Source organism: Triticum urartu, chromosome 3, assembly GCF_003073215.2.
Source record: "Triticum urartu cultivar G1812 chromosome 3, Tu2.1, whole genome shotgun sequence".
Lineage (NCBI taxonomy): Eukaryota > Viridiplantae > Streptophyta > Magnoliopsida > Poales > Poaceae > Triticum > Triticum urartu.
Genome location: NC_053024.1, coordinates 731,540,456 through 731,612,544, shown reverse-complemented (window position 1 = coordinate 731,612,544; position 72,089 = coordinate 731,540,456). Strand labels below are relative to the sequence as shown.

The 72,089-nt window shown below is 45.9% G+C and overlaps 9 non-coding genes across 9 annotated transcripts; all 9 read right to left on the bottom strand.

Annotated features, from left to right (window-relative positions):
* Positions 1–31,633: 31,633 nt before the first annotated feature.
* LOC125549802 lies at positions 31,634–31,754 on the bottom strand. The gene has a single exon (XR_007301516.1). It is a non-coding gene; the product is annotated as a small nucleolar RNA SNORD14 (small nucleolar RNA).
* Positions 31,755–31,902: 148 nt separating this feature from the next.
* Positions 31,903–32,085, bottom strand: LOC125549718. The gene has a single exon (XR_007301445.1). It is a non-coding gene; the product is annotated as a small nucleolar RNA Z112 (small nucleolar RNA).
* Positions 32,086–32,142: 57 nt separating this feature from the next.
* On the bottom strand, positions 32,143–32,223 carry LOC125549756. The gene has a single exon (XR_007301478.1). It is a non-coding gene; the product is annotated as a small nucleolar RNA snoR77Y (small nucleolar RNA).
* An 84-nt stretch (positions 32,224–32,307) lies between these two features.
* LOC125549727 lies at positions 32,308–32,402 on the bottom strand. The gene has a single exon (XR_007301453.1). It is a non-coding gene; the product is annotated as a small nucleolar RNA snoR31/Z110/Z27 (small nucleolar RNA).
* Positions 32,403–32,447: 45 nt separating this feature from the next.
* LOC125549771 lies at positions 32,448–32,541 on the bottom strand. The gene has a single exon (XR_007301492.1). It is a non-coding gene; the product is annotated as a small nucleolar RNA snoR31 (small nucleolar RNA).
* Positions 32,542–32,775: 234 nt separating this feature from the next.
* Positions 32,776–32,879, bottom strand: LOC125549739. The gene has a single exon (XR_007301462.1). It is a non-coding gene; the product is annotated as a small nucleolar RNA Z107/R87 (small nucleolar RNA).
* A 57-nt stretch (positions 32,880–32,936) lies between these two features.
* LOC125549768 lies at positions 32,937–33,022 on the bottom strand. Its single transcript, XR_007301489.1, has one exon. It is a non-coding gene; the product is annotated as a small nucleolar RNA U31b (small nucleolar RNA).
* A 110-nt stretch (positions 33,023–33,132) lies between these two features.
* LOC125549665 lies at positions 33,133–33,225 on the bottom strand. The gene has a single exon (XR_007301433.1). It is a non-coding gene; the product is annotated as a small nucleolar RNA snR60/Z15/Z230/Z193/J17 (small nucleolar RNA).
* Positions 33,226–33,288: 63 nt separating this feature from the next.
* On the bottom strand, positions 33,289–33,384 carry LOC125549715. Its single transcript, XR_007301442.1, has one exon. It is a non-coding gene; the product is annotated as a small nucleolar RNA Z43 (small nucleolar RNA).
* Positions 33,385–72,089: the final 38,705 nt, after the last annotated feature.

Genomic DNA, 72,089 nt, shown 5'->3' with positions numbered 1-72,089 from the left:
AGAATCATCTGTCTGCTTTAATGTAGTTTCTATTGTCTGGTGTTAACTATGAGTAGTTTCGGTGCCGGGTAACCGACTGTTCTCGAGGCAGAAGCTGTGGGAACGTCTTTGCCGCATGTCTCGCTGTCTAAACCTGCGATCAATACCCCGTGACAAGCAGACCAGGAACTTTGTCAGGCCCCTTAGCGTCACGAGATTCTGACCTTTTTATGGAGAGGTGCTATTGTTTTTTCATTTTACTTATTTTTGCAGGATTAAGAGATAAATTCCTTCATGGTACAGGAAGGACCCTCGTTTGGTTCGTTAGGTTTCCAGACTATAGGATCGAACTACCCACTAGGCATCCGTACATGCCCATGTCGCTTGTTGTACATTCGTATTTTTTGTGTTCTTGTTTGTCTATTATGAAATTAAACTCCACTTATGACGCTAGTATCAATAGGTGCTTCATTCGTGTTGACTCTACTTTATAAATTGAAAGCATTAGCGATTAATGACCAATTTCCTATTCTCTTCACTAATGAGGTTCATGCACGCAATTCCTCTGGAAGTGTGGTGCTCTGTTTCTAGTTTATTAGACCGAGCTCCATGAGTTTTGTTAGTTTTTGTGTGAAGTTTCATGTTGGTTAAAGCATCTCGATGGATATGGAATAAGGGTGGCAGAGTAGTATTGGGGATGCCCAAGGCACCCCATCAGAGGCTTATATCCAGGAGAACCTATATAGGCAAGACACCACCCTAATTAAGGGCGGTTGATATGTGATAGCTGCCGAAGAGAGAGATCCCACGTTTGCATCTTAATAGTTCATCGGTTCACGTTTTAAGCTCTGCATGCCTACTGATAAGTGTTTATTCACCACCTGGATTCGGTTTGTTCGTGCAACGAGCATTCATTTATTGTTTTAGTTGTTCTTGAGTTTTCTGACATAATACCAAATTGGTTGGCTATCTATTATCTTTCAATAAAATCACATGGTGGCATTGATGGCCATTTAGTATGGCGCTATTTGTCAACAGCAGGAGTACAACATGTCTCGTGTCTCGTAGAGCCAAACAGAAAGTTATGACCACGTTGCGGCGACTAGAGGTTTCTGAGAGTAAGTAAGAAGGTCTCAAATGGTAGAGATAAGCTTTTTCGCGATATGAAAATCTCACGAGAATTATCTCGTCCAAGAGCTAGTACTAGGGTAGCGAGCATTATTCTCTCGGTTACATATTTTTGGAGCTGGGGAATGGGATCCTTGCATTATTCTACGCGCCATGTTAGCTTCTCTACGGCTTGGCTCCGGCGCATTGGCTTGTATATGTGGCTTTGATTGTTTGTGTCTGTTATAAATGATTTCTTTGAGGATAGGACATGCTCAAATGAGTGGGCCGAGCATTTAGTATGGCGTGGCGTCATTACATGCGTTAATTTGAGCCTCACCGCTAACCCGAGTTAGCGCCATTATGAGGTTCTTTTCATCGCGTTGGGCCCCGAGTTATACCTGCAGGCCAGCAACCTCTGCAGAATCGCGATGAGGCGGGGCCATTGGTGTCTCCGGCGGAGGCGGCATTGGTGTCTCCGACGCCGGCACGGGAGCTTAATGCACCCGGGTGTATGCCGGCCGGCACCTCTGCAGCAAGCGGCCCCTCCGTCAACTGCACGCCCGCCGTTGGCGGTGCCTCGACATTAGCCGAGCTCGACACCATCATCACGGTAACTAATTAAGCCTCTCTCGGCCGAGGACTTCATCTCCTTGCCTTTGACTGGGCATCCCTGACGCCCTACATGTTTACGCAGGGCGCCGCCGATGTTCCGTGCACTCTCCTGCACTTCGTGAACAACGAGTTGGTCGATGTCGCCAAGGGAAAAATCATTCAACCGGGCAACCCCTTGTTCCACGGTACCCAGATGCCACCCAACTTGTTTAGGGTTCAACTAGTTCGGGTGCTGCCAGGCTGCGATGAGTTGTTACCTCCGATTCGACCCGTCGGGGCCGACGATGATGACGTGATGACCCTCAGCGCCTGCCTGAGCTGGCCCCTGCTTTGGCCGAAGAGCCAGATTTGTTTGGGGACGGGGGACACCACCCCAAAGACAACACCGCCAGTCGTGCCGGCGCCAAGTCGGCCCCATGGAAAGACCGCTGCAACGGTGCTGGATATCCCTATGCCACTGGATCCAAACATGCATATGGCACAGGATCAGAACGACGACGACGACGATACATTTGCCAGCGTCGATCAATACTTTGCCGATCATGGGTACGGTGGCGACTTCATGGGGCCTCCTTCTCAAGAACCCAACCCAACAAAAGACGTGCGCGATCTAGCTGGTACCGCGGAGAAGCCAAGTTGCAACCGGCGTCATCTGCCGTTCAGCTCTCAGGAGACGCCTCCAGCTGCCGACTTCACCGAGCCTCAGATAGGCGAGGTGCGAAATATTATCAGCCCCAACACACTCAAGAAGGCGGTCTGTGAGCAGAACTCGGTCCCATTACAGGAGAAGAAGAAGGCACGCAAAAGAAAGACTAACAAGGGTGCGGGCCAGCCGGCACCGAGTACGATCCGTGCTCAGGACGGGCCACCTTCACCTGAGCATATCTCGAGGAGGGTGCATGTGGCGGGTAGGCCGATGCTACCGAGAAATATGCTCGATGCTGCAACCGGTGCTATGCGGAGTCTGCATGACAGTGTTCTTTCTTTGGAGAAGCGGCGTCTCGGAGAGAAGGATGTGGCATACCCGGTTTTCGCGGCCAAGGTGCCAGAGGGCAAGGGCTTTGTGGATAACTCCATCGGGGGTACGATCGTCCTGCGGTTTGATGACATCCACGCTATGTTGAACCTTCATCCGCTGCACTACACCTTCGTTCGGCTATTTTCGCTGAGTATGGAGATGCGGATCATTCGCGACAAGACCCCGGACATCGTGATAGTCGACCCCTTCTACATGCGTGCCAAGATCTTGGGCAGCGCTGGGGACCGGCAAGTCGCGAGTTCTTACCTCGAAGGCGTCATTCTGGCAAACCAAGATAAGGATAACTTCCTCGTGCCTTACTTTCCCGAGTAAGTCCTCCCCTCAACCGCCCCGTAACATATGAATTCTTAGATTTCGATCGTTTTTCTTTTAACATTCCGTGTTTTCTATAGTGACACACGTTGCACGCTCATCCTCCTAAGCCCCAAATATTCCATGGCCACGTATTTCGACCCGGACCGTCAGTCGAACGTAGACTACACAAATGTCAAGAAGGTTCTTGATGATGTTCTCCCCGGCTACGTCAAATCTGGAGGCACCTTCACCAGGCCTATTCGTAAGTACGGCAAGCACGTGTTCTCCCACAATACGACGTTCTGCTGCGTCAAGCAGCCACCTGGCGGTCAGAAGGGTGCCTACTACGCCATCCATCACATGCGGGCGATCGTACGGGACCATCATCACCTTTTGCTACCGAGTAGACTCAACGATTGTGCCGCGAGCGTGTCGGCAATCCAGGACGCGGACATCAGACAAGAATTCTTTCGCATCCAGTCGGAGTTTGCGGAAATCATCCATCAAGATGTCCTTCGTACCTCGGGGCAGTTCTACCTCAGAAATCAACCGTCCAACAGTGACATCGACACAATCCTACAAATGCAGGCTGACAAGGCCCGTTCTTTCATGACTCCCACGATAGACGGCGGCTTCATCCACGCTCCGGTCCCTTGAGTCGAGTCGAAAGCAGTGATGCTGTGTCTAGTTCTGAAACATCGATTGGCTCATGTTGTAATTAAACTTTAATGAACTTGTAGTATGTCTCTTTGGTTTCGAGAGTCGTTCAACTTAAGATGTAATCGATGCTATTAATGTCTTGCTTTTCTCTTCCGATCGTTCTGTTGCATACTTATATATTGCTTATGTATTGTCTGTGAATTGGTACTAACGTTTCGTTTGGCTACTGCATAGCGATGCCGTGGTATGTCGTGTACAAGGGTAAGGTTCCCGGAGTCTACGACGACTGGGAGGAGTGTCGGAGACAGGTTCACTGATTCAGCGGTAACAGTTACAAAGGGTACGCCACTAGGGCCGAGGCCGAATCTAGATACACCCGCTATCTAGCGGGAGAGGGGAGGGAGCGTTGGAGGAACCGGATGAAGACGAGTTTCATCGTGATGATGCTCATCGTGATGACCGCAACTCTCTTCTATGTGATGGTAGTTTAGATGATCGATATCGACTTGTAATGTGAAGACAAACTCGCGGTCTCGAGACTTGTAATATAATGTTCTATCTTTGTTCGGTCTTTTCAATTCGGAGACTAATATGATGAATTGTATTCGGAGACTAAAATGATGAATTGTATTCAGAGACTAATCTTCTATTGTATTCGATGAATCTGTTGTTGATGTGTGCTGTTTATATTTTGTCCAATTATACATTTTGTAACCTGTGCAAAAAACAGAAAATTTAAAAATAAAAAAACCTAATATTCATACTAATGGCGCATCACACCATAGTGCGCCATTATTATGCCAAAGGATAATAATGGCGCATCTTTAGACAAATCGCCATTAGTATGCAGAACTTACTAATGGCGCATCTCGTTGTCGTGCGCCATTAGTATGCCAAAGCACCTGGGTATACATGGCCCCCTGGGAGGCATACTAATGGCGCACTGTTGTATATATTAATGGCGCACCCGTGATGCGCCATTAGTAAAATATACTAATGGCGTGCTACTAATGGCGCACCACTAATGCGCCATTAATGACCAAATTAGGTGCGCCGTTAGTAGGCCTTTTCCTAGTAGTGCGAGAGGGAACGGATCGATGACGTGGAGCTATCCGGACCCTCTGTTCCTGGCTGGCTAGCTGGCTAATGCAATTAAGTGGATGCTCCTGTTGTTCCTGCTGCTACTACTAAATGACGTCAGCCAATTAAGCGGCTGTGGCTGCGGCAGCTCGATTACAGCAAAGTCAATCATGGTTACGTCCACCAAGGTACCAATTACTGCTCTAGCTCTAGTTCCCGTGCCCCTCCCCAATAGCGATATGGTATGGGACTAAATCACTTCCTGAGCAAGCAGTCTCGCTGGCTGGTGTGTGGTGTGTGGTGTGTGTGCATGGGCCGTTGGCAACCCAACCAACGCTGGACTGGCCCAGACGGCACCAACTCAACACCTTCAATTTGTCCCCGGCCCAAGTTGGGTTATCTGTCGACGACACGGCACTTGTTATTCCTTTTTCTTTTCTCCCTCGCTCATTTGGACCAGAGAACTAATTTCATTCTCTTAGCTAGGTAAATCGCTATGATTTGATTGCAAATGCTGATGTGAAAGAGCATTGATTTACGCAAGGAAGGAACTTTGCGTTGGCCAGACATTTCTACCATGATTTTATCCATTGTACGGTCTCATGAAAGAAATGATATACATGGACCAACAAGAATTTTTATTTCCTGTGTTTGAAACATAACAACTTTGCTCGTCATACACGCCTATACACAGAATCTCGATAAAAGATGGGTTCTTTTTTTTCCCTCCTTTTTCTTCCAGCGTCTTGGCATCCATGATCCATCAGTGAATGGAACAACAACAAATAAAATGCCAAGACCAGATCAGCTTTGCTACGCAAGCAACTTCTGACCCTAGATCAGTAAGGTACACAGTTTCCAAGGGTGCGTGCACATCTCACAAACACACACTAGCCAGTTTACAAAACAACATGCATACTATTCAGTTTCAACATGTGACTCTCATTTCGTGAGACAATCTTCAAGAGAGATTCAATAAAATGATTAATGTAAAAATTAATCGCAGTCGCAATGCATACATGAACAAAACGAGTAAATGACATCATCAATTTTCAACACAGACAGGTTCCTGAGTTCAATACCACCCAGCCTAAACACAGCTTGCACGTCCGGCTCATTTTACATAGTGCTTCTTCCAATCTGAATCTTTGCTCTCTTGGGCGCCTTCCCACTCGTGCCATCCCAAATCAGTAACCGTCTTTTCTCGCCTTGCCACCAACAAGCTTATGCAAATGCATGACATGAGCAGATCGAGGAACATCACCAACAAAGCTGCATCGACACAAGATGATACCTAACAGAATTCATCCATCACCAAAGGGCAAATAAAATAGTTGTTCGCATTTCATAGATTCTCTCCTTTCTGCCTCCCTCTATGCATGATAGCCCTGAATAGGTGGGAGAAGAAAAGCTCAGTCACTATATAGAGGACCGACGGAAAGAACGAAATTTCGACGACTTGAATAATGAGTGCCTAATGACATTTTCAATAGTTAAGACTTAGTACAACTCTACTTTGACAAAAAATGACAAAAAGAAGCGTGGGCACAACAATGACAAAAGAAATGCTGCTGCTACTCAGTTCATCATCCAATAAATGGCTCAGCCTGGGAGCTTTGAATAGCATGCCATAATTTATAATGGCAGTCCAAGTCCAAGCCTGCTCCAAAGCTATTATATTTCCTCTCCTTTTTAACAACTATCTCATTTCAGCATATAGCATTGCTCCCATTTTAGCTAGCTATAAAAACTCAATAATATCGCACAAAATGAAATAAGATTATTTTAGGGATGTAATTGATCCCAGTTGCACAAAATGCTAATCGATACCCAGTGGTATCACACCATCGTCATCGTCATCATACCTCCATCTCCCAGCTTGTCATGTCACCATGGCAGGGGAGATCGGTGCACCACCGACAGTGCCCATCGCTGCACACGTTTTCCAAAACAAAGAAAAACTAAGCCATGATAAAACACAACATGGGACCGAACAATAACTATGCATGCACTGTATTCTGCCAATTCCACTATCTCTAAAATTTAACAAGACCAAAAGACCCGCGCAACAGGACCAACATTTTATAGCAAAACCTAAAGCCTACATATGCACCATACCGAAGATATATAGCCACCACAAGATTATCAGCCACAAGAACACTATTCAGAACCACTGAATGCCGATGTTCGCTGCTAGCATCAGCACAGGTCAAACCTTTGCAGCATCATGTTCTTGTGCAATGCATCACTACGCATCCAGAGTTAAAGAAATCCCCATCCTTCGGTGGGAAACACAGCTTAATTCAAATGCTTACACACTAGTGCCCATTTTCCCAAACAGAAATGCAAACATCCTCTATAATTATCAACACTATGCGCAGTCGTGTCCTCTAACATTTTCACCATTGTAACATTTAACATTCCAACGGTAGAAACACATATACTCAGGAAAGTTTGCGCCATAGATCAAACAAGCTCCTGCTGCGCAAAGTTGTGTCCTCTCACACTTTCGTAAGATGCATGCATGGTCAAGACTAGAGACAAACAAAAGAATCGATCTTTACTACGGATTCAAATCATACACACCTGCAGCCTAGCCACGGTGCTTCCGTTATTGTTGTAGCTGAGGGTGCAGAGCTCCAGGATCACGCCCTTGTCGATGCTGAGCATCTCCACCATGTCATCTGGACCAGCAAACAGCTGGCAAGCAGTACCCGTGGACATGAAAATCAGCATGGTATAATTGGTACCCGACAGCCTGCATCAAGGATCACAATATACATTCATGGTCAAGACTAGATGCAAACAAAAGAACCGGTATTTACTGCAGATCCAAATCATACGCACCTGCAGCCATGGTAGTCCCGTACAGCATGTAGTTGAGGATGCAAAGCGTCAGGCTAATGCTCTTGACGATGTGGAGCTTCTTTACCATGTAATCTGGATCACCAAACAATAAAATAGTCAACTGTAGCATGAACTTATCAGCCCTGTATACACAGTTACACACAAACAAGGCAAGCATCTCTTCTCCCTGCAAACTGATGACTAGCACTAGTATAGATCTTGAGTGGAACCAGCAAGGTATGGTTTATGTGCGTACCTCTGATATGGATCATGACATCAAGGTAGATTTCTCAAGCAAGGTCTGGCATAGTGAGGAGGGGGTTGTCACAGTTGGACTAATTTCAGCATGTATATAGCCTCCCGAGTATTCTGGTCATTCCACGCCGACACAGGGTTCCTCGTGCAGACCTTTAGTCCATCCAGTGGCAACAGGGTTCCTCGAGCATGTTGATTGCTTACCGAAATGCGTCGAGTGAGCCCTGCCTTCAACCAATAGGGCCACCTCCTCGCACATCTGGGTGTCCCCGCTTCCAGCCCAACACTCTCTAGACCGGCAAGGCGTATTCAGCGAGATCCATTGCTCGCTCACCATCATCCATCCATTCCATGACACGGAACCTGATGTCCATATACCAACAAAACTTCAAAATTAGAGATTTAAATCCACAGAGTACAAATTAAAGAATCAGTGACCAGAGCAACTTCACAAAGTAACTGTTCTATAGTGTGTGATCAAGAAAGACACCAAGAGTTGGCTCCTACTATTATAGGTAGGTAGCCATGGCAGGGAGGCCATGACCATTACTTATTTTATTTTTATAATATCCTAGTCGACTTGGTTATGTTCTATAGTGAGTGATCAAGAAAGACACTAAGTGTTGGCTCCTACGGTTGTATTGTCTTCTCTTGTTAAGAACATCTCATGGCAAGCAATTTACTTGACAAGTACGTTTACCTATAATGCCAAAACAGAGAGAGCCCTTTGATAAAACTAGAATAGAGCCCTTGGAGGCAGCGTGGATCCAGAGGCGGCCGATGACTGGGGACGTCCAGGAGCAGCCCTCCACGCGCTTGATGCCATGCACCAGTCACGAGGCCCACGGTTGGTGCATCGTCCGACAGGGGTTCTGTAACCCCCCCCCCCCAGCGCCCGCTCCGCTATGCCACTCACACGACCAGGATCTGCAAAGCCCTCAACCGAACCACATCAGAACCCGATTCAATCTCGGTGGACAGGGACAAAGAGAGCAGAGGAGGAGTGATGCGACGAGGAGGAGTGGAGGGACTCACCTGAGTCACTGGATCATCGTAACAACGCCGGAGCCACGCCGGCGACACGGTGGCTCAAACCCTAGCGGACGGGTAGGTACGCGAGTGGCCACAGGAGGACGCTCCCGTCAATGCAGTCGCCGTGCAGGTTGCCGGAGAGCCATGGCCATTGTGGGAGCAAAGCCACCACTAACCCTAGATAATCAACAAAGTCCAAAATATATAATTTCGATCCTTTGTTGAGAGGCAACATTTTATTTAGTCAAAGGACTTGGTTTTCTTATTTCAAATCCTACAAAGCCCTCTTTGCTACCCAAAATTCTTTGAACATTTTGGAATAATCAATCCAGACAGCTCATAGGGACAAAAAAATAACAAGCTCACTTGATTGTAATGTGTGTAATGTTTGCATCACTAGCACTAGTAGAAACAGGGACTTTCGTTCGGGCCTGGCCAGCCCATTAGTCCCGGTTCTTATACGAACTGGGACCAACGGGTGCATTCGTCCCGGTTCGTGAGCCCAGGTGGCCGGCCGGGGCCTCGTGGGCTTTGGTCCCGGTTCGTCTGGACCCATTTGTCCCGGTCTAGGCACGAACCGGGACCAATGGGCCTTGCTCCTGGCCCACAACCATTGGTCCTGGTTCCAGCCACGAACCGGGACAAATGAGTTGCCTATATATATATAGCCCATCGCTGGCGAGCAAAGCACTCCATACTGCTTTGTTTTTTGCTGGCCGGCGAGGGGAGGGCATTTGGGTGCTCTAGCTCACCTCCTATGCACATGAGGTGTTCGATGAAATGTCCGAGCCACATTAGTTAATATTTCTTCTCTTGAAACTCGACCTCCGAGCTCTATTTTCCCCGAGATTTTTCTAGGTTTAGCGGTCCGTCACGTCCCGTCTCCACTAGTAGAAAAAGGGTCAATCGTGAAGCACATTAGTGCCGGTTTGTATTTGAGCCGGCACTAATGTATACATTAGTGCCGGTTCCAACGGCTAGCCGGGCCGCTTTCATTAGTACCGGTTCGTGGCGAACCTTTAGCACCGGTTTGTGCCACAAACCGGTACTAATGAGAGTGGTGGCAGGATGTTGTCAGACAGGCGCCCCTCCAGCCCCTTTAGTACCGGTTCTTGGCACGAACCGGTACTAAAGGTCGTCCTATATAAACCCTTCGTCCACCAGCACTCTGTTCTTCCCCCTTTCCCCTCTCCGGCCCTCTCCTCTGTTCTTCCCTTCTTCCTCTCGAGTTCATCACAAAATTTGCCCAAAATTTGTCAAGATTTGAAGGCCCTCATCCATTCAAATGATCACAAAGGTTAGCAACTTTGTCCTTTCATCTCTCATTGCTAGATTAGCTCTTGCATTGGTTTATATAGTGATTAATTTGTGAGTTTAGTAATTTGGGAGGATATATATATGTATGTGCTAGTATTTGATTTATATGCAATTTGAGGTCAAAAATAACACTTAGTTTGCATATGTAGGTGTGGTATACTTAGTGCCTTCTAAATCTCCATCGTAGCCACCGTCGATCGCCCGCACCGTCCCGTCGCCGGCACCACCTTGTGGTGAGCCTCTTGTTCATGAAATTTTATATAAAAATTGATGTGTGTGATTTGGATATATAGTTACTCGTATAATTATCTTACCCGTACGTTGTTTGTTATACATATAGTGCCATGGTTTTGATATCCGTCCCCGCCGCCCCTCGTCCGGTTTATGATTCGGATGTGGTATACTCTCTTTTATAACTATTTGTTGCATTTCATGTTTATGATAATTATGCCCATAAAGTTGACATAGATATTTTTATCTAGGAGGTATGTGAATCGGAAATTACAACCGACCCTCTTGTCGAGAAGTTAAATTTAGTTGAAAACGAAAACGAGTATTTGAAAGAAAAATTGAAAAAAATTGAAGTAGAGAAGATGAAACTTGAGTTGTTTGTTGCTGATGTCGTCGATGATCACAAGATCAAGATGGAGAAAATGCGCTTGAAGATTAGAAAGATTAGAAAATATGCCATCGATAGTGAGGCTTGGTATCATTATGCTGTTGGATCCATTGTTACCTTAGTTGCGATCTTGATCGTATTTGTTGTTGCATTTAAATGCTTTAGCTAGAGAGTTATTTGTTTGTTGCATTTAAGTGTTGTATGAACTTTATGTATGAACATGTATTAATTTGGTCTATTCGGTGTTGTGTAATGAAGATGAGCCGGCAATGGATGTACGATGACCGATGCTCTCCCCAGTTCGTTGAGGGCGTGCGTACTTTTCTGCTTGCGGCTGAGGCAAACAAGCGGGCGGATGGTTTTATGCCTTGTCCATGTGCTCGCTGTAAGAATGGTCACAATTACTCTACGTCAAGAACCATTCATGTCCACCTGTTTAAGACCGGTTTCATGCCCCATTATAATGTTTGGACCAAGCACGGAGAAAGAGGGGTTATGATGGAAGACAATGAAGAAGAAGAGGACGACGGCAGCTATCCTGGCCATGGGTTCCCTGAATACGATGATACAACAATGGGGGAAGAAGCTGAGCCAGTAATGCGGGAAGAAGCTGAGCCGGCAATGCGGGAAGAAGCTAAAGAAGAGGCATTAGATGAGCCCGTTGATGATCTAGGTCGGGCCATTGCCGATGCAAAGAGAAACTGCGCAAGTGATTTGGAGAAGAAGAAGTTGCAGCGCATGTTAGAGGATCACAAAAAATTGTTGTACCCGAATTGCGTAGGTGACAAGAAAAAGCTGGACACCACACTGGAATTGCTGCAATGGAAGACAGAGAATGGTGTATCTGACAAGGGATTTGGAAAGTTGCTGGTAATGATAAAGGATATGCTTCCAAAGGACAACGAATTGCCCGAGAGTACGTACGAAGCAAAGAAGGTTGTCTGCCCTCTAGGGTTAGAGGTGCAGAAGATACATGCATGCCCTAATGATTGCATCCTCTACCGCAGTGAGTACGAGGATTTGAACGCTTGCCCGGTATGTGGTGCATTGCGCTATAAGATCTGCCGCGATGACCCTGGTGATGTCGAGGGTCGGCGCCCCAGGAAGAAGATTCCTGCCAAGGTGATGTGGTATGCTCCTATAATACCACGGTTGAAACGTTTGTTCCAAAACAAAGAGCATGCCAAGGCGATGCGATGGCACAGAGAAGACCATAAGAAAGACGGAAAGTTGAGAGTACCCGCTGACGGGTCGCAGTGGAGAAAAATCGAAAGAAAGTACGGGAAGGAGTTTGCAGATGACGCAAGGAGCGTATGGTTTGGTCTAAGCGCAGATGGCATTAATCCTTTTGGGGAGCAGAGCAGCAACCATAGCACCTGGCCTGTGACTCTATGTTTGTATAACCTTCCTCCTTGGTTGTGCATGAAGCGGAAGTTCATTATGATGTCAGTTCTCATCCAAGGCCCTAAGCAACCCGGCAACGACATTGATGTGTACCTAAGGCCATTAGTTGAAGAACTCTTACAACTGTGGAATGGAACAGGTGTACGTGCGTGGGATGAGCACATGGGGGAAGAATTTGACCTAAAGGCGTTGTTGTTCGTGACCATCAATGATTGGCCTGCTCTCAGTAACCTTTCAGGACAGACAAACAAGGGATACCGCGCATGCACGCACTGTTTGGACGATACCGACAGTATATATTTGGCTAATTGTAAGAAGAATGTGTACCTGGGACATCGTCGATTTCTTCCGAGCAGGCATCCCGTAAGAAAGAAAGGCAAGCATTTCAAAGGTGAGGCAGATCACCGGACGAAGCCTCGCCACCGTACTGGTGCTGATGTACATGATATGGTTAAGGATTTGAAGGTGGTCTTTGGAAAGGGTCCTGGTGGACAACCTGTTCCGAATGACGCTGACGGACGCGCACCCATGTGGAAGAAGAAATCTATATTTTGGGAGCTGCCCTATTGGAAAGACCTCGAGGTCCGCTCCGCAATCGACGTGATGCACGTGACGAAGAATCTTTGTGTGACCCTGCTTGGCTTCTTGGGCGTGTATGGGAAGACAAAAGATACTCCTGAGGCACGGGAGGACCAGCAACGTATGCACGGAAAAGACGGCATACATCAGGGTCATGCAAGCTACGCTCTTACCAAAGAAGAGAAGGAAATCTTCTTTGAATGCCTGCTCAGTATTAAGGTACCGTCTGGCTTCTCGTCGAATATAAAGGGAATTATAAAGATGGCAGAGAAAAAGTTCCAGAACCTAAAGTCTCATGACTGCCACGTGATTATGACGCAACTGCTTCCGGTTGCATTGAGGGGGCTTCTACCGGAAAACGTTCGATTAGCCATTGTGAAGCTATGTGCATTTCTCAATGCAATCTCTCAGAAGGTAATCGATCCAGAAATCATACCAAGGTTACAGAATGATTTGGTGCAATGTCTTGTCAGTTTCGAGTTGGTGTTCCCACCATCCTTCTTCAACATCATGACGCACGTCCTAGTTCACCTATGCGAAGAGATTAACGTTTTGGGTCCTGTATTTCTACACAATATGTTCCCCTTTGAGAGGTTCATGGGAGTTTTAAAGAAATATGTTCATAACCGTGCTAGGACAGAAGGAAGCATCTCTAAGGGCCGTCAAAATGAGGAGGTCATTGAGTTTTGTATTGACTTTATTCCTGACCTTAAACCGATTGGTGTTCCTGAATCGCGGCATAAGGGCAGACTGGATGGAAAAGGCACGCTAGGAGGGGAACAAATAATATGTATGGACGGACATTCTCTCACTGAAGCACACTACACAGTTCTACAGAATTCCGCCTTGGTGGCTCCGTATATGGATGAACGCAAGAATTTGCTACGCTCCAAACACCCGGAGCGGTCTGATGACTGGATTACACGTGAACAAACCAGGAGTTTCGCCAGCTGGTTGCAAGCACGTACCATGCATGACACCTCTATTGAAGATGACCTGTACTTGCTGTCCCAGTTACCATCTTCGAATATAATGACTTTCAAAGGGTACGAGATAAATGGTAATACATTTTACACGATCGCCCAAGATAAGAAGAGCACCAACCAAAACAGTGGTGTCCGCTTTGATGCAGAAACCAAGACGGGAAAGGAAACATATTATGGTTATATACAGGACATATGGGAACTTGACTATCGGCGTGGTTTGAAGGTCCCTTTGTTTCGGTGCAAATGGGTCAATATGACACGAGGCGGGGTAACGGAAGACCCGTAGTACGGAATGACAACAGTGGATCTCAACAATCTTGCGTATGCAGACGAACCATTCGTCCTAGCCAATGATGTGGCATAGGTTTTCTATGTGAAGGACATGTCTACCAAGCCAAGAAAAAGAAAAGATAAGGAAGCGAATGCATCGTACGATGAGTCAAAGCGGCACATAGTTCTTTCTGGGAAGAGAAACATCGTGGGAGTGGATGACAAGACAGACAAGTCAGAAGATTATGAAAAGTTTGATGAAATTGCTCCATTCACAGTGAATATTGACCCGAGCATCCCGTTAAATGATGAAGATTTTCCATGGCTACGACGCAAAGGGACACACGCGAAGAAAAAGTTTCACACCCAAAGATCTGGGATGTGATCGGCTTAGCTATCATCACTTTCTTCTGTGTTTCACACCCAGGAGGGAATCTCTGTAATAGTTAGGGTAGCTAGTTATGTGTTTTGGCATTTGAAACGCGAAGAAATTTCATGTGCAAGCAAATTCTTTCATGCATTTATTGATTTTTTTCAGCTAAATGACCCTGAAATTGAAAAGCATTTCAAATGAACTCAGAAAAGGATGAAAGTTGGCATGGTATCATAATTTCACCCACATAGCATGTGCAAAAAAGTAGAGAGGGTTACCGAAAAAACTGGATGCACTTCGTGTACAAAATGGACAATCTGTTTCGAAGTATCAGGGTTTCGGACGAAAACTCATCCGTTACAAAGGCATTTCATTTTTAAATAACTTAAGCATTACCAAATTGAATATAATGATAAAACATAAGAAAAAAGAATCACTGGAAAATGTATTTTTAAAGTTAAGTTATTCACAAACTAGTGATTCACACAAATTTCAAATAATTCAAAATTTAAACTATTCAAATTTAAAAACTACCGGCACTAACTGAAAGTTTCTAAAAACTATCAAAAATATTCACAAAGAAACTCTAAATACAGCAAAAAACAACTAAAAATAAATAAAACTAAATAAATAAAGCAGAAAAGAAAAAACTAAATGAAAAAATCCCACCTACCGGGCCACAGCAGCCTGCATACGACTAGAAACCCAACCTGTTGTTGGGCCAGGATGCAGGCCCGCAAGCCCAATAGGCCCCACAGGGCAGAGTAGCAGATGTAGGCCCAGAAGGCCTGCTTTAGAGAGGAGCTCGAGACAGCAGCGGCGGCGGGGCTTATAAGCAGGTGTGAGCGCTCTACGGCTAGCGAGGTGGGACTAAACTTCTGCGCCCCTCGCCTGGCAGCGCACCCCCTTTAGTACCGGGTCGTGGCACCAACCGGTACTAAAGGGGGGGCCTTTAGTACCGGTTGGAGCCAGGATCCGATACTAAAGGGGGGTGCTTCCCCCCGCTTGGCCTGGCCAGAACAGGCCTTTAGTACCGGTTGGTGGCTCCAACCGGTACTAAAGGTGTCCCCTATATAAGAAACACTTCGAAAATTTTCAGTTTCTCATCTCCCACTTCTCTCTGCCGCCGCCCCGTCCCGCGCCGTCGCCGCCCCCGTGGCGCCGTCCCCGTCGACTCCGCGACGCCCCCGTCCTCGTCGCGTCGTCCCCGTCGACTCCGCGGCACCCCCGTCGCCGTCCCGGTCGCCGATCCCCTCGCTTCGCCATCGCCGTCGCCTTTGGATCGCCCTCGCCGTCGCCGTCGCCTCGACCTTGCCCGCGCGCGCTGTGAGCCCCTCCCCCGGCCCCTCTCCTCCCTCCAATTGATCGTAGCGCTACCGGCGCCGGCGCCGGCGCCGACCGTAGCGCACACACACGCGCGCGCGCACACACACTACATGCACACACACACACATACACACACACACACACTACACACACACTAGACGCGCACACACACACAATTTTTCTGTTTTTAGCTTTTAGTTTTTTCTGTTTTTCTGTTTTTCATACAAAGTTTTAGATGAATTAATTAATTAGATTAGATTAATGTCAAATAGCATGTAGAAATGTTAGTTATAACATATATAATGTCAAATGTTATAGAAATGTTAGTTATATAGAAATGTTAGAAATTTTGGAAATGTTAGTTTTAGCTAGCTAGATGAATTAGATTAATTTCAAATTGTTAGACGATGATCGATGTTTTTTTAGTTTCTTATATTTTTAGTTATAAAATTTAGAATTTGCATATATGAAATCATCACAATCCATCATTTAAAAAATGTTACTTTACTTTTGCGGCATATAGTATTTTGTTGTCGACGATGCCCGGCCCGCATCCTCGCCGTCGACACGTCCGCGACGACGTCCTGCTTCAGAGGACCCATGTCCGGGAGTGGGCTCCGCCGGGCTGGCACTGGGAGGTGCTACCTTCAGGGGCGCGACGCTTGGTGAGCAACCCGGCCCCGGGTCCCGTCATCGACCCTCAGCTCCTTTGGTGGGATTCACGTGGGCCACTTTCAGTGCGGAGGGAGCCGGCCCCGCCGGAGGTGGTACGTCACCGTGTCAGGGAGGAGGACGAGAACGTCCATCGCTACATGGCTGCTATGGACGTCAGGTTCTCCAATACCTGGCAGGTTCTTTGGGGAGATCACCCGAGCTATGATCCAGTGATGGTTCCTTCTCTTTGGGTGTCCACCGCCCGCACCTCAGGAACCGCGAGTGGCCTAGATTACTCTGTACTATTCGATGTTTATTAGCTTTCTAGCTAGCTAGCTAGTGATGTATTCAATATTATATCTATTATTCGAGATGATGTATTCGAGATTATATCTATTATTCGAGACTATACTAAATTGTTTTATATTTCTTTTGGCATAGTTAAATAAAAGCTATGGCGGACAATACCGACAGAGAGAGAGAACAGACCATGCTCGATATTATACGCGGGCCAGATGATGATCAGAATGAAGAAGATTTTGACGGGTCCGAATTTCTAAACAACACCGGAGAGGGTGATATGATATTCGATCGCGACGACCGAGAAGATGAAGTCATGAACTACGACGAAGAACATGTTGATCCTAAAACAACAAACACCGGTGAGGTATATATATTTATATAAGAAGGAATCTGGTGATCATCGCATGTTTTAAATGAGTTGAAGATATATTAACGAATCGATCTTTCTTCTTTCAGCCATCCGGATCGAGCAAATCTTCAAGCAAAAGGACGAAACGAGGCCCGAACAAAAAGTTGAAGGAGGGCGTAAAGTACAATATCGAGGCAATCAGACCTAATGGCGAACCATTAGCGCCTAAGAAGATTGCGGACAAGTTCGTTCGTCAGTGCGGAGTTCTTGTGAAGGACCAACTCCCGATCTCCCTTCCAGAATGGAGAAAGCCAGCAAATCCACGTCCAGATGTTACTTTTGTCGACGAGAATCAAAAAAATCTGCTTTGGGATACTCTCATGGAACATTTCACCCTACCAGATAATTTCATAGAAGCAGACGTGCGGAAAGTCATGGACGCTGCTTTTAGGAAGATGGCGGTTGCATTCAAGAACCACAAGAGAATGACGTGGGAGAAGTACGTCAAGGGAGGAAGGAAGACTCCAGTATTCGAGGGGATACTAGAGAATCAAAGTGCTCATTGGGACGATTTCGTGAAATTCAAGGATTCAGAATTAGCTAAGGAACGGTCGAGAATAAACAAGAAGAATGCCGAAAAAAAGGATAAGTTCCATAAGCTGGGGCCAGGTGGCTACGCGGTGGCAATGCCTAAGTGGGATAAGTCTAAGAAAGAGATGGAGGATGCAGGTGTCACTCCGGTTAGTAAGAGCTGGCCCCCCAGCTGCAGGACTTGGTTCTATGTGCATAGGGGGGAGTTGGACCCGAAGACAGGCAATGTTTCGATGAAGGCATGTCTGAACGGAGCCGACGATGCGCTACTTGTTGCAATAGAAGAGGCTCGATCGGGGGTGTTCCAGCCCAACAGAGAGAACGACGAGCTTACGCGTGCCCTGGGAAATCCTGAACACCTGGGAAGAACACGAGGCAAGGGCGCTATTCCGTGGTATGAGGGGTTTTCGGACTGGAACACCGACTACAGAACCCGTGCGAGAAAGAAGATTGCGGAGGAGAAGAAGAGGAAGATGGAGGAGGAGCAAAGGAAGCTCGACTATGAACGCCTTCAAGGCCTAGAAGCAAGTCAAGCGGAATTGGCAGCTAAATTCCAGCGGCAGCAGGAGCAGATCGACTCACTTAGCCAGCAAAGGGGGTCTCAGCAGCTGCAGCAGCTAGCGGATGATCCAGCATTGGATACCACCGCCCCATCCATGCTGAGAAGCAGCGTGGGTTCCGCCCCGGGCGACGCAGTAGTGCTGGATAGATACCCCGTGGATGACCTCACGGAGAACACTAACTGCGAGCTACACTTCAAAATGAAGAACATATCCATGAAGGTGGCGGACGCCGTTGCTTTTTCAAATTCCCCCGAGGCAACCTTCCATTGCAACCCGATTCCAGCGGGCTATGCTCGTGTCTTGGTTGATGAGGTGGTGGACCAATATTCGGGGCTAGAGCTTGACATTCCTGGAGGTGATGAGGAGCACACACTCGGAGATGCCAAACATCGTATCATCCTATGGAGAAAGGATTGCATCATTTTTCGAAGGCCACCGACACCGCGTCACCCGACTCCTCGTCGAAGTTCGCCACCGAGTCAGCAGACTCCCGCTCCTCCAAGTCCAGCAACGCGTGAGGCCACTCCTCCTCCTCCAAGTCCGGCAAAGTGTCAAGCCACTCCTCCTCCAAGTCCGACACAGCGTCAGACGTCCACTCCTCCTCCAAGTCCGGCACAACCTCAGGCCACTCCTCCTCCAAGTCCGGCACAGCTTCAGGCCACTCCTCCTCGTCCAACTCAGCCCCGTCAGCCGTCTCCGCCGCCTCAGCAATCGCAGAAGAGACACCCCGCAGCTATGGTGCGTAGCGGTACCAGTCGAGGTCATAGTACAGGAAGTACAGGCGGAGGCAAGCGATATAAATATGGTCCAAACCTCACTACTCCTCTTCCTGTGAGGGCTTACGACAGGACCGAGGAGCAAACCAATGCCATAGTGCGGGCAGAAGTCGACGCCCATTTTGGACCGAAACCGCCACCGCCGCCAAGGGAGAAAGTGCCTGTGGAAGTAGTTGACCACTTCATTCGTATGGCTCAACCACCAGCTCCTTAGCCTGTTGACACAGACTATGAGCGCCACATCAGGAAGTTACATCGACAACGTCTACAGAAGGAGGCGAGCTCGAGCTCGAGCAAACAACAAGCAGTTGTCGAAAAATGCGGGAAAATCGTTGCCCAGCTGGGAGAACAGGCGGCGCAATCGACCCCCCCGCTTGTTGTGCCGACAACACGTGACAGTACGCGCGCCCAATATTATTGTGGCCAAACAGTTTACGTTCCCGAGGTGGGCGATGTGGTAATAACCCAGGAGCATATAATGCAGGCTGAAGAACTCAAGATCACTGTTGGACAACTCCTCGAGATCGAGGACATGCCTGTGATTACAGAGGAGGAAATAAAACGGAAATATGTCCGGGGCCAACCTTTGGTCAAGCCAGAAGATGTCAAGAAGCTCCCAACGAGAATGTATGAATTGCATCAATGGTACATGGACATTACTAAGAGATCCGATAGAGAGTCCTTGATGGTGTATGTCAAGAAGGATCATTACTACCATGAGAAAGCTGTGGCCGTTGAGTATTCTGAACTGTTTTAGTTATACAATCAAGACGCACTCGACAAATCTATCGTCAGTTGCTATTGTCTGTAAGTGATTTCTTTCTGTAATTTAAGTCTCAAGCTAGCTGTAGTGATCCTTTTGATCAATCATTACCTGTAATTATCCTCACTATATTCTTTTCTGTGGTATTATGCAGGATGAAGATGTATGAAATGAGAAAAGGTGGACGCTATGGCATTGGGTTCATTGACCCAAACACCGTTAATCAATACACATGGAAAATGAGCAAGTATTATGAAAAGCAGGTAGAGGACAGCATGCTAGAGTTCTTGAAGCGCCTCAAATACAATGAAGATATACTACTTCCTTACAACTTCGAGTGAGTCACACTTTCTTGTACTACAAATTCTCTGTTTTTGCCTACTAGCTAGCTACATGTTTTTGCTTACATATGCCCGCTTAATTAAGACATGCAAACGTGTGTGCATGCAGATTTCACTGGATCTTGTGTATCATTAAAGTTGACGCCGGAACAGTTGAAATACTGGACTCGCTACTCAAAGCAAATAGTGACTACAACATCTTGTATGGGATAGTCAACAGGTAATTTCAATCATTATTAACTATATATCTCGGCCTATTTAGTTCGTCATTTCATGATATGAACTATTTAATAACCACTTTATTCATTTTCTTTGTCGGCGGGCAGGGCTTGGGCAAGGTTCATCAGCGTCACGGAAGGCGAATGGAAACCACAGCTGAAATGGTTTCGATCCAAGGTAAGTAATTAAGTAGTACTAGCTAGCTAGCTAGCTGCCATCTCTTTAATTATCATGCTTGATTAATTATTATCTGATCAAATTAAATTCCATTCTCGTAATAAAGGCCCTGAAGCAGGCGCAGGGGACTAATCTGTGTGCATACTGCGTTTGCGAGAACATTCGCATGATGGCGTCCGAAAGGAGCAAATCTCAAAGACAGGAATGGGTACGCTTGTCAGAACACTATTCACAATTTTTACACCATTATCGATATCTAGTCACACAACTAATACACATGCATATTGATCTCCTTCTTAACAGTTCAAAGAGGTGCGGGAGAAGCTCCTAGAAACGGAGCGCGTAGAAGCACTTCAAGAGGAAATAGCGGGATTTTTGCTCGACCAGGTCATAAATCCGAAGGGAGAATACTATTACCCGCTACCGCCCCCATCGAACATGTCATGAACCACTTGCAATTGTCATCATGCTCCGAAGGCACCAATTAGGATAATGCCACTGGCTCCGAAGGCAACATGCATATGTAGGAGAAATTGTATATAGCTATACATGTGTGTATGTGTAAATTAATATGGTGGTTTGTGAGACATTGATGATATATATATATATATATATGATTGGTTCTACTAGAAATTCTATTTATATATATACATGCATAACGTGTACAATGTGTAGTACCGTAAAATACCAGCAATAGAAAAAGAATTAAAATGGAAAACACAAAATTAAATGAAAAATAAATCATAAAACCAAAAATCCCCCAAACATTTTAGTACCGGTTGGTGTTACCAACCGGTACTAAAGGGCTCCCGGCCCCCGGAGCTGGCTTGTGCCACGTGGTTGCCCTTTAGCACCGGTTCGTGCTGAACCGGTACTAAGGGGGGGGGCCTTTAGTGCCGAAATGTTAGTGTCGGTTCCGAAACCGGCACTAAAGGGCCTTACGAACCGGTGCTATTGCCCTGTTCTGCACTAGTGCTCCCTCTTCACCGCCGTCGATCGCCTCGTCGCCGGCACCACCGTGGTGAGCCTCTTGTTCTTATCTTCTTTCTGCAAGATAAAAATTCTTACTTGAGATAGATAATTGTCTAATTTTCTTACTTTTATTATTCCTTGTTATTATATAGTGCGATGGTTCTGGTATCCGCCCCCGTCGGCCCTCATCCTCTCTATGATTCAGATATGGTATATATTATCTTTTTATAACTATTTGGTTCATTTATTGTTTATGACAATTATGCCGACCAACGTGACATAGATTTTATTTATGTAGGAGGTGGTTGAACCGGAAATTCCAACCGACCCTATAGTCGAGAGGTTAAATTTAGTCGAAGAAGAAAACAATTACTTGAAGGAAAAAATAAAAAATTGAAGAGGAGAAGATGATATTGGAGTTGCATGTTGCGGATGTCGTCGATGATCACAAGATCAAGATGGATGCAATCCGGTTGAAGATTAGAAAGATTAGAAAATATGCCATTCATACCGAGGCTTGGTATCATTATGCCGTTGGATCAATTGTTACCTTAGTTGTGATTATGATCGCACTTGTTGCTGCATTGAAAGGTTTTACATAGTTTCAATGTATGGTTTAACTAGATGCTCTGGAGAGCTATATGTTGTTCAATTTGAACTATGTATGTACCTTGGTTTTAATGTGATGATGAACAACTATTAATTTGGTCACTTATCTATCCATGTTCATTTCTAGTGCTTTTCAATTTCCGGGTCTTATAGCTGAAAAAAGAGTAAATACATGAAAAATAACAAATGAAGTCAAAAAGGGTTGAAAATTGATGATATGGCTTTAAATGGTGCATTTTGAACATACAAAAACTATGGAGTTCAAATAAGTTAAAAAAAATGAAATCCTTTTGTAACAGACGACTTTCCGTATAAAAAGAGATTGTCCGTTTTGTACACGAAGTGCATCCAGTTTTTGCCGTAAGCCTCTCTACTTTCTTGCACATGCTATGTGGGTGAAATGATGATATCATGCCAACTTTTAACCTTTTCAGAGTTCATTTGTAGTGCTTTTCAATTTCAGGGTCTTATAGCTGAAAAAAATCAGTAAATGCATGGAAAATAACAAATGAAGTCAGAACGGGTTGAAAATTGATGATGTGGCTTTGAATGGTGCATTTTAAACATAGAAAAACTATGGAGTTCAAATAAGTTCAAAAAATGAAATCCTTTTGTAACAGACGAGTTTCCGTATGAAACACTGATATTTCGAAAGAGATTGTCCGTTCTGTACACGAAGTAGATCCAATTTTTGCCGTAAGCCTCTCTACTTTCTTACACATGCTATGTGGGTGAAATGATGATGTCATGCCAACTTTTAACCTTTTCAGAGTTCATTTGAAATGCTTTTCAATTTCAGGGCCTTATAGCTAAAAAATCAGTAAATGCATGAAAAATAGCAAATGAAGTCAGAAAGGGTTGAAAATGGATGATGTGGCTTTGAATGGTGCATTTTGAACATAGAAAAACTATGGAGTTCAAATAAGTTCAAAAAAATGAAATCCTTTTGTAACAGATGAGTTTCCGTATGAAACCCTGATTCTTCGAAAGAGATTGTCCGTTTTGTACACGAAGTGCATCAAGTTTTTGTCGTAAGCCTCTCTACTTTCTTGCACATGCTATGTCGGTGAAATGATGATACCATGCCAACTTTTAACCTTTTCAGAGTTCATTTGTTGTGCTTTTCATTTTTAGGGTCTTATAGCTGGAAAAAAAATTAGTAAATGCATGAAAAATAGCAAATGAAGTCAGAAAGGGTTGAAAATGGATGATGTGGCTTTGAATGGTGCATTTTGAACATAGAAAAACTATGGAGTTCAAATAAGTTCAAAAAATGAAATCCTTTTGTAACAGATAAGTTTCCGTATGAAACCCTGATTCTTCGAAAGAGATTGTCCGTTTTGTACACGAAGTGCATCGAGTTTTTGTCGTAAGCCTCTCTACTTTATTGCACATGCTATGTCGGTGAAATGATGATACCATGCCAACTTTTAACCTTTTCAGAGTTCATTTGTAGTGCTTTTCATTTTTAGGGTCTTATAGCTGAAAAAAAATCAGTAAATGCATTAAAAATAACAAATAAAGTCAGAAAGGGTTGAAAATTGATGATGTGGCTTTGAATGGTGCATTTTGAACATAGAAAAACTATGGAGTTCAAATAAGTTTAAAAAAATGAAATCCTTTTGTAACAGACGAGTTTCCGTATGAAACCCTGATACTTTGAAAGAGAAACAAAATAAAATAATCAGTAAATGCATGAAAGTTTAATAGAAAAAATAATTATCTCAAAATAAAATAAATAAGTAATTTGAAACAAAATAATATAAACTTTAATAAAATATATAAGTAGAAATAAAATAAAATAAAATAAAATAAACTTTAATAACATAAATAAAATTTATGAAACTAAAATTATCAAAGTATTTTCTGTTCAAAACATTATAAACAACCTCTAAAATTTATCAAACTAAAATTATATAAAATTGATGTAACTAAAATTATCAAAGTATTTTCTGTTCAAAATCATTAAAAGCAAAAGGAATTTTCATAAAGAATTTTGTTTGTTAGAAACTTTAATAGCAAATATATATAAGTAGAAACAAAATAAAATAAAATAAATAAGTATTTTGTTGTAAGTAGATACGAAACAAAAAAAGCAAAAAAGAAAACAAAAAAACCGGGAAAAAATAAAAAAAATGCCACCTACTGGGCCACCACGGCCTGAATACGACTAGAAACCCATCAATGGTCCAGGATTCAGGCCCGTAGAAGGCCCAGAAGGCCCATATGGCATAGCAGTGACAATTACGCCCGTAAGCCTGCAATAGAGAGGAGCTCGAGAGGGGTGCGGCAGTGGGGCTTATAAACCACTCCGCGCCCCTCTCAACTAGCTAGGTGGGACTAAACTCCCACCACCACGCTGTTGTGCGCGGCCTTTTGTTGGGGAACGTTGCAGAAAACAAAAAATTTCCTACGGTTTCACCAAGATCCATCTAGGAGTTCATCTAGCAACGAGTGATCGGATTGCATCTACATACCTTTGTAGATCGCGAGCGGAAGCGTTCAAGGAACGGGGATGAGGTAGTCGTACACGACGTGATCCAAATCACCGGAGATCCTAGCACCGAACGGACGGCACCTCCGCGTTCAACACACGTACGGTTAGCGCAACGTCTCCTTCTTCTTGATCCAGCAAGGGGGAAGGAGAGGTTGAGGAAGATGGCTCCAGCAGCAGCACGACGGCGTGGTGGTGGTGGAGCTGCAGTACTCCGGCAGGGCTTCGCCAAGCACTATGGAGGAGGAGGAAGTGTTGGAGAGGGAGAGGGAGGCACCCAAGATCAAGGTAAGAAGTCCTCCATCTCCCCACTATATATAGGAGGGCCAAGGGGGGCGCCGGCCCTAGGAGATCTAATCTCCTAGGGTGGTGCGGCCAAGGGGAGGAATCCCTCCTCCCCAAGGCACCTAGGAGGTGCCTTCCCCTCCTAGGACTCTTCCTCCTTGAAACCCTAGGCGCATGGGCCTCTTGGGGCTGGTGCCCTTGGCCCATGTAGGCCAAGGTGCACCCCCTACAGCCCATGTGGCCCCCCGGGACAGGTGGCCCCACCCGGTGGACCCCCGGGACCCTTCCGGTGGTCCCGGTACAATACCGATGACCCCGAAACTTGTCCCGATGGCCGAAACAGGACTTCCCATATATAAATCTTTACCTCCGGACCATTCCGGAACTCCTCGAGACGTCCGGGATCTCATCCGGGACTCCGAACAACATTCGGGTTACTGCATATACATATCCCTACAACCCTAGCGTCACCGAACCTTAAGTGTGTAGACCCTACGGGTTCGGGAGACATGTAGACATGACCGAGATCGCTCTCCGGTCAATAACCAACAGCGGGATCTGGATACCCATGTTGGCTCCCACATGCTCCTCGATGATCTCATCGGATGAACCACGATGTCGAGGATTCAAGCAACCCCGTATACAATTCCCTTTGTCAATCGGTATGTTACTTGCCCGAGATTCGATCGTCGGTATCCCAATACCTCGTTCAATCTCGTTACCGGCAAGTCACTTTACTCATACCGTAATGCATGATTCCTTGACCAGACACTTGGTCACTTTGAGCTCATTATGATGATGCATTACTGAGTGGGCCCAGTGATACCTCTCCATCATACGGAGTGACAAATCCCAGTCTTGATCCGTGTCAACCCAACAGACACTTTCGGAGATACCCGTAGTATACCTTTATAGTCACCTAGTTACGTTGTGACGTTTGGCACACCCAAAGCACTCCTACGGTATCCGGGAGTTACACGATCTCATGGTCTAAGGAAAAGATACTTGACATTGGAAAACTCTAGCAAACGAACTATACGATCTTATGCTATGTTTAGGATTGGGTCTTGTCCATCACATCATTCTCCTAATGATGTGATCCCGTTATCAATGACATCCAATGTCCATAGTCTGGAAACCATGACTATCTGTTGATCAACGAGCTAGTCAACTAGAGGCTTACTAGGGACATGTTGGTGTCTATTATTCACACATGTATTACGATTTCCGGATAACACAATTATAGCATGAATAAAGACAATTATCATGAACAAGGAAATATAATAATAATGCTTTTATTATTGCCTCTAGGGCATATTACCAACACCTTTGGTCCTGGTTGGTGGCACCAACCGGGACTAAAGGTGGGCATTAGTCCCGGTTCGTGCCATCAAACGATGGAGGAGGAAGGACGCCGTGATGACGGCTCCGGTGACCGAATGGAGGGGGAAGGACACCTTGATGACGGCTCCGGTGACCGAACGGAGTTCGGCCAGGTATATATATTAATTAATTAAGCATGTGCTGACCATAGCTAATTGATGCATTAATTGTTTTGTATGTACACATATTAACTCTCTTCTTTTTCTTCTTTTCTAGCCCTCCGGATCGAGCAACACTTCGGTAACGAGACGAGGCCCGAAGAGAAAGTTGCACGTAGATGAAAGGTACACGATCATCGAAACTGATCGCGCTGGCCAACCGATTGAACCTCTCCGGACCAAGCAAAAATTTAGTGCTCAGTGCGGGGTTCTAGTGAGGGACATGATCCCGATCAGCATCGAGCAACGGTTGAAGCCTAAGGACAAAGACTCTCAGGTGTCTTATGTCAGCGATACGCAGAAAGCTGATCTTTGGACCGCGCTGCAGGAAAATTTCACCTTCCCGCCAGAGGAGGATCCGAAGAATCCAGTTAAAAAGCCAATGATAAAGGCTTATGCTCTTAAGAAGATGGCTGAGCTATTCAAGAGGTGGAAGAATGAGCTGAAATCATCGTTTGTCGACCAAGACAAGACTCCAGAATTCATCGGCCGATTTGAGAAGATCAAAGATCAGTGGCCCGAATTTTTCACCAAAAAGAAATCTGAGAGAGCAGCGAAGATGTCGGTGACAAACAAGAAAAATGCTGCAAAGAAGAAGCATCACCATCGCACGGGGTCTGGTGGCTACCTGAAAGCCCGGCCATTGTGGGACAAGGCTAGGAATGACCTCATTGATAAAGGGATCGAACCAGAGACGCGACGCTGGCCAGACCGTTGCAGGACTTGGTTCTTCGGGGTTGGGGGGAAATTGGACCCTGTAACAGGGAAGTGCGTTTGGACCGACGAGCAGCTGAACATACCCATCGTGAAGCTTCAGGAGTATCTCAAAAAGGCGCAACAAGGGACGTTCGTTCTGGACAGAGAGAACGACGAGCTCACAGAGGCCCTCGGGAACCCTGAGCACCCTGGACGGACACGAGGCACGCCAGGCTCCCTTTCGTGGAAGGCTGGATTTCCCGACGCAGGCGGTTACAAACGCCTGGAGTGGAAGAAGAAAAAGGAGTTGACCCAAATATAGGCGCTGCATGCAAGGGTACAAGCGCTAGAGGAACGAGAGGCAGTTCGCAGCACGCGACCTGCCGAAGCTACACCCGAAGCTACCCCGCCATCTCAGCGGAGAAGCAGTGTGGCTTCCACGGAGCTGCTTCAGGAGCCTGTCTTCACGGCTCCTGCTAGCTACCCCGTAGATGCTATCACGGAGTCTCAGCATTGCCACCTTATGACGTAGTGGATGGAATTGAAAGTCAAGGCGGTTGTTGGCTCTGTTGCACCTCCTGAACCTGGTGCAACTTTTCACTGCCGGCCGATTCCAGAAGGATATGCTAGGGTGATGGTGAATGAAATCACAGAAGGATTTGAGGACCTCCAGCTTGCCACCCTATGGGTGAAGGGGAGACTCGGCTAGGTTCTTGTCTGAAGACTCCATGCCTATGGAGGAAGGAGCTCATCAACCTTCCGAACTGGATGCCTCCGCCTCCTCCTCCTCCTCCGGCGAGTCAGGCACTCCGCCTGCTCCACCACCTCCTCCTCCGGCGAGTGACGATCAGGGCACTCAGCCTCCTTCTCCGGCGCGTGGCGGCACTCCGCCTCCTTCTCCGCCTACGCCGGCGTGCCCGAGCAACCACCAGCCTCCTCCTTCTCCGCCTCACTAGCAAGGGCGGAAGAGACCCACCGCCGTCCCGGCTGCTCCGGCGCGTCGTAGTCCTTCTCCTCCGCCTCGTAGTCCTTCTCCTCCTTCTCCTTCGCTCCGTCTGCTCCGACGTCTAGCAGTACAGCCAGAGGCAGGAGGCAATACAGATACGGTCCACCTCTCAAGCCTCTAGAGAAGTTACCGTACGAGAGGACCGTGGAAGAAAACAAGAAGATCGTGGAAAAAGAAGTGAAGGACTTCTTTGAAGGGGCGAAAGCAGAGAGACATCCACCTCCGGAGGAGAAGGTAGATACAGTGAAAGCAAAGCGCACTATCGATGCCCTGAGGAAACCACCAAAATCTCCGCCGAAAACCAACTATGAGCGCGTTACTGAAAAGACATATCTCGAAGCGGAGCGGTCGGGAAGTACTGTCAGTGATCAAAGGTTAAAAGAACGACGAGCAGCTGGGAAAAAATTGCCCAGCTCGGCGAACAAGCGAACCAATCGTGCCCCCGCTCAATGTGTCTAGCGACATCGTCGCTAATGCTCCGGGGATGGTGCCCGGTTATAGCAATCTTGGAGATTACCTGCCCGATGATGTACATTATGATTTCTTGGAGGTGGACGAACCCAGATACGAGTACGGGAAGCCTCGCGTCAAAGATGAAAAATCTCTAACAACGATGATGCGAAGATTCCATAATTGGTACAAGAAAACCTGCACAGAGTCTGGGGGATGGATACTTTGTATCTGAGAGTTAAGGAGGAGCATGACCTTGTTGGAATTGATCTGTTGACTGTTCCATTTGAGGAGTTCTTCCTATTCTTCAATCAAAAGGCCCTCGATAAATTAACGGTCACTTGCTATTGTCTGTAAGTACTACATCTATCATTAAGTCTCTATATATAGCTCAGCTCTTTCATTGCATGTATTTATAATTATCCTCACTATATTATGCAGATTGAAGATCGTCGAGTGCAGAAAAGCAGAAATGTATGATATTGGGTTCATTAACACAAATCTCATAGATGAATTTCAGGTTAAAAAGAGGGCCGAAGATGCTGAGGACAACTTGCTCAAATCATTGTTAATAAATCAAAACAAAGATCTAATAGTCTTTCCTTACAACTTCAAGTGAGTGTTACTGTCGTGTGCATATTCGGTTTCCCTTATTACTCGAGCGAGGTTATAGTAATGTAATTGATGAGTTATGCATGCGTGCGCAGCTTCCACTATATTCTCCTGGAGATTAAGCTTGAGCGGGGACTAGTAACCGTCTTAGACTCGAGACGAAAAGATCCCGAGACCTATGCAAACATGACGAAAATTCTCAACAAGTAAGTTCAATCAATCATTATCGCACCATATCGGCAACTTTTTGTTCATTTCCTGATATCTCAAGTAATAATTATTTTCTTTGTCATTTTCTTTGTCTTGCAGGGTTTGGAAAAAGTTCACCGCAGAAGCTCCGGGACTGCCGAAGGAGCTGCGATATACATATCCGAAAGTAAGTACTACTAGCTAGCTAGTTGCGCACATCTCCCATTGATTCTAGCTACATTCATCAATGCCATTTATAATGCTTCATTACCAGTTTGATTGACATCTATTTCTCGTAAAGTGCTTGTGGCAGGAACAAGGGAATGATTACTATGGATACTACGTGTGCGAGTACATCTACAACGCGACTTTGAAAAATAAGCGGGGCTACTCTAAAAGACAATATGAAGTGCGTAAGCAATAGTATTCACAATTTCATTTTATTACACCATTATTTCTGTTGGGTTTCATTCATATATATGTATTAACCCCCTTCTTCAAATTAGACGTGGTAGATGCGGTATGAACTCCTACCACAAGATCGCATGAAAGCAATTCAAGAGGAATTGGCGGGATTCTTTCTTGACCACGTCATCAATAATGCCGGAGAATACCATGTGGAAGTTGAGTTCAAATGCTAGGGGATTGTAAGAGATCTTACATATTGTATATGTATGTAGCCAGTAGCGTCGGATAGATAATATGAAAACTTGTTGTTTGACCAATCACTCAGAGAAGGAGAGGTCGATCACTTCTCCGGTATGCATGACCAATTTATGTACTTAATGGTTTCCTTCATTTTCTTACTAGCTAGCTGTCGAGGGCCTCTCTATACGTATAGTACGTAGCACCGACCAAGCATGTAGGTAAGAGAGGACACTTCTCTCTATTAATTAATTAGATACCTAACACAATATATGAAACACCTTAATTAACCATACAAAACCCTCAAATCCACCCCCCCTTTCAGAAAAAAACAAAAACCCTAGCCTGGATGCCTATTGGTCCTGGTTGGTGCCACCAACCGGGACTGAAGGGCCTCCTGCCTGGGCTCGCCGGAGCGGCCACGTGGAGGCCCATATGTCCCGGTTCGTATAAGAACCGGGACTAAAGGCCTAGGGCATTAGTAACGACACTTTAGTCCTGGTTCCCGAACCGGGACAAATGGGCCTTATGAACTGGGACAAATGGCCTTTTTTCTACTAGTGTAGGATAGCCCATCGTCGTAGAACTCGCCGAGATGGACGAAGATGAACAAAATTTGTGCGGACAATTGAGAGAAGCAACTCATCAAATTGAATAAACAACAACAATAAAGCCTTTAAACTCATCAAATTGAAGATCTAAAAAAACTTTTCGAAATAGGTAGGGTTGTTGTTTGCATGCCTATAGGAAAGAAAGAAGTAGCATATTGAAAGGATAGGGTTTTCTTTAGCATGGTGTGCAGCAAGATATAATAAAAATAATGTGCTCTAAAGAAGCACCGCATGTCGTTTACATGTTGTGCTCGGCAAAAGATCCACAAGTTGCTAAAACCTTATTAAGTAAAAAAACGGGCTAACATTTCATAGAACCTGAGAAAACAGCCTACATCTACAAGTGCAATATGAATTTAATGAAGGCTGAAAAGAGTAGCATTTAGATGTACAATACCAAGATATTCATTGTTGACAAGCAAAAATATCAACAGTTCAAGTACATGGCTCCGAAGTACAACAATGAATAAAACTCGCATCCTTCTAGAATATTACGACACATCCACCGCATAGTAACCACGAAATCTTGCAAAGCACAAATGTTTGTGACATATTTCATCGACAAGAAAGATGACTGTAATCGGAAGATTGTGACTGTGTAGACCACCACTGGGCCACATGATCGCAGAACCAAACCCTATAGAAAAGCAACATAATTCACTCTAAAGTGGAGCTACAGGAGAAAATGATCATTACAAAGCCAACACCTTTTAGCCGACAGAAGAAAATGCTACAGGAGAAAATGATCATTCCAAAGCCAACACCATTTAGCAAACAGAAGAAAACCCAACAACACTAGCTCCATATATATCAAGTTGGGAACACCTGCAGTTGAGAACATACGTGGATTAGTATGGTGCTAAAACAGTATATACATAGCAAGCAAAGCTAATACAGATTAGTTGAACAAATATCCAAAGTTCAATTGCAGAATAACAAACAATCATGATTATAGCAAACGAGTCATCACCATAGTGAAGACAACAAAGTATGGGGATATTAATAAGGCTCAAACATTCAAGGAAAGAATTAGTAGCATTACCTCTCAAGCCTGGCTGGGTGAAAGCTCTTAAGAGGCATCTGCAAATGTTTTGAGAAACAAGCCTTAAATTTATCATCATCATCATAACACATCCCCCAATTGATCAAATCATATCGACTACAACTAGTCAGCTACTGGTTAACAAAGATGTAATCACAATAACCAGCTCTGTAAACCGACCAAAATACTATGTCAGGTTCCTATCAACACACAAAGCAAACAAGATAAAATAACCGCTCAGAGAACCGGTTAAAGTCATGCACACAGCTGAACAAAACCAGGTGCAAAAGGAGATTTTAGCCCAAACCAAACCACAAAGGTTATGGCCGAAGGTGGACACTTGCAGTGGAGAGAAGCGGTTATTGTTTACATTGTCATACGACACTTCATATGGTCTAAGAATCCTCACTTGGATAATCTAAGATGAATAAAATAAACAATATAAACTTATAGAGGAGCTGAAGATATTGGTAGTAAGCCTCAGAAAGCCGCAAAAATATTGTCATTGGGTATCTGACGGTAATTCCAACATAAAGCTAATCATTATGTGCTTCAATTGCATTACAGGTCTCTAATGTAAAGGAAAAGATTGCCTAGCAACCAGAAAACTAAAAGAATGTCAGAAGAAAAAATGCCTAGCATCAGAATATAACTGCCTTCTGATTCATAGGAAAATAAGCACTCTGTCAAAAGGTGTCCTCAGATTGTTTCAAGGTTTCATCCCATGATACTGAAGAAATAAAGAAGAAATAAAACTATTGAAAAAACTGATCTCTAAAGGATTCAGTTGCAAAGTTGACATCACCCATGCTGCTCATGCTACCCCTCGGATCAAGTGTTGGATTATGCATCAATAACTCCTCATGATCCAAACAGATCATCCACATTGAAAGGCAAGAACAATATCCAAAAAGGATTGAAGATATATACAGCTGCTGAGTTGTGGCCGTGTTTTAATTGGTTCAATTCTGCCAGCGATGTCATCAATGCTTTCAAAAGACTTATTATCCTCATCCCAACTATGTTCTCCACAGCAAACAAGCTAACAAACACAAAAAGAGTCGAGTGAGAACAATGAACCGGAGATTAAAAATATAAGGTATCAGATGGCTCGGTTCAGCGGGATAATCGGCATACAAATCAACTCCTAGGAGCAAACCTGTGATTTGGTTTGTTGAGCTTGAATATTTGGAAATCGTCACAGCCATCACCCAAGGAATGTAAGTAGAAAAGAAATCAAATCAACTGTTCAAAATTGCATCTGTCGAGTCAGATTCAAAAATATGTCAATCAACACAGATCCACCTAAGAGGACCCTAAGACTGGGGCAACAAGTTTCAAATCATATCCTCAAACTAGTTTGGAGAATCATTGCAAACATCAAAGTGGTAATTTTTCCAACCGAAATAGATTAACTGAGTAGGGTATGTATGCAGTCTAGCTGAAACTAAACAGGAAAGCTAAAGGTCATCAGCTAAGAGCGAAAAACTATTCTGTTCAAGTAATCACTATTTGGTCGTTTGAACTATGCACTTGTGCTCATCAGCCTACCTCGTAGAAGTTACAGATCTTCAAGCTCGTCAGCTAGGAGCGAAAGACCATTTTGAACAATGCACTTGGGCTCAGAATATGGGTGGTGATATAGCAGGATGGTGGGCAAGGCAGATAAATGACAGTTATGATGAACAAGACCAAATATAAATCTTCACCATCATCTACAACAAATTAATACATGAGGTTACAGAAATAACAATAAAAAGAACACACAAATTGTTTGCTTCATCGCTTAGAAACAGAAAACGACACACACAATAAGTTTCAACCACCTTGTTGATGTCTTCCACAAGGTGTTCACTAGTAGAAAGGGGGGCAAAGGTCCAGGCCGGGTCAGCCCATTAGTCCCGGTTCAGTCCAGAACCAGGACCAATGGGGGCATTGGACACGGTTCGTGAGCCCAGGGGCCGGCCGGGCCACGTGGGCCATTGGTCCCGGTTCGTCTGGACCTTTGGTCCCGGTTGGTGTGACGAACCGGGACCAATAGGCCTCGCTCCTGGCCCACCACCATTGGTCCCGGTTGGTGGCATGAACCGGGACTAAAGGCTCCCCTTTAGTCCCGGTTCATGCCACCAAGCGGGACCAATGGTGGTGCCTATATATACCCCCTCGCGTAAGAGCAGAGCACACTGCTCTATTTTTTCTGGCCGAGGGGGAGAGGGCTTGGTGGTGCTCTAGATCACCTCCTATGCACACAAGGAGTTCGATGGAATGCCCGAGCCACACTACTTAAGCTTTCTCCTCTCCAAGCTCGACCTCCAAGCTCCATTCTCCTCAATATTTGTCTAGGTTTAGCGGTCCGTCATGCCCCATCCCCGTCTTCACCGCCGTCGATCACCCGCGCCGAGCTCATCGCCGGCACCACCGTGGTGAGCCTCTTATTCTTATCTTCTTTCTGAAAGGAAAAATATTCTTACTTGTATGTTTACATACATACTTGTATTATTTTCTTACTTTTATTATTGCATCTTATATAGTGCGATGGTTTTGGTATCCGCCCCCGTCGGCCCTCGTCCTGTCTATGATTCGGATGTGGGATATATATTATCTTTATAACTATTGGTTCATTTATTGTTTATGAAAATTATGCCGACCAACGTGACATAGATTTTATTTATCTAGGATGTGTATGAACCGGAAATTCCAACCGACCCTATTGTCGAGAGGTTAAATTTAGTTGAAGAAGAAAATAGTTTCTTGAAGGAAAAAATAAAAAAATTGAGGAGGAGAAGATATTGGAGTTGCATGTTGCGGATGTCGTCGATGATCACAAGATCAAGATGGATGCAATGCGCTTGAAGATTAGAAAGATTAGAAAATATGTCATTCATTCCGAGGCTTGGTATCATTATGCCGTTGGATCAATTGTAACCTTGGTTGCGATTATGATCGCATTTGTTTTCGCATTGAAATGTTTTACATAGTTTCAATGTATGGTTTAATTAATCAGATGCTCTGGAGAGCTATATGTTGTTAGATGAGAACTATGTATGTACTTTGGTTTTAATGTGATGATGAACTTCTATTAATTTGGACACTTAATTATATATAATGCACGCAGATGAACTGGCAATGGATGTACGGTGACAGACACAACTCCGAGTACATTAAGGGCGTGCATGAGTTTCTCGATGCGGCTGAGGCAAACAAGCAGAACGGTTTTATGTGTTGTCCATGCACTAAATGTGGGAATACGATGTCTTACTCTAACCGGAAAATCCTTCACTCCCACCTGCTTTACAAGGGTTTCATGCCACACTATAATGTTTGGACGAGGCACGGAGAAATAGGGGTTATGATGGAAGACGGCGAAGAAGAATAGTACGATGACAACTATGTGCCCCCTGAATACGGTGATGCTGCAACGGGGGGAGCTGGTTTATAATTTTGCTGACCTAAAACTAATGGCACTAACAGAAAGTTTATAATTTTTCTAAAACTAATGGCACTAACAGAAAGTTTATAATTTTGCTGACCTAAAAGCAAAAAAGAATGAAAAAATAAAGCAAAAAACAAAATAAAATAAATTATGCAGAAAACAAAACAAAAAACGGAAAAAAATTAAAAATAGCAACAATAAGTATTTTGTTGTAAGTAGAAACAAAATAAAATATATAAAGCAACAAAGAAAACAAAAAAAGTGTTTTCAAATTTGAAAACTAACGGCACTAACAGAAATTTTATAATTTTTCTAAAACTAAAAGCAAAAAGAATTAAAAAATAAAGGAAAAAACAAAAGAAAATAAATAATGCAGAAAACAAAAGAAAAAAACTGGAAAAAAAATAGCAATGCGGCTCGCCCCTGGCCCATGACCATTAGTCCCGGTTTGTGCCGCAAACCGGGACTAAAGGGTTGGTCCTCGTTGCGCACAGAGTTTAGTCCCACCTCGCCAACCGAAGGGCGCTCACACCAGTTTATAAGCCCGTCCCTCTCTGCCTTGTTGAGCTCCTCTCAAAGTGAAAATAGATGCCCCTATACAGGGAATTTGACCTAAATTCATAGTGAATTTCTCTGAAATTCATAGAAATTGATTATGAATTTAGGTCGAATTTACTCTATAGGTGCATCTATGTTCATTTTTAGTAAAGTTAATCACAAACTTGTGATTCACACAAATTTCAAAGAATTCAAATTTTAACTATTCAAATTTTAAAACTAATGGCACTAACAGAAATTTTATAATTTTTCTAAAACTAATGGCACTAATAGAAAGTTTATAATTTTGCTGACCTAAAAGCAAAAAGAATTAAAAAAATAAAGAAAAAACAAAACAAAATAAATAATACAGAAAACAAAACAAAAAAACTGGAAAAAAATAAAAATAGCAACAATAAGTATTTTGTTGTAAGTAGAAACAAAACAAAATAAATAAAGCAACAAAGAAAACAAAAAAACTAAAAAAGTGTTTTCAAATTTCAAAACTAATGGCACTAGCAGAAAGTTTATAATTTTGCTGACCTAAAAGCAAAAAGAATTAAAAAATAAAGCATAAAACCAAAGAAAATAAATAATGCAGAAAACAAAACAAAAAAACTGGAAAAATAGCAACAATAATTATTTTGTTGTAAGTAGAAACAAAATAAAATAAATAAAGCAACAAAGAAAAAAACAAAAAAAGTGTTTTCAAATTTGAAAACTCATGGCACTAACAGAAAGTTTATAATTTTTCTAAAACTAAAAGCAAAAAGAATTAAAAATAAAGCAAAAAACAAAATAAAATAAATAATGCAGTAAACAAAAAAACTGGAAAAAATAGCAACAATAAGTATTTTGTTTTGTTGTAAGTAGAAACAAACTAAAATAAATAAAGGAACAAAGAAAAAAAAAGTGCCACCTACTGGGCCCCCACGGCCTGAATACGACTAGAAACCTTAACATGGTCCAGGATTCAGGCCCGCAGGAGGCCCAGTAGGCCCACAGGCACACAGCGCAGGGTTAGGCCCGAAAGCCTGCATTTGAGAGGAGCTCGAGAGGGAAGGCGCAGCAGCGCTTATAAACCACTCTCGAGCTCTCTCAGCTAGCGAGGTGGGACTAAAGTTTTGGAGCCGGGCAGCACAAGCCCTTTGGTCCCGGTTGGTGGCACCAACCGGGACTAAAGGGGGCATTGGTCCCAGTTTGTGTCACAAACCGGGACCAATGCCTTTGCTATATAAGCCAGCACTTAGGAAATTTTCACATTTCCCTCGCAGTTGCCCCCGACGACGCCGAGCACATCGACGCCGCCAGGCTGCCCCGACGCCGCCCGCCGCCCCCGCGTCGCCGTCACCCGCACCCGTCGTCGCCATCGCCCGCGCCCTCGCCGGCCGTCGCCCGCGCCCTCGCCCGACACCGTCGCCGCGCGCCGCCGTCCCCTGCCCCGACGCGCGCCGCCCCTGCCCCGTCGCCGTCGCCGTGCCGCCGTCCCCTGCCCCGACGTGTCGCCGCCTCTGTGAGCACCGCGCGTCTACCGCCCCCGCCGCCGTCATGCAATTTTTTTAATTATACATGCTATTTTTTACATGTTTTTAGATTTTCATATATATATATATGTATTTTTTAGATATATGTATTTTTTGATGTATGTTCATATATGTATCTATGTATTTTTTACATGTTTTTTGTATGTATGTATGTATTTTTTAAATTTTAATGATGTTTTAAAAATACATATATGCAAAAGTTAGATTTTTAATTAGAAAAGTTTTTTCTATATATGTTCTCTTTTAGTACATTTTAGGTTAGTTTCATTTTTTAAAAAGTTTTATATATTTAGGAAGAAGGAATAGAAGGAAGAAGAAGGAAGAAAAGGTTTTATATATGCAAAAGTTAGTTTTTTAGAAAAGTTTTATATATCTAGCTAGGAAAGGAAGAAGAAGAGAAAGAATGAGAGGAAAAAGGAAAATAAGAAGATGAAGAAAGGAGAAGAAGAGGAGAAATAAATAAGAAGAGGAAAAAAGAAGAAAAAGAAGAGGAGAAGAAGAAAGGAATAGAGGAGAAGAAGAGAAAATAGAATAAGAAAGGAATAGAGGAGAAGAAGAGAAAATAGAATATTTCTATTTTCTCTTCTTCTCCTCTATTCCTTTCTTCTTCTCCTCTTTTTTTCTTCGATCTTCTCCTCTAGCTATTCCTTTCTTCTTCTCCTCTTTTTATTTCTGTCGTCGTTGATATACCCCTCCCGATAACTTCAACACGAGGGGGGGTCGATATACCCCCTCCCCGATAATATTTTTTCCCATGTACGTGTGTCGTGTCGATATAAACTCCCGATAACTTTAACACGTGGGGGGGGTCGATATACCCCCTCCCCGATAATATTATTTTCCCATGTACGTATGTCGTGTCGATATAAACTCCCGATAACTTCAACACATGGGGGGGTCGATATACCCCCTCCCGATAACTTCAACACAAGGGGGGGTCGATATACCCCCTCCCCGATAACTTCAACACGTGGGGGGGTCGATATGCCCCCTCCCCGATAACTTCAACACGTGGGGGGCTCGATATACCCCCTCCCCGATAACTTCAACACGTGGGGGGGGTCGATATACCCCCTCCCGATAACTTCAACACGTGGGGGGGTCGATATACCCCCTCCCCGATAACTTTAACACGTGGGGGGGGGTCGATATACCCCCTCCCCGATAATATTATTTTCCCATGTACGTATGTCATGTCGATATAAACTCCCGATAATTACAACACGTGGGCGGGGGTCGATATATCCATCTGTCATGTTTGAATAATAATTGCCATGTTGTAAATATTTGTAGAAACTATGGACACCTCCCGAGATGAAGCACAAGAAGCGTTGTTGGGGGACATAATCGCACAAGGAAGTGATGCCGTCTACTCGTTGTTTCTCAATGACACCGATGGTCTGGAAGGAGAGGGTGAAGAAGCAGCTGGCTATGATTATGATGGCTCCGGTGACCCAATGCCGGTGCATGAAGGAGACCGTGAGGACGGCTCCGGTGACCCAATGCCGGTGCAAGAAGGAGACCGTGATGACGGCTCCGGTGAACGAACCGAGTCCGGCCAGGTATATATATTCGTTAAGCCTGTACTGACTAGCTAATTGATGCATTCATTGTTTTGGTATGTACACATATTAATTAACTCTCGTCTTTGTTCTTTTTTCTAGCCGTCCGGATCGAGCACAACTTTGGTAAAGAGACGAGGCCCGAAGAAAAAGTTGAGCTCGGATGAAAGGTTTGAGATCATAGCAATCGCGCCCGACGGCCAACCGATTGAACCCATCCGGACAAAGAACACATTTGTTGCTCAGTGCGGGGTTCTGGCTAGGGACAAGATCCCGATCAGCATCCAGCAATGGTTAAAGCCGGCTAAACAAGACCCAGAGGTGTCTTATGTCAATGATTATCAGAAAAATGATCTTTGAACTGAGCTGAAGTTAAATTTCACCCTACCGCCAGAGGATGATCCGGAGAAGCCAGTTAAAGAGCAATTAATCATGTCTTTTTCTCTTAAGAGGATGGCAGACCTATTCAGAAGGTGGAAGAAAGACCTGAAAAGGATTGTCGATAAAAAAGAGACACTAGAATTCAAGGGCAAATATGAGAAGATCAGAGATGACTGGCCCGCATTTGTGGCCCACAAGATATCGGAAAAGAGTAAGAAGATGTCGGCGATAAACAAGCAAAATGCTGCAAAGAAGAAGCATCACCATCGCACGGGGCCAGGTGGCTACCTCGTAGCCCGACCGAAGTGGGCCAAGGCTGAGAATGATCTGGTTGATAAAGGGATCGAACTAGAGACAATGAACTGGCCAGACCGTTGCTGGACTTGGTTCTTCGGGGCTGGCGGAACCTTGGACCCTGTATCAGGTAAATGCATTTGGACAGACGAGCAAATGGAAATACCAGTCAAGAGGCTTCAGCACTATATTGATGCAGCGCGGCAAGGGACGTTCATTCCAGACAGAGAGAACGACGAGCTCACAATGGCCCTCGGGAATCTTGAGCACCCTGGACGGACATGAGGCACGCCAGGCTCCGTTCCGTGGAAGGCTGGGTTTCCGGACGCAGGCAGTTACAAATGCCACGAGAGGAGGAAGAAAGTGGAGCAGACCCAACTGCAGGCGCTGCATGCTAGGGTACAAGCGATAGAGGAACGAGAAGCAAATCGCAGCAAACGAACTGTCAAAGCTTCCCCCGAAGCTACCCCGCCATCTCAGCGGAGAAGCAGCGTGGCTTCCACCGAGCTGCTTCAGCCGGAGCATGTCTTGACGGCTCCTGCCAGCTATCCCATGGATGTTATCACGGAGTCTCAAAATTGCCACCTTATGACGCAATGGATTAATATGAAGGTCAAGGCGGCTGTTGGCTCTGTTTTTCCTACTGAACCCGGCGCAACTTTTCACTGCCGGCCGATTCCAGAAGGATATGCTAGGGTGATGGTGGATGAAATAACGGAGGGATTTGAGGACCTCTAGCTTGACCACCCTACCGGTGAAGGGGAGACTCGGCTGGGTTCTGCTCTGAAGACTCCATGCCTATGGCGGAAGGAGCTCATCAACCTCCCAAACTGGACGCCTCCGCCTCCTCCTCCTCCTCCGGCGAGTCAGGGCACTCCGCCTCCTCCACCGCCTCCTCCTCCGGCGAGTGACGATCAGGGCACTCGGGCTCCTTCTCTGGCGCATGGCGGCACTCCGCCTCCTTCTCCGCCTGCGCCGGCGCGCCCGAGCAGCCAGCCTCCTCCTTCTCCGCCTCATCAGGAAGGGCGGAATAGACCCGCTGCCGCTCCGGCTGCTCTGATGTGTCATAGTCCATCTCCTCCACCTCGTAAGAAGACAGCCGCTCCGTCTGCTCTGCCGGCGTCTAGCAGTACAGCCAGAGGCGGGAGGACATACAGATTCGGTCCTTCTCTGAAGTTACCATATGAGACTCCAGAGAAGTTACCATACGAGATGACCCCGGAGGAGAACGCGAAGATCGCGCGAACCGAAGTGAAGGACTGGTTTCAAGGGTTGAAAGCACAAACACATCCACCTCCGGAGGAGAAGGTAGATCCGGTGAAAGCGAAGCGCACTCAGGCTGCCCTGACAATACCATCCATGTCTCCGCCGAAAGGCAACTATGAGCGCATTGTTGGAAAGACATTTGCCGAAGCGGAGCAGTCGGGAAGTACTGTCAGTGATCAAAGGATGAAAGAACGACGAGCTGGGAAACAAATTGCCCTGCTCGGCGAACAAGCGAAACAATCGTGCCCCCCGCTCAAGGTGCCTAGCGACATCGTCGCTAATGATCCGAGGATGGTGCCCGGTTATAGCAATCTTGGAGATTACCTGCCCGACGATGTATATTATGATTTCTTGGAGGTGCAGATAGACAGATACGAGTACGGGAAGCCTCTCGTCAAAGATGAAAGATCTCTAACAACGATGATGCGAAGATTGCATGATTGATACATGAAAATCTGCAGAGAGTCTGGGGGAGGAATACTTTGTATGTGAGAGTTAAAAAGAAGCATGACCTCGTTGGAATTGAACTATTGCCTCTTCCACTTGAGGAGTTCTTTCAGTTTTTCAATCAATTGGCCCTCGATAAAGCAACGGTCACCTGCTACTGTCTGTAAGTAGTAGTACTTCTGTCATTAAGTCTCTCTATATAGCTCAGCTCTTTCATTGCATGTATTTATATATAATTATCCTCACTATATTATGCAGATTGAAGATCGTCGAATTGAAGAAAAGACAAGTCGGTGATATTGGGTTCATTAACACAAATCTCATAGATGCAACTGAGGGTAAATTTCATGCCGCAGATACCGAGGCCAACTTGCTATGATCGTTGGTAATAAATGAAAACAAAGATATAATACTCTTTCCTTACAATTTCCAGTGAGTGTTACTGTCTTGTGCATATTCGGTTTCCCTTATATATTAGTCAAGGTTATAGTAATGTAATTGATGAGTTATGCATGCGTGCGCAGGTTCCACTATATTCTCCTAGAGATTAAGCTTGAGCAGGGAGTAGTAACTGTCTTAGACTCTAAACGAAAAGATCCCCAGGAGTATGCGGACATGACTCAAATGCTCGAGAAGTAAGTTAAATCGATCATTATCCACCATATCAGTAACTTTGTTCATTTCTGATATCAAGTAATTGTTTTCTTTGTCCGGCAGGGTTTGGAGAAAATTCACCAAAAAAGCTCCGGGACTGCCAAAGAAGCTGGAATTTAAACACCCGAAAGTAAGTACTATAGTAGCATGTTCCGCGCATCTTCTAGTGATTCAAGCGCTAGTTTCATCAATACCATTTGGCATTCTTGCTTATCAGTTTGATTGACCTCTATTTCTTGTAAAGTGGTTGTGGCAGGAACAAGGGAATGATTTCTGTGGATACTACGTTTGCGAGTCCATCCGCCACACGACCTGTGAGCGGGGCTACTCTGACGAACAATATGAAGTGCGTAAATAACAATATTCACAATTTTATTTTATTACCATCATTTGTGTTGAGTTTCATTCATTCATATATATATGTATTGACCCCCTTCTTCAAATTAGATGTTTCGGATGCGGGATGAACTCCTAGCACCAGATCACATGCGAGCAATTCAAGAGGAATTGGCGGCATTCTTTCTTGACCACGTGATCGCTGAAGACGGAGAATACTATGTGGACCATGCGTCCGTATGATAGGAGATTATATTAGTAAGAGATAATTATTGTATATATATATATGTAGCCGGTAGTGTCGGATAGATATACGAGAACTTGCTATTCGACCAATCTCTCGGAGAAGGAGAGGTGGTCGATATCACTTCTCTCTGTATGCATATATGTTCATGACGATCTTCTGTTTCCTTCGTTTGCTTACTAGCTAGCTAGCGTGTCTAGTCCTCTCTATATACGTATGTATAGTACGTAGCGTCGATCAAGCACGGACATAAGAAGGACACTTCTCTCTATTAATTAGCTAGCTAACACAATATATGAAACACCTAAATTAACCCCCAAAACCCCCAACCCCCCTCCCCCTTTCAAAAAAAAACAAAAACCACAGCCCTCCTGCCTGGGCTTGGCGCATAGGCCACATGGAGGCAAGCGACAGGGCATTAGTAACGACCCTTTAGTCCCGGTTCAGGAACCGGGACAAAAGGCCCTTATAAACCGGGACAAATGGGCCGTTTTCTACTAGTGGTTGCACACACAAGCACTTGTATATGCATTTCCTCAGGACAACCATCAAACTCACACTAGAGAGATAGACTTAATCACGATTCTTGAGTCACATCGACGAGACAAGAGAGGCAATTTATCTGTGTAATCTGTGCTTCCACCCTGAATCCCATGGAACTTTTTTATTTTTAGATCCACAGCCACAAGTACAGTCTTCTTCTACAGCTTCTACTACTTCATGCTTGCTCTATCAAGTGGTGTTGGAAAAAATAGTGCTATTTTTAATTTTTACAACCATAGCAACAATAGGAAGTACTATCTTCTTCTTCTTGTACTATAACTACTACTATGAAAATCAAGAGCTGGAAGAGAGGAATTCTGAAGGAGGGAGGAAGGGGCATCACCGGGCTGAGGGTGCAGTGGAAGACGAGGGTTTCCTTGCGATCTCCGGGAGCGGGTCCACAATGTCGTCGCTGGCTGATAATCTCCTCGCTCAATGCTTCCTCCGAGAAATCAGAAACCCTTGATCTGGCTGCCACCTGGGGTGAGATATAGAGGGTTGGCATGAAGCAGGCCATGGGCGACCTCCGTCAAGGCCCTGGGTGACCGAGCCCATCATGACTAGGGCAAGGAGAAGCCATTGACGCCCGTGGCGGATCTGGGGCCTACATAGCAACAAATGAGATAATCAACACATAGACATGTTGGAGGATAATCAACAACGATTCCATATACTATGTTGTTGTCCACAAGCAGACCAAGAAGTCTACATGCATAAGGAGAGCCAAGCTAGTTATCTAGTGTCAAGATTTATCTTTCCCATTTTATTGTATTCTTAATCAGTCTAGTATCCTAGTATCGACCTTCAATAGAGTTATTTTTTCCTCTGCAATGGCGCAATTGCATATGGATAGAGAAAAACACTTATATATAACCATCATGTTGCAGGCTTGTGGTGAAATGTTAAAATCAACTTTTATGCTCAAAACTGAAGAAAAAGGTTGAAACCCACTATTTCTATTTGAAACCCTATACATTTTGGCAGTGCTACTGGTCTGGTCTGTTTCATCGAATTTAGTCAAAGTCTAATAAAAGCGTGCATAGAAACTGGGCAACAACATAATGTGTGCAATGGAAATACACACAGTTTGCTCTAGTTTAAGATCTGAACCAATGTTAACTATGCACGTACATACGAACTTAACCAAACTGCAGTTCCTAATTCTGGAATCTCACCACGTATAGCCAGTAGGAGGGGAGGAGGAAGCTGCCGTCATCCACATGCTGGGGGAGAGGAGAGGAGGAGGCAGGGGCGAAGAGCGACATCCGGATGTTCACCGGCCAGGCCAAGGTCATCGGCACCCTGCTCGGCATCGAGGGCGCCATGCTCCTAATATTGTGCAAGGCTGCAAAAGTTGAGAGTATTACTATTTTGAATTTTACAAGTAAAAATACCATGGGGGATTCATTCAGAACTAAAAATACCATTGAACATCATATACGAAACCAAAAGGAGAACACTTGATCAGGAAGTGAGATTTTGGGGTACCTAAGACAGAAGCATGGCATAATTTCACAACTGTACACAAGCCCTAGGAATCAAATGATCACCGGTAGATGAAATTTAAATCACAACTACGAATGAGGGCTAAATCCATGACACCAACTATTATAGCGGAATCATCAAAAGAAGCACAATAACCTCATTTCCAGTTGGCTTTACACTGAGGCAAAAGCACACAGAAGATTATTATTCCTGTACATGCTTACGACACCCCTGAATGCAAAGTATTGTGTGGCAATCCTCCTTCTTGTGTTATAGTTACAGGAATTAGCACGACCAATATATAATGATGTTCATGTAGGAACTAGTCATGCCATGGTTTTGGGTTCAAATAATCATATCGGTGCTTGATTAAAGAACGGTGGCACTAAATATTACCACACCAGAAGAAGCACGAGAAGCACAAAAAGTGTATGTCGGCAGCACAAGCCATCATGACAACATCATAACACCTACCTAGTTAGAACAAACGTAGTGCATTTTTATTTTGTCCAGCAAGGTGATAAGATAAGAAACACAAACCAAATCGTATAGTTTGCTCCATAGTTGAGAAATGTGACATTTGATTAGTCGGAGGACTCGTATAGTTTTTGAATGTTGAACCCAGCTAAGCTCTTTGTTCTCCAAAATCCATCCATTTGCAAAGAGTCCATCTAGCCAGCTCATATGGACAAAAAAAATGCATCTTTTAAAGCCATCAAATCAGTGTTACTCCCTCGGTTCCTAAATATATGACGCTTTGGTAGAGAGGGAGTAGAAGGGAGACAAAGCATTCCACTTGAGTATGTTTGGAGCTAATGTTGCAAGAAACACATCAATAAAGAAAACTAAGGTTCATATAGGGACTCTTAACACAGGACCATGGAATAATTTTACAGGAGATCCACACGTGCAAGAGGACTACGAATCAAACAAGCATGCATCTTTTTCGAGAAGCGCATGACTTTCAGCCTTTGACACATGGTCAGATCTTCAACAGGTATTTACCTAGCAGTACATAGAGGTTCCGCCAGGTCGTCGAGCTCATTGGGCGTGGGATCCCTCATATCCCGGTGGTCTTCTTCCTCCTCACCGATGCCATTCATTGAACCCCTTCTACTCTGCTCGACACCTTCTCCTGGATAGATTATCAAATGAACAGTATTGTATTTAGCACCAGCCACTAAAGCTTAAACAGCAGGCAAGAGCTAATTAAGCCCAAACAGTAGCAAAACTAGACTAGTAAGACATGTGCTTCTGACGCAAAGTCAGTTCGACCTAGAGATCCGTAACAAGAAACATTCCATCGCTAAAACATATAATGAAGGAGAGCACCGCTGAATTCAAATCTCTATATAGCAAGCAGCCAAGCATCAAAACACTCAAAGGCTACCATTTTTACAAATTACAGTGTCCAAATCGAACAGAAAATAAAAGGAAGGGTTGACAAACAGAGCAAGCAACAATTTTATTGTCAAATTCGTTCCCTGGGCCAGTACATTCAGCGGACAAACAACACTAAGCTAGAGCTAGCAGCAGCAGACAAACAATAGTAAAAGGGTGGCTGATGCAAATAAACTCATAGTTGCATCTACAGAAAAACTAACTAACTAACTAGCCCTGGTGCGACCAATACAACAGGTTCAACACAGAGATACTACTATGCATATATGATTGCGATGGCAAGTGAGTGGAATGTACCTCTATCCATCATCGATCATTTAGTGCTACTTGGTACCACTAAAGTAGGGACTCAACTCATCGGGAAGAAAAATTAGTATGTGAACTGAAAGGTGACACTGGTTTTGCCAAAGGTGGTAATTAGCTGCATCTAGTTTTGTCCGAAGAACATTTTCTGCATCATGTTTAGCTTAGAAACTATAAGGTACATCAGAGGCGTGGTAACTTGAAGAAAAAAAACATCATAGTCGAGAGGGATCGACCTCCTGCTGGGAGTCGTGGTGGACAACCTCATAGTGGAGGTTGAGGTTGGACCCGGCAATGTCCTCGTCAGCTTGGGCGCATGTCTCGGCCATCGATGCCGTCCATGGAATTGCAGGGCGCCTACTGCAACAAATAGATAAACGGCAGTCTTATATCAAACTGATGTTAAATCAGTACTACATCATGACTATCCTATAGAGCACAGTAACCACAAATGGGTACAAGGTTTTTTCTTTACCAAATGGCAGAACAAAAATTGCAATTTTAGGCAAGGAGCAAGCAAGATTTATCATGGATGTAGCGCCACGACAAAGCAAGCAGATAGATTCGTTCAATTAGGCAGCCAGTTTATAGTAGTGCTTCCTTAATGCAACCAGTTCATCATCACCAAAGTATACTGATGAATGGTGTCAAAACGTGAACGATTGATAGTATGGAGTGCAGCACTGCAATATGGCATAACTTTTTTTTAATCAAGAGAAGAAAAAAAAATCATGTGTTGGATGGCACGCAACAACTAAATCCTAGATGTGCTGCTGATTGGGTGGTTTGGATGTGCTCACCTGTAGTGTGTGTATGTGCAGCAAGCTCCTCCTCCTGTCCGGATCTGGGTGACGAGCGTGGAGGTCTTGGGCCTTCTCATCGACCACGGCTGCCGTCATTTGCGCGAGCAACGAGAGCCATTCCTTGGCCGCGGCCAGCTCCAAGCCACGGCCGACGGATCTGGTGGATGCGCCCACCGCCTCACCTGCACGAAGAAGATGAGATGGGAGGAAAAGTGGGTGCACAGGACCGCATCAGATCAGATCAGATGTGGGAGGAAGAACAACAGATGCGACCGGAGAGGAGAAGGGACGGGGCCGTGCTTGGTCGTGGAGAAGAGCGGCTAGATGGACGTGGACACACATAGCATTCCAAAATCGTGTGAGCACAAAACACGGATTGCCACCAACCTTGGCTTGGCTGGCAAGATGAACCCTTCCATCTTTGCAATACTTGGTGATGATGTTGTACTGTATCCTGCACAAAGACAAGGCTTGAGCTCAAATCCAAAAAACAAAATTGCCGATGAAGAAATCTTTGAATGGTTGATGGCCAGCACACACAAAATTCACCACGGCCCGACCAAGATGATGATGATGACGACAAATTTGATTGTTCAGAGACATACTTGAGCAGCCAAAAAAGATAGTAGCTTAGATAGCTACCATGTACTATATAGCTTGTGCTAGTGAGTAAGTCATTCATGTGAATTTAATCCTAGATATGTATGTTTACAGAAGAGATGCATTTTCTTCTTGAATAGCTGCAAACAAAACTTTGATAGCAAGCAAACTAACAGAGTGAAAATTGCTATCTATCAAGCCTCTATAAATTTTATAAATAAAGCATACAGAGTTAAGAAGATGTTGATACAGAAGAAACTGAACCAGAAAATGGTACAAATTCATGGAACTTGAACAATCCAACAAAATACGTATAATTCTGGGCATGCATATAGAGATTGGCTACAGACCAAACAGTCCAGCATCAAATGAAAATGAAAATGATTGATTTGGTTCATCTAAATTTGACTGATTCGGTTGGTTGTCAGCACACACAAAATTCAACATGGTTCGATCAAGATGATGATAGTAAAAAAACTGATTTTTCAGAGACATACTGAGCAGCCAAAAAAAAGTAGCTTAGGTAGCTACCAAGTAAATAGCCCGTGGCCTTGACAAGAGCAGCAAGGTTGGGTGCTTTACATTACACAAAGAGGAACATTCATAATATAAAAGAGGTTCAGACTTCAAACATTCGTCATATCAAAGAGACAAACATCAGAGTAATACTCATCATATCAACAAGGACATTTTTGACAAACAAATAAAATCCATGTCTTACGTGCATGTGTGATGAAGATGTCGTTCCTGTTGGCAGCATCCATGTTGACGTTGTTGTACCCGATGGCCATGTTGCCGACGGCCGTCCTGTCCGGCATGCTTGAGCACGGAGAAGAGCGCTTCCCCCTAGTCCTCTGTTAGCTGCAGCTAATATGGGCCACCACGGTCATCATCCAGATTGAAAACTGACTTAATACTTGACCAAAAAGCATTATGACCCCCACTTCCTGTTTACAAAAGCTCTCCAGGCCTCCCCTCTTTTTTCTATCTTATATTTATATTTTAAAATAACTTGTCAACAAGACATGTCCTGCCGAGAAGATTCACTTAAACGGACCAGATTATGCATGTGAAGACAAGTTAATCCAGATAAAGGGGAGATAGCTCAGATTATAGCAGTACAGTCACGTGTATTCATGTTTACCTTGGAAATCTTAAGCCAAGAATATGGTGTACTACTACACTTATCTTTCATGACAAAGCAAAAACTCTTGCAAGAAGAGCGCCACTGGGCTGCTATGCTAAGCTACTACAAGACTTGTGCTTGAAGTAGTGCTGCTGCTACAACAAGTGCACCACAAAGCAGCAGGAGTAGCAGCAGCAAGAAAAATAAAATCTGGGCTGCTGTTATGTGGTCTTTGGAGGTGCACCTCAATGAAGTAGTATGTAGTCATGATGGCCAACAACGGCTAGACAGACGTGGACACACATAGCATTCCAAAATCGCGTGAGCACAAAACAGGGAAAGCCACTAACCTTTGCTTGGCTGGCAAGATGAACCCTTCCTTCTCCTATGCATTACTCGGTGATGATGTTGTACTGAATCCTGCACAAAGACAAAGCTTGAGCTTAAATTCAAGAAACAAAAGAAGAAGAAATATTTGAATGGACGATGGCCAGCACACACAAAATTCATCACGGCTCGAGCAAGATGATGATGATGACGACAAATTTTATTGTTCGGAGACATACTTGAGCAGCCAAAGAAGACAGTAGCTTAGATAGCTACCAAGTACTATATAGCTTGTGCTAGTGACTAAGTCATTCATATGAATCTCATCCTAGACATGTATGTGTACAGAATAGAGATGCATATTCTTCTTGAACAGCTGCAAACACCACTTTGGTAGCAAGCAAACTAGCGACCCGTTTGGTTCGCAGGAATCATCCCGGTTTCCGATTCCTCCGCTATCCAAAACCGTATCCAGCGTTTGGTACGCTTACCGTGTATTCTGTAGAGGCGTCTTCCGAAACATGGGTTCACCAAATCGAAAACGGCCGGAGCGGGCTTGATTGGAAAACCACGAGTCGTACGCTCAACCAAACAAATCGCTTCTTCTTGCGTAAAAAGAAATCAAAAGCGGAGCTTCCCAATAGCAGAGCTGAATACGTTACCTGGCCTCGAACCAAACACGTCGTAAGAGGCAAACAATTGCTATCTATCAAGCATCTACAGATTTTATAAATAAAACATACTCGTACAGAGTTAAGAGGATGTTGATACAGGTAGAAACTGAACCAAAAAATGCTACAGATTCATGGAACTTGAACGATCCAACAAAAAGAAATCTAGGCATGCATATAGAGATTGGCTGCAGCCCAAACAGTTCAGCATCACATGAAAATAAAAATAATTGATTTGATTCATGGTGATTTTATTTGATTCGGTTGGTTTGTCCTTATGGTCTTGTCTTGCTCTTGACAAGAGCAGCCAAGGGTGGGTGCTTTACATTACACGCACAGGGCAAACAAGATTGATTTGATTTGATTTGACAGTGAGGAAGGAAGGAAGGGGCTGGAAGGGGAAGAGGTACCTTTCCATGGCGGCGGCTCATCCATGGAGAAGAAGTCCCATGACCTTCCACGGCTGCCGGTGTGTGGTTGTGGAGAAGAAGGAGGCTGTCTGACGTACGCATGTATGAGCAGGCGTCCCGAGGAATTGTTAAATTGTGATCCAAATTATACTGTGTTGGACTAGACGTAGTACAACTGGTGTGGGCCTTTGCGTTGACGTCGACGCGTACGAGTGCAACTCGTTTACTTGTCCTCCAAGGACTCTCATGTATTGCCCTCATATATACCTCGTGTAGTCGCACCTCAGACGGCCTGTCGTTTCGTGCTTGTAATACTCCTCCTCATAGTGATTGCGCCTTCGTGCGTCCGTGGTTTTCTCCCGCAAGGGTTTCCACGTAAAAATCCGTGTCTCTCGTGTCTCATTTATTCTCGTTATTATCTAACAAGTGGTAACAGAGCCAAGTTATAGATACGAGATTAGAGATGAGAGTTAGGGTTCGCGCGGCCGTTCTGCGATTTGTCAAATCGCAGGTTCAACCGAGACCGACTGGAACTCCGTTCCGCCGCCGCCACACACGCGATCTATTAGATCGCTTTTTCGCAGAGTGGCTGCTGGCTTCAATTCCTGAGGGGATCACACGTGACGTAGCCGCCGCCGTTACTACTACTCACGCGTTTTTTGACCAATCATTGTTGATTGCTGCTGCGTACAAGGTCAAGTCCCATCCACAAAGTTGCTTGCGAAGACAGAAGAAATCATCCACTACTACTCCAATAGTACTTCTCACGGGAAGGCTGCAAAATCAGTTTTTTATTTCCCTTCGTCAATTGCAACGTTCACCCAGCGAGATACTACCAGGTGTTATTTTATCTGATTCTTTGCCCCGCAATATTAATTCTGTGAAGAATTATTTCTTTCGAATTGTACTACTTTGTGCACACAGATTTATCTACTCATGGCATCCATGAAGTACGACTTTCCGCTGCTGGATCGTGACACAAGGTTTATCCTATGGAAAGTCAAGATGCGGGCGTTGTTGGCACAGGCCGACTATGATGTAGCACTGGATAGTTTTGGGAAGAACCGAATTGAGGACTGTACTGCTGAGGAGAAAAGAATTGATTGTAAGGCTTTGTCACAAATTCAACTCCATTTGCATAATAATATTTTGCAGAAAGTTTTGAGCGAGAAAATTGCCGCCGCTCTATGGTTAAAGCTGGAAGGGATTTGCATGACTAAAGATCTCACCAGCAAGATGCATCTGAAGCAAAAATTATTCCTGCACAGGTTACCCGAGGGAGGTAATGTTTGGAATCATATTTCAGAATTTAAGGAGATTATATCCGATCTAGCTGCAATGAAGGTTAAGTATGAAGAGGAAGATACTGCTTTAATGTTACTTTGTTCACTGCCAAGTTCTTATACCAATTTTAGAGACACCATATTATACAGTCGTGATACTCTCACGCTTAATGAAGTTTATGAAGCTTTGAACTCTAAGGAGAAGATGAAATTAATGGTGCCTCATGATGGTTCAAGTTCATCCCAAGCAGAGGGATTATCTGTTCGTGGCAGGACAAAGGAGAAGAACTCCAATAATGGAAACAGAAGCAAAAGTAAAAACGGCTACAGGGGCCGGTCACAATCCAGAGACAAGAAATATTGCAGATATTGCAAGAGAGACGGGCATGACATCTCAGAGTGTTTCAAGTTGCAGAATAAAGAAAAGAGGAAAGGTAACAAACCAGGTTAAAATTCTGCTAATGTTGCTCGTGATGATAGTTCCGATGATGCTCTTGTCGTTATTGCTGGATGTGCTGAGACCAATGATGAGTGGGTACTTGATATTGCATGTACTTTTCATATGTGTCCGCATAGAGATTGGTTTAATACTTTTGATTCCACTACTTCTGCTGGTTCCGTTTTGGGTTTTGATAATTCACCATGCAAGATTGAAGGCATAGGTTCTATTCGAATCAAGATGTTTGATGGCATAATCAGAACTTTGACAGATGTTCGGTATATTCCGAAGATGAAGAGAAATCTTATCTCTGTTAGTGCCCTTGATGCTAAGGGGTACAAGTATTCAGGTGGAGATAGTGTTTTGAAGGTCACCAAAGGCTCCCTTGTTGCGATGAAAGGTGACTTAAATTCGAACAATGGTCTTTATTACCTTCGATGTTCTACCGTTTCAGGTAACGCTACTCCAGTTATTTCAAAGAATTCTGACTGTGATGCTGCTAACGTTTGGCATATGCATCTTGGACATATGAGTGAACTTGGTTTGGCAGAGTTAAATAAGAGAGGTCTTCTTGATGGATATGAACCTGGTAAATTGAAATTTTGTGAGCATTGTATCTTCGGCAAGCACAAGAAGGTGAAGTTTAGCACTTCAACTCATACAACCGAAGGTATTCTTGATTATGTGCATTCTGATTTATGGGGACCATCTCGCAAGAAGTCACTAGGTGGTGCTAGTTACATGCTGACTATTATTGATGATTATTTGAGAAAAGTTTGGCCTTAGTTCTTGAAGCATAAATACGAAACATTCTCAGCATTTAAGGAGTGGAAGATTATGATTGAAAGACAAACTGAAAGGAAGGTAAAAATACTTCGCACTGATAATGGTATGGAATTCTGTTCTAAGCAATTTAAGAATTATTGCAAGTCTGAAGGCATTGTCAAACACTACACCGTTCCTTATACTCCTCAACAAAACGGTGTTGCTGAGCGTATGAACAGGACCATTATTTCCAGAGCCCGTTGCATGTTGTCCAATGCAGGTTTGCATAGGCGTTTTTTGGATGAGGCCGCTTCCACTGCTTGTTATCTCATTAACCGTTCACCATCTATTGCTCTCAATAAGAAAACTCCAATTGAGATATGGTCTGGTTCACCTGCTGATTACTCATAGTTGAGAGTTTTTGGTTGCATTGCTTATGCTCATGTTGATAATGGAAAGTTGAAGCCTAGGGTTGTTAAGTGCATCTTTCGTGGTTATAAGTCTGGTGTTAAAGGTTTTAAATTATGGAATCCTGAAACCCAGAAGGTTGTTATTAGCAAAAATGTTATCTTTAATGAATCTGCTATGTTACATGATGTTTCATCTACTAATGCTCCCGTTGAGAGTGAACAGCAGCCTATTGTTCAGGAGCCTACTGTTCAGGTGGAGCATGTTATTGATTCAGGTGATACATCTGGTAATGAAATTGTTGATGCACATGATGAACCCATCGTTAATGATGATAATGTCACTCCCACTCCAAATCAGCCTATTGTTCCACCCAGTTGGAATCTTGCACGTGGCAGAGTTAGGCGGGGTACTAACAAACCTGATAGGTTAATTGAAGAGTGCAATATTGTTTCTTTTGCTTTATCTGTTGCAGAAGAAATTGAAGGTAATGCTGAGCCTTCTTCATATTCCGAAGCTATTATTTCTAGTGATAGTAATAAGTGGATGACCGCTATGCATGATGAGATGGAATCACTTGAAAAGAATGGCACTTGGGATTTAGTAAGATTACCTAGAGAGAAGAAACCTATTCGTTGCAAGTGGGTTTTTAAGACGAAAAAAGGTGTTTCTCCTAATGATGAGACAAGATATAAAGCAAGGTTAGTTGCTAAAGGTTACAGTCAGATTCCAGGTATTGACTATAACGAAGTCTTTTCTACTGTTGTGAAGCATAGCTCTATTCGCACTTTACTCAGTATTGTTGCCATGCATGATCTTGAGCTTGAACAATTGGATGTTAAAACTGCATTCTTATATGGAGAATTAGAAGAGGATATTTATATGGAACAACCTGAAGGATTTGTTATTCTTGGAAAAGAAAAGATTGTCTGTAAGTTAAAGAAATCTCTTTATGGATTGAAGCAATCCCCGAGACAGTGGTACAAGAGATTTGACACCCTTATGCTCTCTCAAGGTTTCAAAAGGTCTAACTATGATAGTTGTGTTTATTTGAAAACTGTCAAAGGTTCAACTATTTATTTGCTCCTTTATGTTGATGATATGCTAATTGCTGCAAAGAGTATGTCAGAGATTAATGAACTAAAGAAGCAATTGAGTAATGAATTTGAGATGAAGGATTTGGATGCAGCAAAGAAAATACTTGGCATGGAAATATCCAGAGATAGACCATCTGGAAAAGTATATCTAAGTCAGAAGGGATATATTGATAAAGTTCTTCGTCGTTTTAATATGCATAATGCCAAGCCAGTAAGTACTCCGTTAGCTGCACACTTCAAATTATCATCAGCTTTATGTCCTAAGTCAGATGCCGATATTGAGTACATGTCTAGAGTTCCCTATTCGAGTGCAGTTGGTTCACTTATGTATGCCATGGTTTGTTCTCGTCCGGATTTATCATATGCATTGAGTGTTGTCATAGATACATGGCTAATCCTGGAAAACAGCATTGGAGAGCAGTTCAGTGGATTTTCAGATACCTGCGAGGTACTTCTAATACTTATTTACAGTTTGGGAAAACTAGAGATGGATTTGTTGGTTTTGTTGATTCTGATTTTGCTGGTGATTTGAATAAGAGAAGATCACTCACAGGTTATGTTTTCACCATTGGTGGTTGTGCTGTGAGTTGGAGAGTAACATTGCAGTCTATTGTGGCTTGTTCCACTACTGATGCCGAGTATATGGCTATTTCTGAGGCATGCAAAGAAGCTATCTGGTTGAGAGGTTTGTACACCGAGCTTTGTGGAGACTCATCTTGCCCTACCGTATTTAGTGACAGTCAAACTGCTATATATCTTACAAAGAATCCAATGTATCATAAGAGAACAAAGCACATTGATGTCAGATATCACTATATTCGAGATGTTGTTGCTGAAGGTGATTTGAAGGTATGCAAGATAAGTACTCATGATAATCCTGCTGATATGATGACAAAGCCAGTTCCGACCAATAAGCTTGAACTTTGCTCAGGCTTAGTTGGTATTTCTCACTAGTCCTATAGACTTTGACGCACAAGGTGTTTAAACTGATTTGGATGGAGTTATTCACTTTCTTCGACTACTAGAGGGAATTTGGATCAAGGTGGAGATTGTTAAATTGTTATCCAAATTATACTGTGTTGGACTAGACGTACTATAACTGGTGTGGGTCTTTGCGTTGACGTCGACGCGTACGAGTACAACTCGTTTACTTGTCCTCCAAGGACTCTCATGTATTGCCCTCATATATACCCCATGTAGTCGCACCTCAGATGGCCTGTCGTCTCGTGCTTGTAATACTCCTCCTCATAGTGATTGCGCCTTCGTGCGTCTATGATTTTCTCCCGCAAGGGTTTTCACGTAAAAATCCGTATCTCTCGTGTCTCGTTTATTCTCGTTATTATCTAACAGGAATCAGGCGATGGCCATGGCCCTTGACGGAGGAATCGGGCCGGCGCGTCCAGGCCCTTGGCGACGGAATCTCGATCTGGCCGCCTCCTGCGATGAGGTGAGGTGAGGAAGAAGAGGTCCTCGTGGTGGACATTGGCGGATGGATCTGGCTGCGGAGCTGCTCTGCTCGGTCGACCTCCCTGCCTCTTGTCTTGTGACGAGGGGAGGCCATGGTCGGCGGCGGGGTCGAGGTTGGCGACGCCGGTGCGTGGGGAGGCGAGGGTTCGTCACTCTGAATCATCGGGAGTGGGAGTGGGCTTGGGCTGTGTGGGGGGGTGGACAAACAAAGAAAAAAAAAGCAAAACTCTCTTGATGATGGGTCGCGACGCCTCGTAATTAGTCGACGCCGTCATTCATTCATTCTTCATCATGGATGGATGGATGAATTACGAGGCCCACCATTGATTGCTAACTGCCTCATCCCTGATTGGTCATTCGTGATGTGCCACGGATCAGTCCTTCTCGTCAACTGGTCCTGTCCGTCCATCCGCTGTCTTCTCATTTTCGTTTGAACTCGCCAACCGGAACCAAGGAAGAATATTTTCATGGTTTGTGTGGGAGTCGGAACCAAAATCTCTCAACATAAAATTAAAATTCGGATGGGAATCGAAACTGCAAAAAAGAAATCCACAATAAGTTCCTAAAACCAGAATCCATAATGGTGCAAAAAAATCTAAATAAGAAACGAAAATTATTGCGATACAATACTACGAAGAGGAAGGAGAGGAGATCGATTGAGTTGAGGGGGTGGCGGTCCTGGCTAGTCGGGCCGGCCGATCGCCAGGGAGAGTTCGACAGGGTCCGTGACCTCGGCGAGACCCCGCGGCAGCAGAGGGAGGATAGACCCCAACGGCGTGCCCCCACCACATGTGGCCAGGAGCTGACGGCTACAAGGTGTTGACGCTCGGGCCCTTGCACGCCTACGCGGGTTCATGTCCCGTCGGTGTTGTGGCGTGATAAGCAAAGGAGGAAAGCAGAGAGACGAGGAAGGCGCGAAAAAGATGCGGCCTTTGTGCTCCGTGTTGCCGCTGACGGAAGAAAAAAACACGAGGAATTTGGTCGCTGGCCGGATGGAGTCGACAATCCCGGCTGTGGCGGAAGAAACAGACGAGGTCACTGAGTTGTCTGGTCGGCTTCAAGAGCGAGGGCCAACTGCTTGTGTTGGAGGAGGCCGACGGCGCCGTCATGATCATGCATGCTCACCAACTGGTCTCCTCCTGTCTGCATTAATTTTTCGTTTTTTTTGGGTGTTGGCATTTTGATGCACGTGTGTGACGTGACGGTGATATATAGGTGCACAGTGAAATAGGAATACGTACGCACGTCATCTTTCTGAATTTGCTTTGCTTTCATTCAAATATAAAAAGAATGAAGACTGCTTTCAACAAAGGAAAGTAAAGAAAAAAACGAGAGGCAGATTTGGGGCGAGCGAACGAACGAGCGTGTGACGTCACGCAGCGCGCAATCCAAGCGATCGATAGATGCCCGCCGCCCGTCTTCCGCGGCTCGGGAAAGTATCCGGTGCTCCCAGCCTTGGGGTACTCCCGGTACTCTAATGTCAAAAAATATTTATCTTTTTAATGTTTCAAAAAATTCCGAACAAAATTGTGAATGTTCACAATGAATGTGACTACAAGCCTTAAAATTTTCAAATCCAAACTCGAAACACACATTGAGAATCAAAAATGTCAAATCTAGCATGAATAGTGTAAAGAAGAGACAAAAGTAACATTGACACTATTCAGATCTGAATTTCTCTTTTTTGTTTCTCAATGTACATTTCCATTTTGGACCTGAAATTTTTAGGGGATGTAAATTCCTTATGAACATTCTCATTTTTTTCAGAATTATTTTGACATTGGAGCAACGGGAGTATCCCAAGGCCGAGAGCACTGGATACTTTCCCGCCGCGGCTCCACCCGCACGACTTTTCCGTTCTGCTGCACGACGTTGGTTTGGTGTCCCACCCGCGGAACCGTAACCGATTGACACCGCGAGGATCTGCGCGTCCATCTAGCAAGTCGGCCATGGCGGACTGGTCGTCACTCCCGTCCGACCTCGCCCGCCGCATCGCCGGGTGCCTCCTCGCCACGAACGACCCCGCCAACTTCTCCGACCCCCGCTTCCGTCCTCGCAATTGGATCATCATCGACAAGGCCTTTGAGATCGACTCATGCCTCATGGTGAAAACCGCCAACGGCCGCGTCCTCTGCAAGGACCTGCCTGTGCTCCGTTTCACGGCGGATGTGCCCTACAACATGAAGGTTTCCCCAGCCTCCCTCTCGTGTCATTCTTCAACCAGCCTCCGCTTGATCTGGGACTCGGATAGAGGCCAGCCGGATGGATATTGCAATATGTACACTGCTGATCCCGACATCGAAGGTTTCACAGTGTATGAGGAAGAGGACTGCGGTTATCTCCTGCAGCGGCTGGCCGCCCTAGGTTTTATCAGCAAAGACCGTGATCTACTGGAGCCGCTGGCGCCGCTTCCGGTTGCTGTGGCTGAAAAGATCTTTGATGCCATGAGGTTACCCTAGCCGGTCATCGCCGAACGAGTTCGGCCGGAGCTCTGGCGCCAACAGCGGCCTCGTGAGCCATGGTGGGCGACGGGAGAGGGCAGGGAAGGGTCACGGAGCAGAGCAAGGTGCCAAGGTCACGAGAAGGAAGAGGCCATGGGAGAGGAAGACGACGGCGGTTACGGGCACTCACTGTGCATCGACGGGGACGGCTCGCCAGGGAAGAATCCAGAGGGGGAGAGGGGTCCAGGGGAAATGCGACGAATAGAGGAACCTCCTAGACATGGCTAGGTGTCGAGGGCGCGGGGGAAACGGCCAGGGAGGAGGGGCCCGAAGCAAAGTGATGCCCAGCTCGCGTCCATGGCATGCCAGGCTACGCGGTCACCGCGTGAACAGGCGCATGCGGTGCGCCCTGTCATGCCACATCGTGTCTCCCGTGTAGTCCACCCAAGATAGGTTACGTCTGAGGTGAAGGGTCAGCAAAAGAAGCCAAGGGTTGATAGGAGGGGTCAGGTCAAGTTTGTTGTTGCAAAATTGGCTACACTACCTTGATGAACAGAGAAGTGATAAGGGATAAGCTTCATATCTGGGAGGATTAGGGTAGGAAGGACTACAGTCCTGTGAACTTGGAGATGATTAGGACCAATATTTAATACAGTTGCTTTGCAACTGCCAAATCTGGTCCAGAAAATGAATCATGAAGTGGCACTCATATAGAGTGTTGCTGTAACGCCCGGATAATCACGCTACAGTGATCTCACGTTAATGGTGACACGTCACCTCTGTCACTGTAATTAATTTCGGGTTAATTCAAAACCGTTTCAAATTTAAATCCTAATTAAGTCAAACGACAAAAGTTTTCAAATATTAAAATAAAATGTTCGGGCTATATCTATTATTGCATCAGTAATTATGGTGAAGTAAACACATTTTTATAAAATGCCTAAATGCTTTTAAATGAATTAAAACAAAAAGGAAATAACAAAAGAAAATACAATGGAAAAAAAACAAACAGAAAACAAAAAAAGAAAGAGAAAGGCCCCCACTGGGCTTCGGCCCAGCAGGCCGGCCCATTCGACCGCAGGCCCAACCGGCCTCCCCCACGCCTCCCTTATCCCCCCACGACCGAAACCCTAGCTCACCCCCACCCCACTCGCACCACTCCTCCCCCCTGGATCTGGATCGGGAACTCCCGATCCCCTCGCCCCCGCACGCCGACGCCGCGCCGGAGCCCCCCGGCGCCCGGGGCCCCCCCCCCCCCCGCCGGACTGCTTCACCCTCCCCCGTCGGACTGCCTCCCCATCAACCTCGTCGTCTCCGTCATCCTCCCCAAGCCCCATTGCCTTGTCCCCTGCGACCCACCGTGAGGACCCCTCCTCTCCCCCTTTCCCTCTGTCGCCGGCGCCTTTTGCGACGCCCCGGCCTCCTCTACCGCGTGCACGCCCGCGCCGCGCCCGTCGCGGCCCTCTGCTTGTCGCGCCACTCGGAGACGCGCCCCACGCCTCGCCCTCCCCCCATCTCCGTCGCGCTCCGCCTACGGCCCCGCTTCCCGCGCTCGCCATCCTCACTCTGCGGCCCCGCCCCTTGCCCGCTCCGCAGCGACCACTGCCTGTTGTTGCTCCCTGCCGGAGCCACCTCCGCTGTCGCGGCCGTCCCCCCCTCGCGCTTGCCTCTCCCTCGCCGTGCATCGCTCGCGCGCGCGTACCGCGCCACTCCTACCCCCTCCCGCACATGCCCCGCTCGCCTCCCTGCTGGACCCCGCCATCGCCGCAACCAGTGCACCGGGGCCGCGCCCATCTGGCTTGGCCAAGGCCAGTCCCTCTCCACGCGGGACCATGCGCGCCGCCTGCAGGCCGTCCCGGCCACTGGCTTCGCCCTGCCGTGCTCCCTACGGGCAGGCGCCCACTCCTGGCGCCCCTTGGCCCGAACCGATATGGCCTTTGGGCCACTGACATGGGGCCCCCACCACGAGAACGTTAAAAAAAGAAAGAAAAAGAATAACAAAAAAATATAATAATTAAAATATTAATTAATTAATTAATTAAAGAATTAATTAACTTAATTAATCTGGATTAGATTAACCTAATTGTTTAGTTAAAACAAATTAACCATGTTTAATTAACCTGAGGCTATGACAAACGGGCCCCATCTACTAACTAATATGTTAAAACAAAATGTCCCTATGACAGGTGGGACCGCCCCTTTTACTATTTCTGTGGATAAGATCGAACACACCTTTCAATGACATGTGGGCCCATTATGTCAGTTGGACCAGTCAACCCTCATCTTTGACTGTTGACTGCTGACTTGGCAGTCAATAGGGCCCCACATCTCATACACATGCACATGTTGATGGGTACACACCTGTGTACCCATAGCAATTTATCTGTTTATTAATTCGAATTAAAGTAAATTCAGAAATTCTAGAAAATGTTTAAAACTTAGAAAATTAATAGTAAACAAACCGTAACTCGGATGAAAAAGTTTTATATATGAAAGTTGCTTAGAACGACGAGACGAATCTGGATACACACCCCGTTCGTCCGCCACGCATCCCTAGCATAGCGAACACGCAACTTTCCCCCCTCCGGCTCCTCTGCCTGAAAACACGAAACACCGGGGATACTTTCCCGGATGTCATCCCCCTTCACCGGTATCACCTACTACCGCGTTAGGGCACCTCTAACGCCGTTACTTGTCATGTCATGCATCACTATGCATATGCTTGCATTATATTTATTGTTTCTTCCCCCTCTTCTCTCGCTAGACACCGAGACCGACCCGCTGCTACCCAGTACGACTATGGTGTTGACGAGCCCTCTCTCTTGCCAGAGCAACCAGGCAAGCCCCCCCCCCTTTGATCACCAAATATCGCCTACTCTTCTCTATATTGCTTGCATTAGAGTAGTGTAGCATGTTACTGCTTTCCGTTATTCCTATCCTGATGCATAGCCTGTCCTTGCTACTACTGTTGTTACCATTACCTGCTATCCTACTGCTTAGTATAGGATGCTAGCATTCCATCAGTGGCCCTACACTCTTGTCCGTCTGCCATGCTATACTACTGGGCCGTGATCACTTCGGGTGGTGATCATGGGCATATACTTTATACTTTACACAGTTACATTACCTGTGGTACTGTTTGGAGTTAGGGACTGAAGGGGCAGGTGGCTCCATCCCGGTAGAGGTGGGCCTGGGTTCCCGACGGCCCCCGACTGTTACTTTGAGGCGGAGCGATAGGGCAGGTTGAGACCACCTAGGAGAGAGGTGGGCCTGGCCCTGGTCAGTGTTCGCAGATACTTAACACGTTTAACGAGATCTTGGTATTTGATCTGAGTCTGGCTACTGGCCTATACGCACTAACCATCTACGCGGGGACAGTTATGGGCACTCGACGTCGTGGTATCAGCCGAAGCCTTCGTGACATCAGCAACGGAGCGGCGCGCGCTGGATTGGACTGGAACGCCTACTAGGCTAGGTCTGCTTCCGGCCGCCCACGCAACGTGCAGGTGTGCTAAGGGCGATGGGCCCAGACCCCTGGGCGCTTAGGTTTAGACCGGCGTGCTGACTTCTCTTTTGGTCTAGGTGGGGCTGCGACATGTTGATCTTCCGAGGCCGGGCATGACCCAGAAAAGTGTGTCCGGCCAAATGGGATCGAGCGTGTTGGGTTATGTGGTGCACCCCTGCAGGGAAGTTAATCTATTCGAATAGCCGTGATCTTCGGTAACAGGACGACTTGGAGTTGTACCTTGACCTTATGACAACTAGAACCGGATACTTAATAAAACACACCCTTCCAAGTGCCAGATACAACCCGGTGATCGCTCTCTAACAGGGCAACGAGGAGGGGATCGCCGGGTAGGATTATGCTATGCGATGCTACCAGGAGGACTTCAGTCTACTCTCTTCTATATGCTGCAAGACGGAGGCTGCCAGAAGCGTAGTCTTCAATAGGATTAGCTATCCCCCTCTTATTCTGGCATTCTGCAGTTCAGTCCACTGATATGGCCCTTTACACATATATCCATGCATATGTAGTATAGCTCCTTGCTTGCGAGTACTTTGGATGAGTACTCACGGTTGCTTTCTCCCTCTTTTCCTCCTATCCCTTCTACCTGGTTGTCGCAACCAGATGTTGGAGCCCAGGATCCAGACGCCACCGTCGACGACGACTCCTACTACACCGGAGGTGCCTACTACTACGTGCTGCCCGCTGACGACGACCAGGAGTAGTTTAGGAGGATCCCAGGCAGGAGGTATGCGCCTCTTCCGATCTGTATCCCAGTTTGTGCTAGCCTTCTTAAGTCAAACTTGTTTAACTTATGTCTGTACTCAGATATTGTTGCTTCCGCTGACTCGTCTATGATCGAGCTCTTGTATTCGAGCCTTCGAGGCCCCTGGCTTGTAATATGATGCTTGTATGACTTATTTTATTTGTAGAGTTGTGTTGTGATATCTTCCCGTGAGTCCTTGATCTTGATCGTACACATTTGCGTGCATGATTAGTGTACGGTCAAATCGGGGGCGTCACAAGTTGGTATCAGAGCCGACTGCCTGTAGGAATCCCCCTTCCACACTCCTTGGCCGAAGTTGAGTCTAGACATTACAAAAAAATTTACTAACATGGTTGTGTGCCTTATGGGCCCACGTCGTCATCTGGGTGGTATTAGGATCTTTTACTCCTCGATCCTTACTCTGGGACTCTGAACTCTCTCCTACTCGGGTTAAACGATTTTACTAACTCTAACACTAGGATCCCGTGACCACGTTCACCCCAAAGTTGGATAAGCCCTAGTTATTCTTTAGAGTAGTACTTGAACATTATCCACAGTGTCATTTGGCTCCTGTGAAAACATCTTTGTTTTCAGATGGAACCCACGAGGCAGGTCATGCGCCACACGACGGCCATTGGTGCCTCAGGATCACCTGCTGTGTTGGTTGAGATGATGACCTATCTGGGTTATCGCTGGCACCCTGAGTACACCGTCTATGAGGAGTATCAGGACTTCAACCAGGAGCAGTACCGTGCCATCGTCCACCTCTACTCTCGGGAGTATGACTCCACTACCGTGCTGCACACTGCTCATGGTGTTGGAGTGACTATCGATATGGCGGTCCACGATACTGCTTATGCTGCTCTGACACGTCTTCGTGGAGAGTATCAGGAGTTGGACACCTCCCCCTTCAGGCACATTGCTATCGCATCCGATGTTGGTGCGGAGGGTTACTACACTGCTGCCTATTCCACTGTCACCCGAGAGCCATTCTACCATCAGAACCTGGTTCTGCATGCTGATGGGCTGGATAGAGCTAACCGAGCTCGTCGCCACGAGTTGTACACCACCTGTCAGCACCTGTATCGTGCTCTGACGCTGTTGCACCCCTCTGTCCGCTCTGGTGATCTGTCGCGTTCTGCGATCTACCCTGCCCGGACCGTGATGCCCCAGGGCGTCGGCTGGCCAGATGTGGGAGGCTACTCTCCTGCATTGGCTCCTCTCCTGCCACCTGCGCATCGGGTTCCGCACCAGAGTATCCGCGGACCCCAGGCTACTCGCGTGGAGGTCTTCCCTTCGCGTCACTACCAGCTGTCGGGCTACACCTACCTCCGCAGTACCGCATGGGACTGACGTAGACTTGCTTATTAGGGTTAGATGCATTCGCCGCGAGCCTGTGTGCCGCCTATGATGTCTTAGCCTATGTACTGAACACTGTGTAACGAACTCTATGCATGATCTCTTTTGTAAGATATGCCGACTACTATGTAGTATCTATCGTGCTGCTTTCGTTGTGCATGTTTCATCATGAATGACTCTTGCTTTTTTTGCAAATTTCTCAATGCCGAACTACCCCTGTTAAATATTAGCAGGATGGTTAGACCAGGTGGTCGTGGTCGTGGTGGCAACGCCCCACCACCGCCTGAGTACATGGCTGGTATGATCCAACAGCTTGAGATGAATCGCCAGTTCATGGAGAATATGATGGCACAGTTTCCTCGCCCCAATATGAACCAGCAGCCAACCCCAGTAACTCTGCAGGATTTCATGCGCCTGAACCCAACTGTGTACCGCAGCTCAACTCAGCCTCTGGATGCTGATGACTGGCTCCGTGACATCACCTATGAGATGGAGTCTGCTGATGTAGCCCCTGCCAGCTATGTCACCTTTGCTTCCTTCTTCCTGAAGGGACCCGCAGCTCAATGGTGGGACAGCCACAGGCGTACTCTGCCAGCTGGAACAATCATTACCTGGCCAGACTTCCAAGCTGCCTTCCGTGCTCGCTTCATTCCTCAGGGAGTCATGGACCGGAAGAAGCGTGAGTTCCGCAACCTCACCCAAGGCAACAAAACTATGGAAGCTTACCAGCGGGAGTTTCTTGACTTGTCCCGCTATGCTGAAGAAGACATTGCAACTGATGCACGCAGACAGGAGAAGTTCCGTGATGGCCTTCAAGCTGACATCAAGCTCGCACTTCTAGTGCATGACTTTGCTGATTTCGCCACTCTGGTGAACAAAGCCATCAATGTCGAAACTGGTCTGCAGGAATACCAGAGCTCTCACAGGCGCAACCGTGACACGGGCTCATCTTCGGGCCCGTCCTCGCAGAAGCGCAAGATATGGATTCCCAATAGCTTGTACCAGCCGGATGCACCTACCCCAAGGCAGACCTATGCTGCACCTCGTCTGCCTGCTCCTCCGACTAGGCAGCCAAGACTCCCAGCTCCACCACCACAAGCTCCTATTCCCACTCCCAATAATGGGTTGTGCTTCAGGTGTGGACAACCAGGGCATCGTGCTAGGGAATGCAACCAGAACCAGAATCAATTGGCCCTTCCAGCAACTGGCCGTGGAAATAACCAGCCCCGCAGCAACAATGCCAAGTCTTATGGTCGTGTTCATGCCAACCACGTTGATCTGAGCGAAGCTCAAGACCAGCCTGCTACTGTGATGGGTACCCTCCTCGTAAATTCAGTACCAGCATCCGTTTTATTTGATACAGGTGCATCGCATTCATTCATGTCAGAAGGTTTTGCATGCTTGCACGACATTAAATGTGAGGACATGAATGCTTCGCTATTAGTACACACCCCTGCGGGCCAATGTCGAACCTCCATGATTTGCAACGACGTCCCTGTAGAAATCGAAGGACTGGAATTCCTTGTCTCTCCCATCGTACTGAAGTCATGTAGCATTGATCTCATTCTGGGAATGAATTGGTTAAAAGCGCATACTGCTTCTATAGTTTGCGCCACTAAGACCGTCCATCTGCTACACCCTTCAGACGAAATAGTTACTTACCAAGCTCATCTGGTGCAAAACGCCGAGGCATGGCTTTATGCCTTGAATGCGTTGAACGCTGCACCACTCGAGGGCATTGAAAACATTCCCGTCGTTTGTGAATTCCAAGATGTCTTCCCAGAAGAGCTTCCAGGGATTCCCCCTGCTAGAGCTGTCGAATTCATCATCGACTTGAAACCCGGCACCACCCCTATAGCTAAACGACCCTACAAGATGCCGCCGCATGAGCTCATTGAGCTTAAGGAGGAAATCGACAAATCCCTTGTCAAAGGTTTCATTCGCCCAAGTTTCTCTCCTTGGGGAGCACCTTCTCTCTTTGTTAGGAAGAAGGATGGGACAAACCGATTAGTCCAAGACTACCGTCCTATAAACCAAGCTACCATTCAGAATAAATACCCTCTTCCTCGGATCAATGATCTTTATGATCAACTGGCTGGCTCATCAGTGTTCTCCAAACTCGACTTGAGGTTGGGTTACCACCAGATCTGTGTTTGTGAAGAGGACATCCCAAAAACCGCCTTCGTGACTCGGTATGGATCATACGAGTACACCGTCATGTCATTCGGCTTAACGAATGCTCCAGCCACCTTCTCTCGTCTGATGAATTATATATTCATGGATTACCTCGACAAGTTCGTCGTGGTTTATTTGGACGATATCCTTGTATTTTCCAAGAACAAGGAGGAACATGCTGAACATATTCGTCTTGTGCTGGAAAAGCTTCGGGAGCATCAGCTGTATGCTAAGTATTCCAAGTGTGAATTCTGGCTCCCCGAAGTAACCTATCTTGGGCATGTCATCTCCAAAGATGGTATTGTCGTCAACCCTGAACGAGTTCAGTCTATTCTCGATTGGACTCCTCCGAAGAATGTGAAGCAAGTCCGAAGTTTCCTCGGTCTCGCCAGCTATTGTCGTCGATTCGTCGAGAACTTCTCCAAGATTGCCAGGCCCCTGACTAATCTGTTGCATAAGGATGTCAAGTTTGACTGGACAGACAAGTGTCAGGAAAGTTTCCAGGCGCTCAAAGACAAGTTGACTTCTGCCCCCGTGCTTGCACCACCTGATACTAAGAAGGACTTCGTCATTTACTGCGACGCTTCCCGTCAAGGATTAGGCTGTGTCCTAATGCAGGAGCGCAGAGTGATTGCTTATGCCTCTCGTCAACTGCGCCCTCACGAAGAAAACTACCCAGTTCACGACCACGAGCTGGCTGCTGTCATTCATGCACTGAAGCAGTGGCGACATTACCTTCTCGGTAATCGTTGTGAGATCTTCACTGACCATCAAAGTCTGAAGTATCTGTTTACTCAGCCAGATCTGAACCTCCGTCAGCAGAGATGGATGGAGACTGTTGCAGACTTTGACGTGGGTATATCCTATACCCCCGGCAAGGCTAATGTAATGGCTGATGCCTTGAACCGCAAGTCTTACTGCAACCACCTCCAGATTCATAAAGTTCAGCCCTCGCTTGTCGAAGAATTTAGAAAGTTGAACCTCCATATTGTTCCTCCTCGAGCACTCGCTCCCCCTCCCCCGGAATTCCACAAGATGAATCTTCTTGTTATTACTAAGGGTTCTCTAAATACCCTGACTGTCGTACCAGATCTCGTAGCTGGTATAAAGACTATACAAGGTTATGACTCTGAAGTCCATAAGATTAAACGCCATCTAGCAGAAGGAAAGCCCTCATTCTTCACTATCGCCGACGATGGCCCTTGTATTTCAAAGGCCGCCTAGTGGTACCATGTTCGAAGAAAAACCTGGATAAGACTAAAAGGGTTATGCAAGAAGCTCATGATACGCCTCTGTCCATCCATCCTGGTAGAACAAAGATGTACCAGGATATTCGTCAAAGATTTTGGTGGTCTAATATGAAGCAGGACATTGCTCGTTATGTTGCTCAGTGTGACGTTTGTCGCTGAATCAAAGCAGAGCATCAAAGGCCTGCCGGAACTCTGCAACCTATCTCTATTCCTGAATGGAAATGGGACCGTGTTGAAATGGACTTCGTCACTGGATTTCCCAAATCGCAGAAAGGTAATGATGCTATTCTTGTTGTCATTGACCGGCTTTCCAAAGTTGCCCATTTTCTGGCGGTCAAAGAGACAATCACTGCTAGTCAGCTTGCTACTCTCTACATGTCCAGAATTGTTTCACTTCACGGTATTCCACTGGTTATCAGTTCGGACCGTGGCAGCTTATTCACTTCAAGATTCTGGGCAAGTTTCCAAGAAGCTGTGGGGACTCACTTATCTTTCAGTACTGTGTTTCATCCGCAGTCGCAAGGGCAAGTTGAACGTGTCAACCAAGTTCTCGAAGACATGCTTCGAGCTTGTGTAATCTCATTCGGCAAGAAATGGGAGGAATCTCTTCCATATGCCGAGTTCTCTTATAATAATAGCTATCAAGCTAGTCTGAAGATGTCCCCCTTTGAAGTGCTATATGGACGAAAGTGTCGAACCCCTCTGAACTGGTCAGAAACTGGGGAACATCCACTCTTCGGTCCGGATATTATCCAACAGGCCGAAGAACAAGTTCGCATTATTCGCGAGAATCTCAAGACTGCTCAGTCACGTCAGAAAAGTCAGTATGACCGTCATCACCAAGACATGGTCTATCAACCTGGCGAAAAGGCTTATCTTCGAGTTACACCAATGAGGGGTGCACACCGCTTCGGGATCAAAGGAAAGTTAGCTCCCTGCTATATTGGTCCTTTCACTATTCTCGAAAGGCGTGGAAAAGTGGCATATCAACTGGAGCTTCCGTCAAACCTTTCTCAGGTTCACGATGTGTTCCACGTGTCGCAACTTCGACGCTGCTTCAAGGACCCAATCCGAGCAGTGGACCATGAAGTGCTCGAATTGCAACAGGACCTCTCCTATAAAGAGCATCCGGTCCGCATTCTCGACCAAGCTGAATGCCGCACCCGTCAGAAGGCGATCAAGTTCCTCAAGGTCCAGTGGTCGAATCACTCTGAAGACGAAGCCACCTGGGAACGCGAGGATCGTCTTCGCGATGAATACCCTGCACTGTTTACTTCTACCTCCTAAATCTCGGGACGAGATTTCTTGTAGTGGAGGAGATTTGTAACGCCCGGATAATCACGCTACAGTGATCTCACGTTAATGGTGACACGTCACCTCTGTCACTGTAATTAATTTCGGGTTAATTCAAAACCGTTTCAAATTTAAATCCTAATTAAGTCAAACGACAAAAGTTTTCAAATATTAAAATAAAATGTTCGGGCTATATCTATTATTGCATCGGTATATTGGTGAAGTAAACACATTTTTATAAAATGCCTAAATGCTTTTAAATGAATTAAAACAAAAAGGAAATAACAAAAGAAAATACAATGGAAAAAAACAAACAGAAAACAAAAAAAGAAAGAGAAAGGCCCCCACTGGGCTTCGGCCCAGCAGGCCGGCCCATTCGACCACAGGCCCAACCGGCCTCCCCCATGCCTCCCTTATCCCCCCCACGACCGAAACCCTAGCTCACCCCCACCCCACTCGCACCACTCCTCCCCCCTGGATCTGGATCGGGAACTCCCGATCCCCTCGCCCCCGCACGCCGACGCCGGCGCCCGGAGCCCCCCCCCCCCGCCGGAACTGCTTCACCCTCCCCCGTCGGACTGCCTCCCCATCAACCTCGTCGTCTCCGTCATCCTCCCAAAGCCCCATTGCCTTGTCCCCTGCGACCCACCGCGAGGACCCCTCCTCTCCCCCTTTCCCTCTGTCGCCGGCGCCTTTTGCGACGCCCCGGCCTCCTCTACCGCGTGCACGCCCGCGCCGCACCCGTCGCAGCCCTCTGCTTGTCGCGCCGCTCGGAGACGCGCCCCACGCCTCGCCCTCCCCCCATCTCCGTCGCGCTCCGCCTACGGCCCCGCTTCCCGCGCTCGCCGTCCTCACTCTGCGGCCCCGCCCCTTGCCCGCTCCGCAGCGACCACTGCCTGCTGTTGCTCCCTGCCGGAGCCACCTCCGTCGTCGCGGCCGTCCCCCCCTCGCGCTTGCCTCTCCCTCGCCGTGCATCGCTCACGCGCGCGTACCGCGCCACTCCTACCCCCTCCCGCACATACCAGCGCACCGGGGCCGCGCCCATCTGGCTTGGCCAAGGCCAGTCCCTCTCCACGCGGGACCACGCGCGCCGCCTGCAGGCCGTCCCGGCCACTGGCTTCGCCCTGCCGTGCTCCCTACGGGCAGGCGCCCACTCCTGGCGCCCCTTGGCCCGAACCGATATGGCCTTTGGGCCACTGACATGGGGCCCCCACCACCAGAACGGTTAAAAAAAGAAAGAAAAAGAATAACAAAAAAATAATTAAAATATTAATTAATTAATTAATTTAAGAATTAATTAACTTAATTAATCTGGATTAGATTAACCTAATCGTTTAGTTAAAACAAATTAACCATGTTTAATTAACCTGAGGCTATGACAAACGGGCCCCATCTACTAACTAATCTGTTAAAACAAAATGTCCCTATGACAGGTGGGACCGCCCCTTTTACTATTTCTGTGGATAAGATCGAACACACCTTTCAATGACATGTGGGCCCATTATGTTAGTTGGACCAGTCAACCCTCATCTTTGACTGTTGACTGCTGACTTGGCAGTCAATAGGGCCCCACATCTCATACACATGCACATGTTGATGGGTACACACCTGTGTACCCATAGCAATTTATCTGTTTATTAATTCGAATTAAAGTAAATTCAGAAATTCTAGAAAATGTTTAAAACTTAGAAAATTAATAGTAAACAAACCGTAACTCGGATGAAAAAGTTTTATATATGAAAGTTGCTCAGAACGACGAGACGAATCCGGATACACACCCCGTTCATCCGCCGCGCATCCCTAGCATAGCGAACACGCAACTTTCCCCCCTCCGGCTCCTCTGCCTGAAAACGCGAAACACCGGGGATACTTTCCCGGATGTCATCCCCCTTCACCGGTATCACCTACTACCGCGTTAGGGCACCTCTAACGCCGTTACTTGTCATGTCATGCATCACTATGCATAGGCTTGCATTATATTTATTGTTTCTTCCCCCTCTTCTCTCGCTAGACACCGAGACCGACGCCGCTGCTACCCAGTACTGTTCGGAGTTGGGGACTGAAGGGGCAGGTGGCTCCATCCCGGTAGAGGTGGGCCTGGGTTCCCGACGGCCCCCGACTGTTACTTTGAGGCGGAGCGACAGGGCAGGTTGAGGCCACCTAGGAGAGAGGTGGGCTTGACCCTGGTCGGCGTTCACAGATACTTAACACGTTTAACGAGATCTTGGTATTTGATCTGAGTCTGGTTACTGGCCTATACGCACTAACCATCTACGCGGGGACAGTTATGGGCACTCGACGTCGTGGTATCAGCCGAAGCCTTCATGACGTCAGCAACGGAGCGGCGCGCGCTGGATTGGACTGGAACGCATACTAGGCTAGGTCTGCTTCCGGCCGCCCACGCAACGTGCAGGTGTGCTAAGGGCGATGGGCCCAGACCCCTGGGCGCTTAGGTTTAGACCGGCATGCTGACCTCTCTGTTGGTCTAGGTGGGGCTGCGACGTGTTGATCTTTCGAGGCCGGGCATGACCCAGAAAAGTGTGTCCGGCCAAATGGGATCGAGCGTGTTGGGTTATGTGGTGCACCCCTGCAGGGAAGTTAATCTATTCAAATAGTCGTGATCTTCGGTAACAGGACGACTTGGAGTTGTACCTTGACCTTATGACAACTAGAATCGGATACTTAATAAAACACACCCTTCCAAGTGCCAGATACAACTCGGTGATCGCTCTCTAACAGGGCAACGAGGAGAGGATCGCCGGGTAGGATTATGCTATGCGATGCTACCAGGAGGACTTCAGTCTACTCTCTTCTATATGCTGCAAGACGGAGGTTGCCAGAAGCGTAGTCTTCGATAGGATTAGCTATCCCCCTCTTATTCTGGCATTCTGCAGTTCAGTCCACTGATATGGCCCTTTACACATATATCCATGCATATGTAGTATAGCTCCTTGCTTGCGAGTACTTTGGATGAGTACTCACGGTTGCTTTCTCCCTCTTTTTCTCCTATCCTTTCTACCTGGTTGTCGCAACCAGATGTTGGAGCCCAGGATCCAGACGCCACCGTCGACGACGACTCCTACTACACCGGAGGTGCCTACTACTACGTGCTGCCCGCTGACGACGACCAGGAGTAGTTTAGGAGGATCCCAGGCAGGAGGTATGCGCCTCTTCCGATCTGTATCCCAGTTTGTGCTAGCCTTCTTAAGGCAAACTTGTTTAACTTATGTCTGTACTCAGATATTGTTGCTTCCGCTGACTCGTCTATGATCGAGCTCTTGTATTCGAGCCTTCGAGGCCCCTGGCTTGTAATATGATGCTTGTATGACTTATTTTATTTGTAGAGTTGTGTTGTGATATCTTCCCGTGAGTCCTTGATCTTGATCGTACACATTTGCGTGCATGATTAGTGTACGGTCAAATCGGGGGCGTCACAGTTGCCTTGGGCTGAAAATGGGCATGACATGATGATTTAGGCATATGAGTGTGCCGTAAAAATTTCATGCCATTTGGACATGACAAATTGGTACATCGCCTTGCGGGTTGCCGTCGGCGGCTTACGGGTTGGCGCCGTCGCCTTGAAAAATGCTGTCGTTATCATTGCAGTTGAACAGCTTCCTCATAAGGCCCCCCAAGCCCAAAGAAACGTAGTACCGGAGTACTCGTCCGAAAGCTCAAATCTCTCTGCCGCTTTCTCGGCCGCTGTGGCATATTCTTTTCCAGTCTTGGCCACGGACCGGGGGGGGGGGGGGGGGGGCTTTGCCCCCACCCCCAGGCATCACTGGCAATGGGGAGACCACCACT